This window comes from Miscanthus floridulus, chromosome 18 (assembly GCF_019320115.1).
Source record: "Miscanthus floridulus cultivar M001 chromosome 18, ASM1932011v1, whole genome shotgun sequence".
Classification (NCBI taxonomy): Eukaryota; Viridiplantae; Streptophyta; class Magnoliopsida; order Poales; family Poaceae; genus Miscanthus; species Miscanthus floridulus.
In genome coordinates this window covers 71,291,662-71,363,750 of record NC_089597.1, presented here as the reverse complement: position 1 = coordinate 71,363,750, position 72,089 = coordinate 71,291,662, and the positions used below count along the sequence as shown (strand labels likewise).

Genomic DNA, 72,089 nt, shown 5'->3' with positions numbered 1-72,089 from the left:
TGGCCTCCATTCCTCCTCTCAACCTATAAATAACCCCTCACTCCCTCTCATTCAAGACACAACAACACACCAAGGATCAAGAGCACCACACTTGACTTTCATTCCAAGGGCTTAGGCCCTAGATAGCTAGTAGAGTTAGTCGGGAGACATGTGAGGGAGAATACGAGGAAGAGCCAGACTTGTTGGTGTCTCCTCGAGTTTGTACCTTGACGAACATCTATGCCACAATGGAGCTTTCCGCTAAGTGAGTGTTCATGATTCTTTTGGTATAAAATCTATTGATTAGTTAATCTTAATCCTTACTTGTTTGTGGGATCATCATTTGCCCTTGCAGCGAATGCTCTAGTAGAAGGGCCCTAATAAAGATGGATAACCCTTGTTAATGCACTAGAGTAGTAATCGATAGCGTAGACGTGGTGTCTAGGCTAGAGGCTACCTTTGTTTGCCTTGGACTCCATGGTTGAGGGGTAGGCGGTAGGTGGTGACAACCCTATCCATCCCTCATAATCCCCCACGTCTGGGTATGACGCAGAGCTATAGGTCGGATGTACTTGGTAGACCAAGTATAAGCTGGTGCCCGGAAGTAAGCAAGTAGAACTAGAGTTTATCTATATTTAGACCCTGGTACCATAGGAATCCTTCTCTATCCTTTCTAACTCTACCCTTGTGTTGTCCTTGGGGCAAACTAGCCAGAAGAATACCCCCATTCCCTATAGAAAATATGATACCCTGAATACTTCTGGGTGAAATGCTACAATAGTAATTCGTGCGCTTGCAGATTATTTCTGTATGCATTAAGAAATACCAACAACCACATGGGCTAGCTATGCCTTGGTGAAGGGAATATGGCCTCACTACACATCTTGATGCCCGACCATAGACTGGCCCTCGCCAGTCCTGCGATCGTCAATCCTGATGTGCTAGCATGCAGGATTAATGCCTATCTCAGGGTGAATCCTGAGTCGAAGTTAAGCTAACACGTTTTCTATGTGTTGGCAAATGCTTTCGCCTAGCTCTTTGGTAGCGGGCCCATGCCACCAGAGGCCAAATTCTTGAACCCCAGCACTACACTGTCCTCTGAAATGAAGGACATGATCATGTTCTTTGAGCAAGAGCTGGCCAAGCACAATGGTCATACGATGACACTAGGCTCTTTTGGGTTTGTGGGGATGATGGAGCGGGATCTAGAGTTTGTCTATGATCTCCTATCGATGACCCCAGGGAACATGGACTCTGATTTTGATTCTGAAGGGAGCTATCATTCCGTTGAGAATGTAACATGTTGCACCTCTTAGAGGATGGGGCAGTGATGGCGAGAGGCATGGAGGATGATGCCTATCTGATTCCTCGCACCCCTAGCTGAGCAGGCGGAGTATGACCAAGGGCGCCTAGAACGATCTAGGGCCCACTAAGCTAAATAGGCCAACAAACACTACGATGATGGGTGCCCTAGCCCGCAACACCTCGATGCTGAGGGCATGCAGGCACAGGCACACCATATATATGATCAGATCTAGCAGGGTAGAAGTAAGAATCCTAGCTTCCCTTGAGCTAGCCAGAACATTACGATGGCTGACACGATCATGCAGACGGCCCCTGAATCCTCGATCGATGAAGGGAAGCTCATTCACTAGGAGCTACAAGACCTGCTAGAAACCACGGCGGTGCAGCAAGCTCAAAGGTCCATGGAGAGGTGACATCCCGAGGCTAGCCTCGTGCACATCTCCACAGCACATGTGCCACCAAGGGGCACTACGTGCCGAGCATGCTCCATGCCAGCAATGAAACGGCGACACGCAGGTGGGAGCCTTCCCCAGCGCGCAGCCGTTATGTTAGAAACCACAATGTCCACCTAGCCCAAGGCGCCAAACGACTAGGGGCCAGACCTAGCAGGCAAAGATCAGCCATACTATGGCGACAGTGATCCGAACAACCATGGCCTAGCACCCCAGGATCTAGGATGTTTGACGTAGTCTGAGCTCGGATGCTTGCGGTCCATAGGCGTTCGCAAAGAAGATCCCGTAGACGTCGTTCTCGATGCATTTTCATGCCGCTGTTGAACATCATCAAGTACTCTGAGGACACCAACCCCGCTATATGGCTGGAAGATTTTTGCCTCACCTATCAAGCAGGCAGGGCGGATGATGATCACTTCATCATCCAATACTTGCCACTCTACCTCATGAAAAGCGCCCGAGCTTGGCCCGAGCATCTCCTCATGGACAGCATCCACTCATGGGTAGACTTCAAGCGTATCTTCGTAGGGAACTTTTAGGGCACATACGTGGGTCCGAGAAATTCCTGGGATCTCAAGGCATGCAAGCAAAAAGAGGGAGAGACTCTGCACGAGTACATCCATTGCTTTTCCAAGCAGTGCAATGAGCTTCCTGATATCGTGGACGTGGATGTGATCGGGGCGTTCATCTTTGGCATGACCAATGAAGCATTCATCCATGAGCACGGACACAGCAAGCCAGGAAGGATGTGGGAGCCTGCTTGACCTCATGACAAGCCATGCCTCCAGCGAGGAGGATGTCTAGGCAATCTTTTGAAAATACAAGGGTAAGGCTCAAGCTAAACCCACAGACAAAGCTAAGGACCACAATCGGTGGGGAAAGGACAAGAAGGATAGCTGGATACACCACGACAGCGAGTTTCATCACAGCGGTTGATAGAGTCCATAGGTAGAAAACTAGCACCACATCATTTTCGACAAGATAGTCAAGTTGCCATGCCACAACCATGGCTATCCTGTCAAGCACACCCTCAAAGAGTGCGACCTCATCAAGCGCTACTTCAAGGGCAACTACAAGACAACAGGGCATGAAACACGCCATCTAGATCCGCTGGCAATGAAGAGAAGGGGGATGCGTATGCCTGACCCAAAAGGGTGCCTCATGATCTTCAGTGGACTAGCGGCATACAAGTCCAAGCACTGGCAAAAGCACATGGCTAGGGAGGTCAATACGGTCGCTCTAGGGGAAGCCATCCTAGTTTTCCTAAAATGGTTAGAAACTATGATCACTTTCGATAGGAAGGATCACCACGATCACATTCCACAACCAGGACACTTCCCCTTGTCATCGACTTGATCATTGGCAAGAGCCGCCTATCTTGTGTCCTCATGGATGGTGGCAGTGGCCTCAACCTCCTCTACGCCGAGACCTATGACGCCATGGGGCTATCATGATTGGTGATATGGCCATCCGGTGCATCCATTCCTTGGAGTCATACCTAGGGCTTCAAGCCATTCCCCTCGGGTAGGTGGACTTGCTCATAACATTCGGAGATCAAGCCAACTTCTACATGGAAATGCTCACCTTTGAAATAGCAAGATTTCCCTAGTGCCTACCACGCCATCCTGGGTCAACCATGCTATGCTAGGTTCATGGTCATCCCTAGCTACACCTACCTCAAGCTCAAGATGCTCAGTCCTCATGGGATCATCACCATAGGGGGCAAACCTCATCAAGACCACCTCAGTGAACAGGAGAACTACGACATCACAATAGCTGCATGCCAACTCCAAAGCCAAGACTCGCTTGGGCAATGTCGATTGGTGTCGTGCCTAGGGTTAAATACCTAAGGAGCAATACCTGGGGACTGGGCCCAAACGTGACTTCCCTATGAGGTAGGGGAGCATGTGGAGGTCATGCCCAGTGACCTCAACCACGATGTGCGACGAGACCTATGATGACCTGGTGCAAGGATGACGCGATCGATGAGTCTCGGAGGCTTTGTGACACAACGCATTCCTTGTATCGATGAGCCACATGTACCAGGCCCCACCGCGCCAAACACCATGGGGATCAAGGGTTGTGATCAATAGAGCGGACATCCAATGACCGCGTCAAAGTCACCTTAGGACATGAGTTGCCCTGACTAAACCTTTGTACATAATCATTCATATGAATCTCTTTCTACACCTAGAGATAACAGTGCAGCTGCCATGATGCATCAAGGAGTGTACATCAAAGCAACACTTTGGCAATGCATTTCATCCTGAATGACCCATGTCGATCGGCATGTAACACCCTATGTCTTAAGCATGCAGTTAACCTTGACATTGCATGAGCATAAGCATCCTTGAGCATGCATGAGCATGATCATCTCAATTACTATCCCTTTGTTGGCTTATATTGCATGCGTTATTACTTAATTGCCTTACTTAGGTTAGGGTTTACAAGTAACCAATGTATGGAATGTGTGTGGAACCTTAGGAGTACCTTAAACATGTTTAGAATATCATAAGGAACAACTTTGGCATTCATTACTAAGGCTAGTTTGGTCTCTAAGTCCTAGTTATGGTGTAAGTCATCATTTTAAAGTGGTATGTTTGGCCTAGTTTGAACTATGTCATACAGTCTTTGCATGCTAAAGCACCCTTAAGCAAAGTTGTAGTATTTGAGTAGATCAACAACTTTTATTTTTGGGTCATGAGCTAATTCAGTGCATAACTTGGTCATTTTGAGCTCACAAAAATCAATAAAACACAAGTTTTCAACACTTAGAAATTTTCTAAGTCATTTATGGTTTACAATTTCGCTACGCTGACTTTGTGATGATTTTACTCCTTATTCATTGAGAATTAGACCTTGATATTTTAAGAGAAGTTGGAGATGGTATATAGGGCTACAACTTTGGTTAAAGAAGTTTTCGCTAATGTGCCATGGATTAGGAGTTTGAACGTCATCAAATCGCGCTATTAGGCTCGGGCGTGGGCTCTCATGGCCAAATCGGCCTAGCCATCAGTGGCCAACCGGCGTAGGACCCTGGCCACCATGTGGTGGCTGTACATCGCCTGACGGCCCGGCCACTCAGGCCACATCGGGCCACGACGCGCCATTTCATGCCCTGTGCTCGCCCGTCACTCCCATGCACTCTCATTTCCTCTCCTGCCTCCTCCTTCGCTTGCGCCTCCGCCCGCAGCAGCGCAGCTCAGTGTCAGTCGTCGCCTTGCCGACTGCTCGGCCTTGCATTGCGCTCGCGTCTTTCCTTCGCCATCGCGTTAGTTATATCATGCTCCCACCGTAGTTATATCATGCTCCCACTGCCTCACTGCACCTGCCTTGACTAGCTAGCAAGCACGGTAAGGCCTCCTCACAGCGTGCAACCTTCGCCATCGTTTCACCTGCTGTGCCACATCGCCGTGGCCGAACCGCCTCCTACCCCCATTCGCCGTGATAGTGGGTGAGCTAGAATTGCCGTAGAATGTAGAAGCTTGGCCGAACCGTCGATTGAGCTATCTCAGCCAGCTCTGGCGCCTCGCCGTCGACCACATCCGTCGTGCCAGCAATGAGCGCCGTCATCGTCCTTAGCTCCAGCAATCGGTCATAGTAGCTACATTAGTGCGTGCAGGATGGCTTAGGGATCACTGTGGTGCTGGTGCCGTCGTCGGAGAGCTCACCTGTCGGCGAACTCCGGCCTATCAGCGCCGATGCCCTATTTTGTGTCACGGATGTGCGGCCCGTTTGACTCAGGGACCCAGCTGTCAGCGGCTTAGGTTTAGAAGCTAGTTCATTTATTTCAGATTTGTATGCAAACTTTGAAAAATCATAAGTGGAGTTCTAGATGTCCAATTCCTGTGAACCAATTTTTGTTGTAATCCTCATGAAGTGTAGTGTTTTATACAAATATGAAATGTACAGTTTTTGATATTTTTCTTGGTGATTAAAATATAGTTCAATAAGTGCTTTTTGAATGTTTACAATCTTGTAAATTATATATCTTGAGCTAAAAACTCATAAAATTGTGATTCTAATTTTGTTGGTCTTAAGTTGACATGCTCTAGCTAGGAAAAATAATAAACTTGCTATAAACTTGATTGAAGTATTGTCTTTCTATTTATCTATTAATAAATGGCATTTTCTGAGGAAAATTATAGGGATAAAAATATGTAACATATTGCTAATGCAAATTTTTGTACAGTAGTATGGCACTAATATGAAGCTAGGAAAAATATACAATCTATTGTTTGACACTTTTCTATGGGATTAACTATTTTTCACTAAAATAGACCTTGCTAGCTTGTCATTTTTGTAGAGGATGTTATACATGTTCAAATGGTAGAAAATTTTTACATTAGTCTATGAAAGCCACTGTAATTTTCTGAGAATTTATTGTGCACAATTGTTATATGTTTGTTATTTTCCCTAATTATCTAATTAAATTAATAAAGGTATTTAAATGAATAGAGTGGGCTTTACCATTATGTTTTATTGAGTGTATTTGATATTACTGAACTGTTGGTATAGTTGGTGATGTTAGAATTGGAACGCTTATATGCAGTAAAAATATTGTTGCTTTATAATTCAATTTAAAAGTATTTTTGGACAGATTCTGTTGTTGGGCATGTTGCTTAGTCAAAATGATGTTTGATGAAGAAATGGTTAATAACAAAGTTGTAGGGAACTTTGTCATCTATCTTGTGTTAAAATTTCAGGGCAATAGGCCAAAGGGTTTAGGAGTTATAGCTGTTTTAAGTTAGTCTCCCGAAATACTTGTTCTCTGGAATTTCTGGACAGCATTAGATAGATTGCCTATTTTGGTTAGGATAGATTGTGTATTAGCTTTGGGTGATTAAATAAGAGTTGTAGCCAATTTTATAATCTTTCCAAAAAGTCCAAGATCACAGCATTTGGATAAGTAGAACTTCAGTTATGATGTAAACTTTTAACTGCCATGTGTAGCTTAGACATTGCCTTGTGTGAAATTTGTAAGTAGATAGAGAAGAGATATGCACCTACTCAGTTAGCATAGAGTTAGCACTGCTATCATTGTGCAACTTAACATCACTATCACAGCATGTACCTTCCCATATCACATCACCCATGATCCTTCTTATGCATTCATGTGACTTACTTATGCATATGCATGCAATAGGTGCCACTGAGGAGATCACGTTGGTGGAGCTCGATGTCGATCCACAGGAGGAGAACCAAGAGGTGCAGCACCTGGAGGTTCCCAAAAAAGGAGAGCCTGAGGTTGATCATCTCTTGGAGTGCCCTGACCATCAGCCAGCAACGTTCGTGAAAGGCAAGCCCCGGAGCATTATAAGTCTCCCTACTTTATTAATGTCACCTAAAGTTATTCATATTGATGCATTACATGACAGGAGTTGTTTGGAAACACTTGCTGCATATTACCTTCCTTAACCAGAAATATCTACCATGAATCCTATTTAAGTCCAGTAACGCTTATCATGCTTAGCTATGCTTAGACTAGTAGAAGTCAGGTGATTTCCTATCACCTACGAGCTATAGGTGATAACTTGATCACGGTTGGCTAAATTATGCTATCGTGGAACATAACCTGGTACTATTGAAGAAATGGAGACCGGGCAGAGTCTTATGTTGTGGTATCATAGTGATTCCACCTATGTTGTTTAAGGACCGGACATTGGAGCTCATCTTGTCATCTTGAACGCATGCCACTCACATAGTTGGCCTGGATAAGTCAGTTCCGACCGCGAAGTCGAGTAGCTCAACTCAGGCCGGGGACATGAGCAGTTAAAGTGCACACCCTAGAGATAGTAAGAATGTAGTGGAGAGCCAATGGTGTAATCCCAAGGGTGGGTTAGAGTCCCGAGCCCCCTTGGTAGATTGGTTGTATATGTGAGGGTGCGGCGCTAGGTCCTACCTACGATTGTACTTGAGTTGTCCCAATGGTGACCTGATGTGACCCCGATAGAGGAAGTATGGGTGTGTGTTAGGAATAATTCCCCAGCTGGGTAGGATTTGATTTGAATCGCCATCTCTCTCGGATAGTGAGAACTTGACTTGAGTACACTTCATCATAGTAAATGTTGGAAATGTTGGTTATGTGATTATGCAAGAACTCAACTAGATATGGTTATTATTGTGATGACTTAATGGTACCTAACATGTTTGGCATAGGATAGTGCTAATGTAGTATGAGATAGGATTAATAACTGGTGATTCACAATTAAAGAGATATTGGATAACTTATGCTTTTATGCAAATAATGTCTACTAGCTCTACTTATAAAGCCTTGCATACTCCTTGGTGTCTTAGTATTTTAGTTGGACGGATAAGTATAGCTGAGTACCTTCTCGTACTTAGGGTTTTATTCCCATTGTTGTAGATAATGTTATGTATCACGACTACTACAAGAACTGCTTTGCTCCTGCAGTAGATGAGGACTAGGACCATGGGCAATGGTCATTCTATTTATCATCTCACCCTTGTGCTTTTGGTTGGAGATGACTATGAGACTGGCTTTGTATTAAACTATGTGTGATGTCAATGTTAAACTACTTTGCTTCCGCTACTTTCAAACTTGGTTTGTAATAACTATGTGAACACTGATGTATGAGAAATATTTGTGAACTGTGATGTAACATGTGACTGGTTATGTTGAATCTCTATGATCTTGGTTGGTATGTTTGCTATTTGAGATCCTTCACGATTTCATCAGACTACCGAGTTTATATGGGCTCAAGTATGACGGTTTGATCGCTTCGGTGATTGCTATTGTACTTGTGCTCTTATAAATTAGATGGTTCTGTGATAGCTGGCATCAGAGCAAGGATTCAATATTAAACTTGTCATATGTGTATTTAAAAACAAAGTGTGCCAGTGGTCATCTTCTTTATTCGCAGTTAAGGACTTTTAGGTGGCTATTTAAGTACTAACATGGGCGTTTTTACTTTCGTCGTCCATACAGGCATTCTATTGTATGGATGCCATTCACTTGAGTGGTAATGTATGGATCAAATGCCTCTACACCAAGGTAAGAAGGTAAGTTGATGAGTGGCATGACTGCAAGACGTAAGCGTGTGGTCAGGGAGAGCTAGTTTTGATACGGCTGTATATGCATGCTTGCATGTGTGTATGGTGCATATTTAATTGTGGGTATAAATTGTCATCAGGTAGCTTTGATACAGAAGTATATGTATGGGTATACATATATGGAAGTATTTAGTTGCAACCTGGAGCCCAGATTTACATTTCTGTACTTATATCTGTTGGGTTGGGCTAAAAAGAATTTTCTACAGGTACACTAACAATAAAATGTGTAGCTCATTTAGTTATGATTATATTGAGAGAACGTATGTATGCCACCGCGTATGTCATTAGGAATTATTTTTCTAAGTTTGTGAGGACGTATGGAATGAGCATACATCATGATACACCATTCATTCATGTTCTTGCATTGTTTCCGCCCTTAAATGATCTTAGTGTTAAGTAACTCGTATCTATCATCGCGTTGTCTCACTTAATTGTAACCTTTTGTTACAGATGGCAGCCCTAGGAGCCCCTATTGCTAGCGACACCTTTCTGGCATTATTTAGGACTCCCACCTTACTGTGATGGGTGCTGAACTCTGTTGGATACGCTGAACCGCGTCGCTACTTTTGGAGCGAAGTGGTAACTGAAGGAAAGAGGTGGTATGATGTGTGAGTCACTATTGCCACCCATGAGGACAATCCTCAGTGGCAAGGGTGGAGTGTAGAGTTAGACGGATAGACCCCTTGGTAAGGTGCCCAAGTGGCCACTTTTGAGGTTCTCGGTGAGATTTGTCAGGAATTCGGGGATGAACTTGTGAATGGGCCAGTTGGATCTTTTCCCCATGTCGATGCATCACAGACCGCTTGGGCCTAGCAAGGCAGGTAATGCTTTAGTTAGAGATAGGGATGAAAGAGCTAGAAGCAGTAATGCTACAATGAGTGCTATGCATTTAGTCATGAGGATGTTTTATGCACGCCAAGATAGCTACATTAACTGTATGCAAGAGCTCCAAAGAGCATAGGCTGCACAGCGTAGGATGTGAGCACATGTGTGCAGGCACCGAAGGGCAGTCAGAGCAACCCAACATGAGATAGATAACTTCATGATAGCCTTAGAAGCTCGCCGAAGGCAGTTTGGCCTTGCAGTTGCAAAAAGAAATGCAGCGAGGGCTGAATTATAGGGCGTCTATGCCGAGAGGGATGAGGTTATTCGTCTTGCTAAAACAAGAGAGGCAGCTAGGATTAGGACAGTATTCTAGGCTAATAGGTAGGCCACTGAGTTCGACCGTCGAGAGCAAGAGCTCATTCACCAGATCGAGGAGCTTCAGATTGATGTTCATCGCCTCAACAACATAATCAACCCAATTATTCCTCCAGCTCCAGCAATGGAAGAAGACCCTAATGTGTTGATTGCTGAAGATGATGTCATAGAGATGGATGGTGAGGAGGAGCCCGAAGATGAAGAGGTGGAGCCTTGGGAGGATGACCATGGTGATGGTGTGTCTGACATCAACAGCGACCACCCCGAGGAGTAGATTAGCTGTAGTAGTAGCGAGCTTGATGTCTTAGCTCTTTATTCTCGATCTTTATGTAACAAACTCGTATGTAGGTCTCAATTTTATGATGTACCCTTGTGATGTTATTGGAACTATGCATGTACTACATGTGGTGATGGTGCTTTTCAATGAATTTCTAGTTGTTTTAACATGAAAATTTGGCATGTATGGAACGCATTGCAAGCACGATAAGTGATCATTGGTGATGTTATGTTGTGGAGATGAATTATTATGCCTCTGTGTTATTGTATGAATTTATGATTCTCTCCAGTAATTACAATATGGCATGATTATACAATTCTTCTGCAATCTCTTGACATCATCCAATAATCATTTGTTGTTGCAACTTTGTAGATGACGCGCACTCATAGGGGAGCTGATGGTGATGATGCAGGTGGTAGTGATGGCCATGGCAATGGCAATGAGGATCTTCCCCCACCACCACATCCTACACCAGCAGAGATGATGGCTCAACTCATGGAGACTCAACGTTCCATGGGAGAAGTGTTGCATGGTCTCGCGTGGAATGTTGGCCAAGGACATGGAAGAGACTAGCATCAAGGACCTAAACCTAACCAGTTCAGCACTTTCAAGAACTTTCTTGACACCAAGCCTCCTATCTTTATGGAAGTAGAAGAACCATTGCAGTCAGATGAGTGGCTGAATAAAATTGAACAGAAGTTCCTGTCTTTTAAGGCTCACCGAGCACCTAAAGATAGAATATGTATCGCACCAGTTGCATGGACCTGCGGGCATATGGTGGAGTCATCATCGATCCACTTTGCCTAAAGATGCTCAAATCACCTGGAATCAATTCAAGGCTGCATTTAGGGGACATTATATTCCCCTAGGTCTAATGAGTATGAAGCATACAGAATTCATGAGGCTGACACAGGGTACTAAGAGTTTAACTGAGTATTTGCATGCATTTAACAACCTATCAAGGTATGCCATTGAGTTTGTGGATACTGACGCAACGAAGATTGCTAGTTTCAAGCGGGGACTTAGCCCGAAGCTGATGAAGACGCTAGCTAACAACAAATGTGCTACTTTCATTGAGTTTGTTAGTGGTGCATTAACCCAAGAGAATCATAACAACATCTATTTAGCATCCAAGAATCGCAATAGATCTTATGAAGTAGGTGTATCTCAGCCAAAAGCTCCTACTACTGTGAGACCCTAGTTCGCCCTCCCGCTCCAAAGTATAGACCACCTCAGAAGAAGGCATAGGCCAATTAGAACTAGAAAGTATATCACAAGGCCTACTCTATTGCCCTACAAAAAGGGTAACACTAGACAAGGTAGCTCCAACATTCCACCTAGTAGTATGCCATGCTGGAACTGTAACAAGACTGGTCATTGGTCACGAAATTGCCCTTTTCCCAAGAAGAACAACAACTAGAAGCAGGACAATTCTAATGGACGTTAGGGACATGTGCACTATACCACCATGGAAGAGATTCCCTCTGGTGAGGTTGTCATGGCTGGTATGTTTCTTGTGAATCATCATCCTACAGTTGTTTTATTTAATTCTGGAGCTTCACATTCATTCATGAGTCCAACTTTTGCATCCAAGTATGATTAGAAAATAGTTGTAGTAGACAAGGGTGGTTATTGTACAAGTGCAGCTAGGAGTAACATTTCTACCAATCAGATAGTTAGAGATGTACGCATCCAAATAAGTGAATGGGAGTATACTGCAAACTTAGTGATATTACCGGGATTGGGTATTGACTGTGATCTTGGGTATGAATTGGATGAAGAACCATGGTGTTCTTATCGATACATCGACTAGAACTGTTATGTTGAGAGATCCTAAGAATAATGAGGCTTTTCTAGTACCCCTTCCTAGGGAGTTTCATCTCCATAATGTGGCCAATGCTATCCAAGCCTATGGCCCTTGCTGATATTCTGGTAGTATGTGAATTTCGGATGTCTTTCCTGATGAATTGCCAGGGTTACCACCGGACAGAGAGATAGAGTTCAAGATAGAATTATTACCTAGCACCGCACCTATTTCTTGAAGACCGTATAGAATGCCTCCCAATGAGTTAGCAGAATTGAGGATTCAATTATATGAAGTTTTAAAGAAGGGTCTCATTCGCCCCAGTTCGTCACCATGGGGTTGTCCATCCATATTTGTGAAGAAGGACAATTCTTTATGGATGTGTGTGGATTATCGACCTGCTCAATGTTGTTACTATCAAGAACAAGTATCCTTTGCCTTGCATTGATATCTTGTTTGATCGATTGGCAAAAGCAAAAGTGTTCTCTAAGATTGATTTGAGGTCAGGTTACCACCAAATTAAGATTAGGCCAAAAGACGTACCTAAGATGGCTTTTTCCACTAGGTATGGCCTTTATGAGTATTTAGTCATGTCCTTTGGATTGATCAATGCTCCTGCCTACTTCATGTACTTGATAAACTCAGTGTTCATGCCTGAACTTGACAAGTTCATGGTTGTGTTCATCAATGATATCTTGATTTATTTGAGACGGCAGAAGAACATGAAGAGCACTTGAGAGTGGTATTGTCGAGACTAAGAGACCATTAGTTGTATGCAAAGTTTAGTAAATGTGAGTTTTGGTTGAAGAAGGTACCTTTCCAAGGTCATGTATTATTGGAGGATGGAATTTCTGTAGACCCATCCAAAGTGCAAGAAGTGATGGATTGGAAATCCCCAGCCTCAGTGCATGAAGTTCGAAGTTTTCTTGGTCTAGCTGGATACTATCATCGGTTTATCCTAGATTTCTCCAAGATATCCAAGCCTATGATGAGGTTACTTTAGAAGGATGAAAAGTATGTATGGACACCAGAGTGTGAAGCAGCTTTTCACACTTTGCGGACTTTGTTAACTACTGCTCCTGTGTCGGCACAGCCTGACATTGAGAAACCATTTGAGGTATTTTGTGATGCCTTAGGGACTAGTTTAGGGTGTGTTTTAATGCAGGAAGGCCAAGTCATTGTTTATGCCTTGCGCCAGTTGAGAAAGCATGAAGTCAACTATCCAACACATGATTTAGAGCTTGTAGCAGTTGCCCATGCTATAAAAATTTGGAGACATTACCTGTTTGGCAATGTTTGCCATATCTACACTGATCACAAGAGCCTTAAGTACATTTTCACTCAACCTGAGTTGAACATGAGGCAGCGTAGATGGTTAGAATGGATCAAGGATTACAACCTAGAAGTGCATTATCATCCGGGGAAGGCCAATGTGGTTGTCGATGCCTTAAGTCGAAAGGATCATGGTAATTCTTTGTTGGAAGGTGGTTTCAACTTATTGCATCTGGTAGTCCTACACAATATCATTGTTAGTTGTTCCCTTGAGTCAAAGATTATTGAGATGCAAAAGACTGATGTTGGTATATTCCATATCAAGAGAAAGATGAAAGAAGAAGAGAGCAAGCCTTTTTGATTGGATGAGAATGGTGTTCTATGGTTTAAAGATAGACTTGTAGTGCCGAAGGATAGGGAGTTGAGAAACCAAATCCTAGAGGAAGCTCATTCTTCCAAGCTATCCATTCACCTGGGTAGCAGCAAGATGTACCAAGATTTGAAGACTAGATTTTGGTGGACAAAAACGAAAAAAGGAAATTGTGGCATATGTTGCTAGATGTGATAACTGTTGCCGAGTTAAGGCCATTCATATGAAACCAGCAGGGTTACTTCAGCCACTGTCCATTCCAAGTTGGAAATGGGAGGACATTAGTATGGATTTCATTGTCGGACTTCCGAACACCCAAAAGGGTCATGATTCTATATAGGTAATTGTTGACCGTATCCCCAAGTCTACACATTTTATTCCTATCAATGTCAAGTATTGACCTCATCAATATGCAAAGCTATACATTGAACAAATTGTCAGATGGCATGGAGTACCTAAGAGTATTGTATCAGATCAAGGGCCCCAATTTGTTAATCATTTTTTGGAACACCTGCACAAGTACTTAGGTACCACATTGATTCGCAGCTCTGCTTATCACCCCCAGACCGCAGGTCAAACTAAATGTGTGAATCAGATCTTGGAAGATATGTTGAGAGCATGTGTGATTTCTTCCAAGGGTTCATGGGAGGATTGGTTACCTTTGGTTGAATTCTCCTACAATAATAGTTATCAAGCGAGTATCAAGATGGCTCCATTTGAAGCTTTATATGGTCACAAGTGTAGGACCCCTTTGAATTGGATTGAGCCTGGTGAAAGAAGATATTACAGGATTGACTTTGTCAAAGAAGCCGAAAGTGCGAGTTCAAATCATTCGACAACATATAGAAGCCACTCAATCGAGACAAAAGAGTTATGCAGATAAGAGGAGAAGCCCTATTGTGTTCCAAGTTGGAGATTATGTGTATCTAAAGGTATCCCCAATGAGGAGAGTACAAAGGTTTGGAGTTAAGCGAAAACTTGCTCATAGGTATATTGGACCATACCAGATCCTTGCACAAAAAGGACCAGTAGCCTACAAACTCTAGTTACCTCCGGAAATGAAAGCTATATTTAGTGTTTTTCATGTCTCCCAACTCAAGAAATGTCTTCGTGTGCCCAAAGAAGCTATTGAACCCACTAGTATCAAGATTCAGTCGGATTTGACCTATGAAGAAAGACTAATTCGAGTGCTTGAAGAAATGGAAAGGGTGACTCGTAGCAAAGTCATCAAGTTCAACAAGGTGATTTGGAATAATCATAGTGAGCAAGATGCTACGTGGGAACGTGAGGACTATCTTTGTGAGGTTTATCCAAGTTTCTATGAGGAATGGTAGGTCGTGCAATCTCAGGATGAGATTTCTTTTAGGGGGGGAAGGGTTGTAACACCCTAGGTGTTAAGCATGCATTTAACCTTGACATTGCATGAGCATAAGCATCATTGAGCATGCATGAGCATGAGCATCTCAATTACTATCCCTTTGTTGGCTTATATTGCATGTGTTATTACTTAATTGCCTTACTTAGGTTAGGGTTTACATGTAACCAATGTATCAAATGTGTGTGGAACCTTAGGAGTACCTTAAACATGTTTAGAATATCATAAGGAACAACTTTGGTATTCATGACTAAGGCTAGTTTGGTCTCTAATCCTAGTTATGGTGTAAGTCATCATTTTAAAGTGGTATGTTTGACCTAGTTTGAACTATGTCATAGATTCTTTGCATGGCAAAGCACCCTTAAGCAAAGTTGTAGCATTTGAGTAGAGCAACAACTTTTATTTTTGGGTCATGAGCAAATTCAGTGCATAGCTTTGTCATTTTGAGCTCACAAAAATCAGTAAAACATAAGTTTTCAACCAGAAATTTTCTATGGTTTACAGTTTCGCTGAGCTATGTGATGATTTTACTCCTTATTCATTGAGAATTAGACCTTGTTCTTTTAAGAGAAGTTAGAGATGGTATATAGGGCTACAACTTTGGTTAAGGCAGATTTCGCTAATGTGCCGTGGATTAGGAGTTTGAACATCATCAAATCACGCTGTCAGGCTCGGGAGCGGGCTCTGATGGCCAAATTGGCTTGGCCATCTGTGGCCGACCGGCACAGGACCTGGCCCGCATGGTGGTCGTACATTGTTGACGGCCAGGCCAGTCAGGCCACATCAGGCCACGAAGCGCCATTTCATGCCCCGTGCTCGCCCATCACTCTCGTGCACTCTCATTTCCTCTCCTACCTCCTTCTTCGCTCAAGCCTCTGCCCGCAGCAGCGCAGCGCAGTGCAGCGCAGCCGTCTCCTTGCCGGTCGCTCAGCCTCGCATTGCGCCCGTGTCTTTCCTTCACCACCGCCAGTAGTTCTGTTGTGCTCCCACCGCCTCATCGCACACATCTTGACTAGCTAGCAAGCACAGTAAGGCCTACTCACAGCGCGCGGCCTTGGCCGTCGTTTCACCTCTGTGCCACGTCGCCATGGTCGGACCGCCTCCGACTGCCATTCGTTGTGATATTGTGCGCTAGAATCGTTGTAGAATGTAGAAGCATGGCTGAACCCTCGATTGAGCTATCTTAGCTAGCTTCGGCTCCTCGCCATCGACCGCATCCACCGTGCCGCCATGAGCGCCGCCGTCGTCCTTAGCTCTAGCAATCGGTCCTACTAGCTACACTAGTGCGTGCGGGATGGCTTAGGGATCACTATGGTTCTAGTGCCATCGCCGGCGAGCTCGCCATCAACGAACTCCGGCTGGTCAACGCCGATGCCCTATTTTGTGTCACTGACACATGGGCCCGTCTGACTCGGGGACCCCAGCTGTTAGCGGCTTAGGTTTAGAAGCTAGTTTTTTATTTCAGATTTGTATGCAAACTTTAAAAAAATCATAAGTGGAGTTCTAGATGTCCAATTCTTGTCAACCAAATTTTGTTGTAATCCTCATGAAGTGTAATGTTTTATAAAAGTATGAAATATACAGTTTCTAGTACTTTTCTTGATGATTAAAATATAGTTCAATAAGTGCTTTTTGAATGTTTATAATCTTGTAAATTATATATCTTGAGCTAGAAAACTCATAAAATTGTGATTCAAATTTTGTTGGTCTTATGCTGACATGCTCTAGCTAGAAAAAATAATAAACTTGTTGTGAACTTGATTGAAGTAGGGTCTTTCTATTTATCTATTAATAAATGGCTTTTTCTAAGGAAAATTATAGGGATAAAAATATGTAACATATTGTTATGCGCATTTTTGTACAGTAGTATGGCACTAATATGAAGCTCGAAAAAATATATAATCTGTTGTTGGACACTTTTCTATAGGGTTAACTATTTTCACTAAAATAGACCTTGCTAGCTTGTCATGTTTGTAGAGGATGTTATACTTGTTCAAATGGTAAGAAATTTTTATAGTAGTCTATTGGTAGTACTTCAAAGCCACTGTAATTTTCTGAGAATTTATTAGTACAAATTTGGTATACGTTTGTTGTTTTCCCTAATTATCTAATTAAATTAATAAAGGTATTTAAATGAATAGAGTGGGCTTTACCATTATGTTTTATAGAGTGTATTTGATGTTACTGAACTGTTGGTATAGTTGGTCATGTCAGATTTGGAACGCTTATATGCAGTAAAAATATTGTTGCTTTATAATTTGATTTAGAAGTGTTTTCGGACAGATTCTGTTGTTGGGCATGTTGCTTAGTCAAAATGATGTTTGCTGAAGAAATAGGTTAATAACAAAGTTGTAGAGAACTTCTTCATCCATCTTATGTTAAAATTGCATGGAAATAGGCCAAAGGGTTTAGGAGTTATAGCTATTTTAAGTTAGTCTCCCGAAATGCTTGTTCTCTAGAATTTCTGGACAGCACTAGATAGATTGCCTGTTTTGGTTAGGATAGATTGTGAATTAGATTTTAGTGATTAAATAAGAGTTGTAGGTAATATTATAACATTTCCATAAAGTCCAAGATCACAACATTTGGATATGTAGAACTAGCATTTATGATGTAAACTTATAACTGCCATGTGTACCTTAGACATTGCCTTGTGTGAAATTTATAAGTAGGTAGATAAGAGATATGCACCTACTCAGTTAGCATTGCTATCATTGTGCAACTTAACATCATTATCACAGCATGTACCTTCCCATATCACATCACCCATGATCCTTCTTATGCATTCATGAGACTTACTTATGCATATGCATGCAATAGGAGCCACCGAGGAGATCACGTTTGGTGGAGCTCGACGTCGATCCACAGGAGGAGAACTGAAGAGGTGCAGCACCAAGAGGTTTGATGAGGACATGACACCATTGGATACGACCATTGTTTATGAGCTCACCTTATAAACAATGGTCGTATCCGATGGTGTCATGTCCTCATCAAGGTTCCTAGAGAAGGAGGGCCTGAGGTTGATCATCTCCCAGAGTGCCCTGATCATCAGCCATCAATGTTCATGAAAGACAAGCTCGGAGCATTATAAGTCTCCCTACTTTATTAATGTCACCTAAAGTTATTCGTATTGATGCATTACGTGATAGGAGTTGTTTGGAAACACTTGCTGCATATTACCTTCCTTGACCAGAAATATCTACCATGAATCCTATTTAAGTCCAGGAATGCTTATCATGCTTAGCTTTGCTTAGACCGGTAGAAGTCGGGTGATTTCCTATCACCTGCGAGCTATAGGTGATACCTTGATCATGGTTGGCTATATTGTGCTATCATGGAACATAATATGGTATTGTTGAATAAATAGAGATGGGGTAGAGTCTTAAGTTGTGGTATTGTAGTGATTCTGCCTGTGTCATTTAAGGACCAAACATTGGAGGTCATCTTGTCATGTTGAACTCATGCCTCTCATATAGTTAGCTGGATAAGTCGTTCCGACCATGAAGCCGAGTAGCTCAACTCAGTCCAGGGACACAAGTAGTTAAAGTGCGCACCCTGGAGATAGTTAGGATGTGCGGAGAGCTAATGGCGTAATCCCATGGGCAGGTTAGAGTCTCGAGCCCCCTTGGTAGATTGGTTGTATCTTTGAGGTGCAGCGCTGGTCCTACCCGCGATTGTACTTGAGTTGTCCCAAAAGGTGACCTGATGCGACCCCAACGGGGGAAGTTTGGGTGTGTGTTAGGAATAATTCCCCAGTTGGGTAGGAATCGATTCAAATCGCCGTCTCTCCCAGATAGTGAGAACTTGACTTGAGTACACTTCATCGTAGTAAATGTTGGTTGTGGTTATGCAAGAACTCAACTAGATATGGTTATTATTGTGATGACTTAATGGTACCAACATGTTTGGCATAGGATAGTGCTAATATAGTATGAGATAGGATTAATAACTGGTGATTCACAATTAAAGAGATATTGGATAACTTATGCTTTTATGCAAATAATGTCTACCAACTCTACTTATAAAGCCTTGCATACTCCTTGGTGTCTTAGTATTTTAGTTGGACGGGTAAGTCTAGTTGAGTACCTTCTCATACTTAGGGTTTTATTCCCATTGTTGCAGATAATGTTCTGTATCACGGCTACTACAAGAACTGCTTTGCTCCTGTAGTAGATGAGGACTAGGACCATGGGCAATGGTCATTCTGTTTATCATCTCACCCTTGTGCTTTTGGTTGGAGATGACTATGAAACTGGCTTTGTATTAAACTATGTGTGATGTCGATGTTAAACTACTTTGCTTTCGCTACTTTGAAACTTGGTTTGTAATAACTATGTGACTCTGATGTGTGAGAAATATTTATGAACTATAATGTAACATGTGACTGGTTATGTTGAATCTCTATGATCTTGGTTGGTATGTTGGTTGTTTGAGATCTTTCACTGATTTTATCAGACTACCGGGTTTATATGGGCTCAAGTATGATGGTTTGATCGCTTTGGTGATTGCTATTTACTTGTGCTCGTTATAAATCAGATAGTTTTGTGACACAACGTGTGTCAGTCGACACGACCCACTTGCAGGGGGCTACACTCGTGCAGAAGGAAAGGGAAGGGAAGCGCCCCCGTGACCTGAGGAGAAGAGGACGAAGAAAGGAGCGATGCAGCCAGGCCTACCCTATAGACACCATAGTCACAAAAACGGAGTCACAACAGGCTAATCCTCATGGGTCAATCCCCAGGCAAGGCCGTGCGACTATGGCATTTAAATAGTCAGATCGTTGGCAATCATGGCAGGATGATGATGCGTAAAAAAGAGAAAATCAAGAAGCAGGAGACACAAGCTGAAAAGATCGCTTTATTAAAAAGGACATAGGTATAACCAAGGCCCCTAGTTGGCACCACAGAGGATGTCCTCCATGTTCATGATGGCAGCTACGGCACCGACAAAGTCGTCGACCAGCTCTGCCCGCTCCTCCAGGCCTAGCATGGGCCGTGAACCCAGACTCCACCTGGTGGAAGTCCTAGCTGGTGCGGAGCTACATGGCGGTGAGGGTGATGCCGGACCCCTACTAGATTTTGACCACCACCACGCGCTCATGATCCTCCATCAGGAGAACCTCCTAGATGCGGGCTTCCTCCATCTTATGGTAGGAGGCCGCCAGCTACTCCTCCAACGCTGGCAACAAGGTGACAAGAGATCAAAGGTTGCGGATGACAAATCAAACGACAAGACGAATAGCGCCCTTACCTATGATGCAGGCCTAGGCATCGGTGGCTACCACCTGCGCGGATAGCGGTCTCCCTCTCTGAGGCCTCGAGGGCCACCCTGATGGCATCAAGGCAGCACTCCTAGCTGGCTCACCTCGCTAGGTGGCATCGAAGTAGCACTGGTGGCCCTTGTCTAACAGCACGGATGAGCTCAGGGAACTCCTACTGATCCTCCGAAGATGATGATGATGATGAGCCTGACCCCTCTATTGGTGTGGTCACAGCATGACAAGCATGTGACAACCCTCCAAGCTGACCGCCGTGGCATGAGAAACAGCCCTAGAAGCGCACATGATCAATGCAGATCCAACTTTAAACTTAAACATCATTTGAGCACTCAGCCCTGTTCATGCAAGCAAGCTCAGAGGCACGATGGTGGCCCACCGGCCTCGGGCGACTCCTCTCGTGGGTGCTTGCCGTGATCCATCGGCTTGGTAGGAAGAAGAAGCTGAGGGCACATGAGAACAAGGAGGAAGGAGTAGCGGAACAGGCGCTCAAGAGCACAAGACTCTCTCGCCATGCCACCTCTCTTTATTTATAGCCAAAAGGACCAATTACGGTGGACACCACGATCAGACGCGCGCTTGCTCGCATTTACTAACTGTCTTGAAAATCCCACAACATAGGAGGGGCGATCAGAGGGAGCGCAACAAAAGCACGATGGAGGCACCAAGGGACGACAACGCCTCCCCCAAACCACCGGTAGCTTCCAAAGACTGCCTACGGGGTCTGGGGGAAGTTGGTTGTAGTCCTTGGTGCTCGTGTTTTCAGTGACCCAAAACCTACTGAGTTCGGGGAAGTGCTAGAATCATGAGGTCCTACAGTTGGCCTACACACCACCTCAATCCCCCTTGCTCACAAAACTCCTTCTAGCACCAGTTGTTGGAAGGGGCAGCACCAGACTCCAGCCACCGCTGACGACACCCAGCGGGTCGCATGATTGGAACCTCACTGGTTCTCTTCAAATCTCTCTCTTCTCCACTTCCAAGCTTGGCCTCTCAAAGGAAGGCAAAAGGCAATACGTGGATATGGACACAAGTGGTTCAAACTCAGAAGGAGGCCTCTATTTATAGGACCATGGGTAGACTAAGCAGTCCGAAGCCTCCACACCATGTGATGCACCATGGGAGGCCGCAGCCAATGTCAGACAGCTCGTGTAAGGTCAGGGGAATTGAGACCCTCCCAAGGGCAGGTCTGGTACAGCATCGACAGGACCTCTCGGCCCCGCCTGGGTCACAAACCTCGATGCACTGGCACACTGACATTATAGGGCTCAGTAGTTGCACTCACATCATTAGGGAGTCCTGGTAGGGCAGGATGAAATAGCCACCTACCGCAATGAACGCACTAGCCCACAAGGGCTCGAGTGACGAAGCTCATACATGCCATGACTATGAACTCATGAACATGCATCTTAGTGCTTTCATAATCACTTCGAGATCGTAAAAACACTTAGGGGCTACTATCAGGGTTATGATCCCCGGGTGTCTCAAGACAACAACTAATAGGCAGGCCGGATGGCCCACGATACTAAAGCCAAGCTTGAGCCCGACCGACCGAGGCCCAGCTAAGCTTAGCGGACCGATCCAATCACTAAAGCTGGGTCAGCCACGACCCCTTCCTCTTGCCTTAGCCGCATCCTACGTGGCAACTAATGACCTCTCACTATCCTGACCCCTTAAAAGAATGAGGAGAGATAGAGTCCCTCCAAGCATGCATTCCCTAACAGGGGCAGGCACGCCGCACTGACCCCATAAGGACCGAGGGGGCAGTGGTCACCTCAGTCCAGTCAGACACCATCCTTGCACCGCAGCAGCAGGGAAAAGACAACACCACCAGGTAGTGACAGCGGGTACGAAGAACCACCATCCAAATACAGGTCCTACAAGACATATGTACGATCCCACCCGCTATGGGATGGGATCCACGATGATGGCCTTGACTTAGAGGCCATCCAAACCAACACGGGCCATGACCTTGGAACTCAGGGATCATGGCCACCAACTCCACAAGCAACAAGACAATTGACGACCCGAGGGCTGCTACCTACTCTTGTACAAGCCCCCAGACGATCAGGAGGTGATGATGACAACACCATGGCAAGACCACATCATGTAGGATGGCTGGTGAAACACCGCCGTGCCCATAGTACCACCATTACAGGCACTGTTGCACCATGTCATGCCATGCCATGACGTGAGCACAAGACCATGACGACAGCCATGCCAAGGTGTATACCATAAGACGGCATTACTTGCAAGCCAAGTTAGCTAGGCCTCCTCCCTTAGGCTCATGACTCTTCAATTAGGAGAACCTCCTTCTTGTACAAGACCTAGCCCTAGACTCTATATATGGGCAACCAGGGCCTCCTTTCGGGGGATTCTATCATTATCATTCTCACTAGGCTCTAGAAGCTTTCCTTCAGGCAGCCCTTCTCCTAGCTCTAGCACTCCACCATTCTTACACCACCCCCCCATTGTAAGAACTTCAGAGCATTCAAGCTGAGGAAAACACACTCGATCATCTCTGAGACTAAACATAGAGCTCCGTCCTGAACCAGTATAAATCCTCGTGTCTTTTGGATGCTACCATCGTCTTCCTAGAGCAGCACAACATTCGTATAAATTTACTTATCCGATTTACAAAACACCGACAGGTTTTGTTAAGGTTTTGCTAGCATAAGAAATTACATGATGCTTCTTATCTTTTGTTTGACCCAAAACTGCCCTCACAGCATAATCACTTGCATCACGCATAATTTCAAAAGTTAAAGCCAATTAGGGGTTGAATGATTGGTGTAGAGATGAGTGCTTTTTTTAGAAATTCAAAAGATTTTAAGCATACATCATCAAATTCAAAGGGTGCATCCTTGGCCAAAAGATTTGTAAGATGTCTAGCAATAAGTGAAAAGTCTTTTATAAAGCGGGGTAAAACCCCGCATGACCAAGAAAACTATGGATCCCTCTGATATTTATGGGAGGAGGTATCTATTCAATCACTTCTATTTTAGCTTGATCTACCTCAATCCCATGTTCAGACACCAAGTGTGATGAGGACATCCACCATGATAGTAGACAACCATGTGTTGAACAAGCCAACAATGTCTACAAGGCTCCAATAACTCAGGCGAGAGCACAGCGACTACAACATAAGGTGAATTCACTCCTTATTGATTATAAGCATGCATCTACTAAGAATGATTTACTACCTAATAGAGGTGCAATGCTTATACTCAAGTTTGAAGAATACTCCATGGATGGATAGGCCACTCAGTATCCAAAGAAAGCAAGTTGAAGATGATGTATTGCTGTCCAGATTTTGACTTCCAAATTCATGGTGAATTTTGTACCAATCTCGATGGTTCCAACCCAAGTGTTATATATGGATGGAAAGATGGTGAAGTCTACTTTCATATGAAACTGATGACACATTGTTTGGAGCTCTGCAGGCTGAGTTATCCCTATTTTAATGAACACTAGTCTAGAACTCAGTTGCTGTCGATCTGGGCCAAAACCAACCCATTCAGCCCAACTAGGAGGGAGTATAAATAGCACCCCCACTCCTCCCTGAAACCCTAACCACTGAATTTGACTTAGAAAATTAGAGAAGCCAGGTGCTCTTGTCCTTAGGGTTGTGCCATAGCTGCCCCCTTGAGGATTGGGAGTTTTCTCTTCCACTTGTTCTTGTGTATCCTTGTGATTTTGCAAGAGCCTGTATCTACCTTTGGTGGTTCAGGTAGACATCGATCCATTGTGTGTGGTTGGATGAAATCAATTATCATAGGTAGCTGCCGAGAATAGCTGTTGGTGCCATCAGTTCATCAGGTTGCACTGGTCAAGTTGTTCCTCCCCTTTGATCCTATGATGAGAAGATTGGAAAATCCCCCCAGCATCAAAGTGTCCAAGCACTATGCCTTCTCTAACCTTGAAATGACATTTTTCCCAATTAAGGACTTAGTGCTTTTCTTCAAATCTTTGCAAAACCTTGTCTAAGTTTTCAAGACAATCATCAAAAGTTTTTCCATAAACAGAAAAAATCATCCATGAAAACTTCCATGATTTATTCAATCATATCCGAAAATATAGACATCATGCATCTTTGGAAAGAAGCTGGAGCATTACACAGTCCAAATGACATTCTATGATAAGCATAAGTTCTATATGGACAAGTAAAGGTGGTTTTGTTTGGTCATCAGGATGGATCAATATTTGATGATAACCTAAATACCTGTCAAGGAAACAGAAGAAAGAATGATTTGCCAGTCGTTCCAATATTTTATTAATGAAGGGCAACAGAAAATGATCCTTCTTTGTTGCCTTGTTAAGTTTTTGGTAATCTATGCACATCCGCCATCTGTGATGGTTCTTTGGAGGATTAATTCATTCTTTTGATTTTTTACAATAGTCAAGTCTCCCTTTTTAGGCACGACTTGCACAACACAGGGCTAACTCACTCACTATTAGGGACAGGATATATTATCCCGGCGTGCAAAAGTTTCAAAACCTCTTTCTTAACAACCTCTCTCATTGCATTATTAAGCCTACGCTGAGGCTCCCTAAAAGGTATAAAATCTGGATCTATAGGGATGCGATGTGTGCAAAGAGCGGGGCTAATTCCCTTGAGGTCTTGGAGTGAGTAGCCAAAAGCAGAGCGATGCTTTTCTAGGACAGTTAGCATGCGGAGAGTTTCTTCCTGAGAGTGTTTATCACTTATAATCATAGGAGAATCTTGATCGTTATTTAGAAAAGCGCTGATGTGATGCTGAAGCGAAGCAAAGAAGGCTCCGGGTCTGTTGGATCGATGAGGAAAAACGTGGACGGATTTAGCCCTACGAGGTATTTGGGCCAAGTACTTAATGTAAGGGCAACATGGAAAATAGCCAAGCGCCTATATATATGGGATATGGTTTGTGGTGGGGACCAAACCTTGGGGATTATCCTCTCATTTGTTAGGTTGAGAGCTTTTGGTTAGGGCTACAAAGAGAGGGAGAGAGGAGTGGCTTTTTGATTGAGCTTTACGCTATCCAAGGTTGAGATCCGCTAGGAGTGGCTCTTAATTTGACTTGGTGAAGTAATCAAAATTTCAAATTCGTGCTTCACTTCTTCTCCTCTCCTGATTCTGTTTTTGTCTTTTTTTCGTGCTTTTGGTGGTCACCTTGTGATTTCTCGATCTGATATTGTGTGCTTGTTTGGGATTTATCTAAACATGCTATGACCCCTGAGAAACATCTCTAGCCATTGGTTTTGGCATATTCCTCACAACCACAAAGATCTGTGTTTTTTAGGAAATTGGAGAAAACCCCGTTCTTGGTGATGGTTTCTTTGGTCTGCTTTGATTCTGAGGTATTTGAGTTTTGATCTTCTATAGAAAGATTCTAAACCCCCTCATAAACATTTGTGCAAAATTTGGTTCAAGTTGGACTTGATTTCAATCGGTTCTGAATTCTTTGATAAACTTTTTGCACTACTCGTAAGTACCGGATGGTCCGGTATTACATACCGGGTGGTCCAGTATGAAGACCTTAGAATTTTGAGCTGATTTTCGATGAGTAGCTGCCCTATGGTGTTGTGAGCGTATGGTTCAAATTTCATGATTTTGGGCCACCGTTTGCTAGGGTTTTACTATTTTCTTCCAAAACTACTTGTGCTGGCCTGAAATCTTGTACCGGAGGGTCCAGTATTGCTCACCGAGGAGGCCCGATTTTTACTCAACATTTCTTGAGCTTTTCTCTCACTGTGTTGCGTGAGCTTAATTTGGAGAGTTTCGGTCAGAGCGCTTAGGGAGTTCACTTAGGACATAGATCAGTTTCTTTTTAAAGAAATTTTAATTGACTCTTATTCACCTCCCTCTAGTCGTCTGTCTCTCTGTCCTTCGGGCTCCATAAAATTCATCTGTTTTTTTTTACTCCACCCGTGCAACGCTTGGAGGTAGGACGAATAATGGAACATTCTCCATGCATAAATTTTAGAGCACAAGCGCGCACGGCGCTGTGGATTGAGTTACGGAGTAAACAGTTAAACAAAGCAAGGAGAGACACGGGCACGTACGTAGTGTCACCGAGTTGCCGTCTCGCGTATCAAGACGCATGCAGACACAGACCAGTACAGAAGCCCGACACGCGGGCAGCCCCCGCATGATTGCGTCAAACAGAATGGAAAAGCCCACGAACAATCCAAGATTCATCATCTTTTCACCCCCCTTTTCTAATGAGCGTTTGTCTCTTCGGGGAGGCAGAGGAGAAGATCTGCGACGGCGATGGGGGCACGGTACGCTAAGCTACGGTGTGCGAGAGGCGAGCTCGTCATCATGGCTGCCGTGCGCCGGGGCTCATGATACGCCTCGGGGCTGATGGCGGTAGCCCCTACAGGCAGACAACCCTCCTGCCTCACCAGGGAGGATCGGCCCGGATCGGGAGCAAAAAGCGCAGGCATCATTCCTAAGGAGAACGTGCCATTTACCCATGTTTCCAGCATGTTCTGCCTCTGGGAGCGTCGTCTTGTGATCCCCGGCCACGGCCAAATGTGTTTCTCAACTAGTCAACTTGGAACTTGTTTGATTAGTTAACAAGGCTCACATATTTACAGTTTGACACGTACGAGGGTAGAAGTAATATGCTTTGTTGTAGTCTTGTAGAACATGTTTTCCTAGTAGGGGAGGCTCCTGTACTCCTGTTCTCCGCCTATCGATTATCAAAATTCAAATCCTCTTTGGCTGTGCAAGTGCGGAGGCAGAAGCCACGGCGTGTGCAGACCAAGTTCACCTTGCGACCGAGTGGTGCCAGGAACCGATTATTGTTAACGCTGCGTTCGGTTACTCCGAATTTAAACGAGGAACTATTTCAGCTTTTCAAAACTATACAAATTAGTGAACAAATTTCAACTAGAATCATTCCAGTGACTCAATCAGACCAACCGAACAAGCCCTGAATTGGATTGCTTGATGATCATCAAACAGATGCAAAGAGGTGGATAGGTCATCGAAAGGCTTTGTTACTGAGAAGTGGAAGGAAACGACTAAGACCTTGGTATATTGGGGAATTGCTAGGATCAGTAGAGTAATTTACTTGTTCCATCTCATAAAGAGAGTTATTTTAGAAGTTGGAAGAGCTATCAATGCTAATAGAAAATGACTAAACTTTCTTATAAAAAGTTAGCCTATTATATCTTTTACTTGTGGATTGGACTAAAAAATAACTAGGAGAAACCTGCATGTTTGCCTTATAATGACATTCTTTATTGAACAAAATTTGAATGGTATATAACACTCGTTCTGAGACGTATACACGTAGACATAGCATATATAGGTGCGCAGAAAAAAAATATATATACCTAGAAAAGTCAACACGATTTAAGACTGTCCCCTACAATAGAGCTAGATTGCTAACTATTTAGTCTCCACTTCATCTTTAGCGATAGCATAAAAATTCATCCCTCCAACGGTTACACACTTCCAAAGGACTTCGGTCCCACATGTCAATTTTTTCAACTCCACCCCCCCCACCCCCCCCCCCCCCCCCCCCCCCCCCCAATTTGCACATCTTCACCACAACCTACGTCCCGAATCAGAGCTCAAGGCTCGCGACACGACCTGGACCTCTGCGCCCGAATCAGAGCTCGAGCTCACTGGCAGGGCTTGGACCTAGCTCGCTTGCCACAGGCCGCAACCGGGGGTGCTGCTCGCCAGCATGGCGTAGATGCCGCGGCTGGTACGGAGCTCGCCGGCACGACCTGGACCTAGTTCGCAGGACGCAGCTAGGGGTGATGCTTGCTGGCGTGGCTTGGATGGAGGCCGACGCCGCAACAGGTACAGAGCTCACTTGCACGACCTGGATCTAGTTCGCTTGCCGCAGGACGCTGCCGGGGCTGCTGGTCACTGGTGCGGCTCGGGTGGAGGTCGACAACGCGAATGGTAAGAGGTTGCCGTCGGCGTGGCCTGGGTAGAGATCGCAGCCCGTGGAGCTCGCCGATGCTGGCAAGTACAAGGGAATAGGAGAAAGAGGAGCGTGATCACAAGAGGAGCTGGGGAATGAAGCGGTAGAGAAGAAAGCAAGGTCAAGTTTCACGGTGTGGGCCAGCATGCCTTAGTAGAAACAAATAGATGAGCGATTCTTTCGTCGCTAGCGAGGACAGATTTTTGGTTTCTCTCTCCTCCACATCAGATGAAATCCCAGTCAGTCGCCGGTGTCGCCCATTGTTGCGGACACCCTTATCCTACCCCTAAAACATTCATAACTATTCCGTCCATAGGTACAATATCAAAACCGTTTCATACAATCAGATCAGGAAAGACAACGCACACTTACTCCATATGATCAACTCAATCTCCATAACCGCCGCAGCAAATCAGGAAGACAAAAAAAAGGAAAGAAAATCAAACGTTGCTAGCAAACAAAAGAATAATAAAAAGGAAAGAAAATCAAGCATGAATTGCATCCACGATTTCCACAAGAGATTACGAAATTGAAATCGACTCTGAGTCTGAACGTCTGACGCGGACGGACGTGCGGGTGTGGAGGCCGTAGACTGCCGGGGCCAGGGGGAACAAACGCCGCAAGACGAGGAGTCCAGTGAGGGTAGGGGCACGACGCCAGCGTGGGGATGGAGTGGTGTCCTGTTGCGGTACGCGGAGGAGTATCCCATGCGTGAGATGGCGCCCCGGTCCCGTGCAGTTAGGAGATGCCAGAGAAGCGTCCCGCGACAGCCGATGGGGATATAGGATACGGTAGAGAGAGAATAAGAAAAAAAAGAAAAAGGCATAAAAATAAAAAAAATAAAAAGGCGTTATAGACATTTCATATGAAATCTAGAGACTTAGCAAGCTGGATCTACGGAGGTAAATAACAATGATCACAGAGATCACTTGTCCGTGTGAGGTTTAGTCAAAAAAATTATGGCTCCGGTGCAACGCACGGGCATGTATCTAGTAATTTAGAAAGAAAAATGTAACTTCTTTAACAAGGAGGACAGTCCATACAATCAGATTTAGCAAGTTTTTTTATTAAATTTAGTGTATGGATTAGGCAGGCTGCAGGCGCCTTAGTGTCTAATCAATGACTACTAGGTCTTATCCAATCCAATTGTAAAAATATATTGCTCTACAACTCTCATTTTCTGATGAGTCAAATGATTTAAAGTTGATCAAAGATATATAAAAATACTAATTTATGATACAAGATAAGTACTATTAAATTAATTATAAAATATCTTTTCATACTAAATATAGTTGAAGATATAAATGTTAATACTATTCGCTATAAATTCGATCACAGTTAAACTAGTTTAACTTATACAAATCTCACAATTGCATCCTTTTATGGACAGAGAGAATAATATATTGACATGTTGCGATATTTTGTGACATTTATTAATTTGCAAGAGTAAAGCTGTGGGTATTTGGCAAACAAATTTGGCATTTCTAACAGCCTGTTTGAATTACAAGTGAATTATTATAACCTATATTATATATAGATTATTATAATTAGGATTACAGATTTTAATAATTAGAGTGTTTGGACCCCTAGATTATTGGTGGTGGATTATTGTTTATTGAGTTGAGAAATGCCTATATTCAACAAAAGCAGCTCTCACGTGAACTATATGATTATTATAATATGTGATTTTGATTATAATAATCTACCCTATAATCTACCCAGTTTCGATTGTAATGAGATTATTTTAGCTCATTGTTATAATCATAATGGATCAAACAGCACCTTAGCCAGACCCACAAATTTAGTCCTATATATTGGTCGCGGTGTCTAACTATGTTGTTACGTGATTTAGTTACCTTTTCATCAATATGCACTACATGAAAAACGGTTTGTACCAACGGGACAAATTTTTTATAGAGGCGGCTGATGATGGAGCTGCCCCTACAGTGGCGTGCTCGGGAGCCACTAGACCAGCCGCCCCTATAAATGGCACAGTAGGGGTGGCTGATAATATGAGCCGTCTCTACAAATGGGGTCAATTTATAGGGGCGGCTCACTCACCAGCCGCCCCCAGTGTTACGATTTGTAGGGGCGGCTCAATCACCACCGCCCCTACAAATCACTTATACAACAATATCTCCCACCTCTCCCCCTACTCATCGCAAAAAAAAACTCTCCCATCCACTCCCTCTCTCGCTCTCTCACGAGACGCGCCGGCCGAGCCTCCCGCGACCCCCGCCCCCATCGGTCCCGCTCCCGCCGCCTCCGCCCCCATCGTCCCTTCTTCTCCCTCTCTCCCGACGTGGCAGCGTGCTGGTCCCCTCGTCCATCTCTGCTTTCACCTTCCCCTCTATCTCACGATGGTGCGGCGCACCGGCCAGCAAACGGCATGGGCGGGACGGCGGCGCACGGGCGCCAGCGAGCCCCCGCAGGTGGCCGTTGCCGCGGCTGCCACCCCCGACACGGCTTCCTCCCACCGGTCCACGTGTGCTCCTGGGCTCGACGAAACATCGAAACCCTAGGTGCCTATGTTCGACGCCTCCGTCTGCGCATGCGTGGCCTCTTCCTCGACAGATCGGCTTGGCGGCTAGATCTGGAGGTACCTCACCCTCTTCTTCTTTGTCTCATGGCTTGTCACCTAGATCCATCCTCCGTCTTATGGCTCCTCACCCAGATCCTCCCTCCCTCCATCTTTCCCTTTGCGCAGTGTAGGACAGCTAAGGCTGAGGCACCGACCAACTAGGGAGGCAACAGTAAACGAGCAAGCTACAAAGGCAAGCACCAAGTACCTCAAATTTTAAATGCAGGAAGTAAGTACCGATGAATAACTATGGTATTATTCTGATTTTTAGAAGACAACCATGGTCTAAATAGTTTTTCCTATACTCTCATCATTCTTCTGGAAATATATTTTCCATATTTAATTAGCTATGTATGTTTATACCTCTTATAGCTTAGCAAAATAGTATAGTGGTGGTGCATGCTATATTTATCCCAAATATTTCCAATGTGTACCATCCCGACCTCCGTAAATATATTAGGTTCTCTGTCTTTTGGATTGGGACAGACAGAGTACTTGAGAGCCTTGTCCTATGTGGTTCTAAGCCTACCACCATGTATGAACTTTTATTTAGCCTTGCCAACTGTTGTGGGCTCTCACTAATGAATATTTTTTCATATATATAGCTGTTGTCATATGTATGAACTTCTACTAACCATGACAAAAAAGATTCATCCATATAGAGAAGGGATATTGCTGCATTAATTTATTTTTTCAACTAGTACCACTTTCAGTAGAGAAGTTTTTAAGTGATTTGTAAGGAGCTACACATATCACTATGCAACCAATGTCTCCATTTGAGAAAAGAAAGATATGCCGATTGAATGACCCACCTCTATCATCTTATGCCATCAATCTCTTTTCGTATACTACTATGAAAAAAGAGATATCCTTTTACATTGAGTACCACGTTGTACTCTACTTTGGAGACATTACTGCTAGAAGAGGAACGGATGACGGTGTATTGCATGGACCTCTTGCATACCATGGCATCATCATACAGAAATCCATGTATATAATCTCTCATACGCTTGTTATGTTTCCCTGTCTGAACTAATAGTATATATAAGCATATGGCCATACTGTTTCTTTTCCATCTTTAAGAAATGTCAAATAGGAACTTCTGCATGAAAAAAATATCTTCATTGGTAACTTTCATGGCTGATGGTTGCTGGTATATTTCCTTTTTTCATATCAAGTTCAATTACTTATTCTAGCACCGTTTTGTTCATAGGTGGTGGAAGCGGACATGAACCTGCCCATGCTAGATTTGTTGTGATGTTGACCGCTGCTGTTTCTGGAGATGTTTTCGCTTCTCCACCTGTTGATTCTATTTTAGCTGTATGTTTCTTTTTTAGTAAAACAATGTCTAGCTTCTTAAGTAGCATAAATCATCTTAGCTGACATTTAACCGCATCTTCTCACTGTAGGCTATTCGAGCTGTAACTGGTCCCCTGGGGTGCCTTCTAATAGTAAAGGTACTCTCACTGTGATATCAACTTTAAAATGTTAAATCATGAGATAAGAGGGATCTTTTAGTACACTTGAGGATTGTGCAATATGAGTATCTGATGCTTTGGGACTGTACATTATTTATTTATTACCACATCAATAATTACCATTTCCTCCACCTATCGTCCTGTGTTCATGCATGAATGGATAGAGAGGAGGGATAACATTTGCTTTTATGAAATTTGCTTGGGACATATCAATTTTAGTTCAATAAGAAGTCTGCGGTACATCTGTATTTGCTTTGAAAGGGGCCAAACTGTGGGCTGTTTTGGATAAATGTGTATGCTTGATATAGGGATACTGGTACTTTTCTCTATTATTTTTAAACTGCAGTGCTCCATTTTGTTCAATTTTATAAGTGTAAACTGTGAAGCATTGCACTGCTCTCATCTTACTAAGCTTCATTTCTTCTTCCCTTCAATTGCCAAACATTTGTTGAACTGTGTGTAGTGTCGATTAATTATTTAGAAAAGGCAAAAACTATAGTTTGTCTCAGCTTTGAGGTTCTCCTTTTGTTCCAGACATATCCTTTTTTCCATTTACCAAAAAAGCAGCATGTTTTTATTAAGACAAGCCTGGATTACAAGAGAGGTAAGGATGACAATGGGGGTTGAATGCGTATTACAAGGACTGAGGACAAATCCTCTCTTGGGATGGTTTTCCTTAGTGGAACATTATACGACTTTATCTGTCTCACACTCTTAGTAACTGCATTTTATAAAATAGGGACTTTCTATGACAGTATGGCTAGCTTGGCTGCTATTAATTATTCATTTGGTGGCCTTGCATCCTTGCAGGAAACTCAGTATCTTCCTATCACAAGGGGTTGCAGTGCTGTTCTCCTAGTGAATGGGTAATACAAATCTGAACATTTCTCGCCACGGTATAAATTGAATAATATTTGTGGAAACTGTAGCACGAGGTTAATTGTATCTTGTATGTGTTCCCTATCTTCATCTTTCTTGATGAGCAAGTTCGCATTTTCGGTTAGTTTGTTTTGGTGATCTCATTGCTCATTCTTTTTATGAGTTACTGTGAGTATGTTTCAGTTGGAGACTTCTACCTCCCCTCGTCATACATCAAAGGGATCTAGTTAGAAGGTTGAATATTAATGTCACTTATACCTAGATCATCGTCTTTTATGGATAATTTCTTTGTTTGCTGATGGTGGCCGGGATAGGGGGCATCCATTTTGAATTCCTGAAAGATTACTTATTACCATCTCTATAGCACTTCATTACGTGGCTCGGATAGGCTAGAGACTTGGAATAGCTGGAAGGGCTCACAGGATTGAGTCAGACATAGCATTAGAAATATTTTTTCTTTTTTCAAATTTAACTTTGGCCTGCCTACTACATTAATTACTTCTGCTTATTAGTTGTTACAAAATGTATTTAACGCTATATATGAGAGGATTGAGAGCTTATGGCAGCGTGGTTATAATATTGTCTATCCATATAAATCGTACTTAGATTAAAATTCACTTTTTTCTGATGATCTCTTTGAAAGTGTACATTACTTATTTACTTTATAACTGTAGCTATTTCCTTTCTCCCCACTTTGTTCTGAATTGAGTATAGTTTGTAACTTTGTTCTTTAACCCCATCCCTAATGTGCAGATTAGGAGCCACTCCTATCATGGAACTTATGATCGCAGCGAGAAAAGCAGTTCCTGAGTTGCAATTGGTGTATGGCATTATTGTTGTGTACACTGGCACACTTATGACAATATATGACTTTATCTGTCTCACACTCTTAGTAACTGTATGTTGCTATTACAGTAGCGTTTAACTAGTTTATTCATGTTCTTCGCTTGTGGGTCACTTCTGGTGTTGCTATGTGAACATAATTGTAACAGTTCACTTAGGTGGAAATCCTTGGGACCAACACCTTATGCTCTTGTGCTTGTGGTCAGATTTGAATTATATATATATATATATATATATATATATATATATATATATATATATATATATATATATATATATATATATATATATATATATATATACGTTCCGGTCGAATTTGAATTATAAATTTGATTTTTTTTTGAGAAAACGTACTGTAGGGGCGGTTCTAGATTGAACCGTCCCTTCAAATAGGTATTATAGGGGCGGCTGTACTATAGTCGCCCCTACAAATCGATTTGTAGGGGCGGCTGATAGCACCAGCCGTCCCTATAAATCGATTTATAGGAGGCGGTCTGGAAACCGCCTCTACAAATACATGATTTATAGAGACGGTTTGGTAGAGGCGGCTAGCCAAACCGCCTCTACAAATAGTCTTAAGCCGCCCCTACAAATCCTCTATGTAGTAGTGATGCGTACTGCATCAGGCTGTGTCACTTAAAGTAGGCTAGGATAGCCGGTGGGATCAATTAACGAGACAACAAAAATACCGTACCCAGAGCTCAAATAATGCCTCCATTCAGTTCACTTTAGTTTTTTCTATCAAAAGTCAAACTTCTGTAATTTTTACATCTAGAAGTGTTGACATAGTTATGGTCTCACACATTAGTACGCTTACTAGATCGTAGAACCAATCAACTCACGATGAACCTGACAAAACCATCAAGACTAGTTGTGGCAGTCCCGCCACGAAGACCCACGAGCACTTCCCAGGAAGGAACCCGTCGAGAAGTTGCACATAGAGTTGTTGTTGTAAGGTCTACAGGCCATCAAGAATGCTCACAAACTCTATCAAGAAGCTTGTAGAATGATAAGTACAAAGATTGAAAAAGTTAGTATTTGAGAGACATAAAAGATAAACATAGATTAAATTTAATTGATTGGACTCCCTCAACCTGTCATAGCCCTTTATATTTATAAGGTACATATAAGATAAACATAGGTTCTACTTGGAGCCATCTTATATCACCTTCACTTATGCATAGAAACATGTACCAATTAAATCGGGTAGTACATCTTGGACTTTGATCAATCTCAGCGGTGAGTTTTATGGTACACTTCTCAAGTCTGTCACATCAGTTTTTTTGTATAGATAACTATGAAAGCATATTTCATCCATATATAAAACTACGAAATTCTCTTTATCTCTTTTCATAACTAATTTGTCAAGTCATAAAATCCACTGATATGCTATAATATAAAATATAGTTGAAACTGAGATAAAATCTCTACTGAAACTGACCTTATATCTTCTTCATTCCTTCGGGAGACATCGGCACTTACTACACTTGACGCTCTAGAAAGCAAAGGCAATTCCAGTAGTATCATCAGGACATCCACAACGCAGAAACCACAGTATTTTCTATATGTATTAATTGTAGTGCCATATAAGTAATTTGCTGATGTGACAAGCAATTTATCGAAGAGAGGGGAAAAAATGAGGAAACCGTTTCTTGATAAGAAACCAGGTCTACGAATATATCTAGGTCGGAAGAAACTATGCGCTGCGCGTTGGGAAAGGCCAGCATCATTTCCTGGATCCCGTACGCGCACTCGCCCGTCCCCTCCTGCTTGCTTTGGCCGAACGAAGAACAGCGGTGGCCTTAAGGTACGGTGCAACGCCGACGAAGGAGACGGCGTGCCAGGCAGCCACGCGTCCGCTTCACGTTCATGAGGCAGAGGCAGGCCGCGTGCGGCAATACCTTCTCGTGCTCGCCCTCGTCGTAGTAGGCCGTCTTCTCCGTTGCACCCGCGCTCAGCGTAGCAGCAGTCGACGATGATGGATCGGGCGGCGCACTCCATGCTGAGGCTACGCGCGAGGGCACAACCGGAGAAGCTTGTAGTGGCAGGACCCAAAGAACACTGGAGCAGATGCTCGCGTTCGCTTGAGTGAAATAAAAATGGCTGGAGAATAGTAACAATATGATGGATCCATCGATAGGAGGCCTGATGTGCTTTCCTATTTCGTTAAAATTTAGTAATATATATTTGTGAGACTTAGTTTGGATGGGTCGCATGACAATCAGGATGAGCTACATGATGCTTGGCACAACCCAACCGAGTGAGGCAGTCCAAGTGACATTCGTGCCATCAAAACATATGGACCCGACGGACCACGGCAAGTTTATATACCTGGTCAATCAAACCAACTACTGAACCGAGTGATATTTCTATCGTCAACACGCACTCAGGCCAACCAGTTCGGATGAATCATACACTCGGCTAACCAAGAAAAAAGATTAAATAAATGTATTGTTAAAACATATTTTATGGTTGATTTAATGAAATTTATATGAAATTGTTGATGTTGGAAAATTTAGTAAAAAATAGAATAATTGTGGCGAAGTGAACTATAATTTTGGCCTCAGTAAATAACATAGTATGCGAAAGGCCCTGTAGCCCAGTGGTTAAAAGAGCATCAGTAACATCTCAGGTCCTCATATCGACTCTCTGTGCGAGCAAATATTCTAGAATTTAATGGTATCGTGCTTTCGGTTCGTTAATCTCGAGAATTTACCGGCCCTAGTGCTTTCACAGGGTGATTGTGTGTTCACAGGGGTCAGTGTGTGTGCGTGAATTTACTGGCTCAGTGCGTTCACAGGGGTCAGTGTGTGTGCGTTGTGAGTGTCTGCGTTGTATTGTGAATAGCGAGACTTCGTCAATCTCGAAGATTTACCTGGTTCTGTCTGTTTTGTACTGTGAATAGCGAGACTTCGTCGATCTCGAGGATTTACCAGCTCAGTGCGTTCACAGGGGTGAGTGTGTGTGCGTTGTGAGTGTCTGCGTTGTACTGTGTAATCGCAAATATAGTATACAGGTATTCGGGTACAAACATTATTTAACTGTTAGTTTTATATAGTACTTCAGTAATTGCAAGACATACCAATGGCCAATTCACTTTTACTATAAACCGGATGTGGCTTATCTCAGGGATGATAGGTCTTCGTCAATCTCGAGGATTTATTGGCTCAGTGCGTTCACAGAGGTGAGTGTATACGTTGTAAGTGTCTGTGTTGTAGTGTGTAATCTCAAATATAGTATATAGGTATTTGGGTACAAACATCATTTAACGGTTAGTTTTATATAGTAAAATAGACATGCTTCACCACAACCACTTTGAAAGTCTGAAATCTTCAGTAATTGCAAGACATACCGTGGCAGAACTGCCCGAAATAACACATTTTCGGAGGCGCTCGTCTTCCACTAGGCACTAAGCACCCCAAAAGTTAGCTACATTGGACAGTTCCGTCGAGCCCACCTAAAGGGAGAACCCAAAACAATCCACGTTTTATCACTAGGATTCAATAATGAGTACGAGCTTACAACACTTAGTCCATTTCATATAACAAGAGTTCTTGAAAATTATTTATTACAAGTACCAGAGTTCAGAGTGCTGATAATTAATCAGCAGAATGACAATAAACATCTAGCGAAAATGATACAAGGATCCGTCTGTGCCCACCAGAAGAATCCTCCACACAAGAGCTACTCCTCAAACTGCACCTGCAATAGGGGTAAAATAAACCCTGAGTACACAATATACTCGCAAGACTTACCCGACTAGTGGGAATAGTTTTCCGACTCTCAAGGATATGATATGCAATATGGATTTGCTATTTTCTTTTTTTATTTGCGAAAAAGCATTACTAGAAGTACGTTCTTAACATCAAGTTTAATTACAGTCATGATTACTTCATTAGCTAACCATTCTAGGTAAGCACCTATTCTACTTTTAAGCAAGGGTTAAGCAATCAGAACAATTTCTCTATCTTTCATCTTCTAGTTCTTACGACGGTGCTAGACCATAGCCAAGTCAGTACCGTCTCACAAAAACTGTCGATTCGCAAACCAATGTATCACAGCTGGGTACCCCAAAACACATGCCCTATTTGTACCCCAGGCACAAACAAGACTAACCCATTCCACTCCTGCCACTGAGGTTTAGGTCTCCGTCTAAACTTGGACTCCAAGCCCCCACACTTGAGACCCGGTCTCAGTATGGTGCTTCGACCTTCACCTTTCTCCGCCTCCAATCAGTCGGTCCGGAAAGAGCCGAAACCCACGATAAGAGAGTAACGAGCCTTCCCGCTCCCATAAGCATGTATGTGCTCAGGATAATAAGTCTATGACCTGACAACCATCCACAGCAACAGACGGTCTTAATCGACACAAACAGAGGAAAACAGTGTCACCAAGCTAAGCCCCGTTGACCGCGGGGATACAACCTGTTACACCCACCAATACCCATACCATATCCCTACCGTGTCTCCATTTTTTCTTTCATCATTTTATTATGAGAGTAATAATAATCCCCTATTGTGAGCAACGACAGGTTAATCACGCTACCGATGACCTAAACATAGCATCTACTCGAACCTACACTAGTAAGACTCTTAGGACAGGTGTATCTATGCATGTGGTTTTCATAAAATTCCTATAACGTAAATGCACAACACACACACACACACACACACACACACACACACACACACATATATATATATATATATATATATATATATATATATATATATATATATATATATATATATATATATATATATATATATGGTGAATTATAAAATAGAGGTTATACAGCGAGGCTTGCTTTGGGCAGGCACGGTGTCAGCTAAGTCTGTTAGTGACGGCTCCGGGACCTCCTCCTTCACGAGAATCTCCTCCTCGTACTCCTCGATGATCTCCTCGAACTCGTGATCGCCGGTGATCATGATCTCCACCAACTCGTTCTCTACATGCATGCGATGATGATGCAACACTTGGCATTCAGGCAACAATAACTCTTTAGACTAAGAATGCGCATACCAAGCTACTAAACTAGCTCTAATGACTAAGATGCTAAGCAACTATCATCTTCATCAAGCAAGGTGTTGGATACAACTAACAGCATTTTACTACCTTAATGCTTAGTCTATTCTAACGCTACAAAAATTATAGTGAGCACATAATAATACAATAAATCTACTATAAATTTTTTAGGACTAAATCTTCAAATGGTTTAATAGCTCCTAATGTCAACACATATAAACATGAACTAAATACACCAACCGATAGAGCATAATTTTAGGAACCTAACAAAATTTGTTTCATAATTTTTGGACACCTACATGATTTTATATGATTTACCAAAGATCAGCACAAAAAATAAATTAGAAAACCTACGTGAGGTCAGCCCGCTCGCGAGACGGCCCGCGGTAGGGTCGGCCCACTCGAGAGACGGCCCGCGGTAGGGGCGTCCCGCGCGCGTTTGAGATTTTGCAAAAGAGACCTCAAACTCCTCCCAATTTACAATTAAGTACTAACATTATTTTCTCCTCTCTCAGACCTTCTCACTTAACCCCCTAACTTTTCCCTAATTCACCCGCACGTAACCCCAGCGACTCAGCGCACGGCGACATGGTGGGCGATGACACGGCATGATCGTGGCGGCCACCAGAGGCTCACGCTGGCCGGTCGACCTTCTACTATGATCCAACCGCCTACACCAAGCAGCAACGTGGGGCGGTGGGACGCGCTGGAGCGAGCTGTAGCGACGCGCGGCCGTCCGCGGCGGCGGCTCAACTGCCCCGACGATCCAGAGCACCTAAGAACCTAACTGGCTAGCGAGGGAGCATCTGTAGACTACCGTGGATCTAGCCGAGGTGACGGTTGGGGTGGAGGATGGCGGATGAGGTGTGGCCATGTGGAGTCGAGCCGTGAGGCGGTGCACCGTGGTGGCGCGGTCGCGTCAGCGGCGACGGAGAGGCAGGTAGCGGTTCAACTAGCGTGCGCAAGGTGGAGAGAGAGGCAAGACGAAACTAGTGGTGCAGGTGAATTGGCTTGGGAGGGTTGGTAGGAGGGCTGTCCTCGTCTATGGTCGGACGTGGCGTTCTCGGCACGGCGGCGGGAAAAATGCCAAATTGGAACTCGACCGGGCACCATTCGAGGCGGGGTGGGGTCGGGCAGCAAGAGGACATGATGACGGAGACACTAGCGCGCGGAATTGAAAGGAGATGACCACTCGCTGGTCAATTGCGTGGGGCGCGACTCCAACAGCGGCAAGCAGAGAGAGAGATGGACCGGTAGGTGGCACAGCACGGCCTCGCCTTGGCGGGACAGTGCTCGGCGCGACCGAGAAGGCATGTGTGCAAACGCAAAGGACAAGCGCGCGCATCCCCGACCGGCCATGGCCCGAGCGTCGCAGCGCCATAATTGGTAAGGCAACTGCGAGCACGGCCACGTGCGTGCGGCAGTGGTGGCCTCGAACAGGACCAGCAAGCGGCGTAGAGGTGCAGAGATAAGCGCGGACGTGACGGTGAGGCGACGACACCGGCAGCGTCTGCGTCGCGGCGCGGGACGGGTCGGCAGGGCAGCATCGCATCAGGACAGCCAGCAGCGCCGCACTGACCACGCAAGCAGCAGCAGCGGCTCCGCACGATAGAGGCCAGTGGCTACCAGGCTAGAGGCAGCTGCGGCTGGCCACGTACGGCAGCGCGCGCACGTGCGAGCGACCAACGCGGCGACGGTGTGCGCCCGAGCGTGGTGACCGCGTCCACTCGGCCAAACCAAGAACGTGTCGTGCATGTATTTTAAAGCACCTATAACAACTAAACGGTTGCTTCTAGACATAAACCATCTTCACCATGCTCAAGATAGCATATGAGGCTACCAAACCAAGCTAAAACATAACACCTATTCTTAACCCGATTTCGTAAAATAAATTGCCAAACATGGCATTGTCTAGCTGTTTATATACTTAAAAATCTTCTGAGTTGAATTTGATTCCATGTTGCATTTCTAGGCTATTAGAAATGTTGGTTAGCAATGTTATTTTTCTACAGGCAAATATTTCATTGTCATCTACAAAGTTCATATTCTAAACTTTATTTAAGCACCACATATATTTTCTATAGTATTTTTGTTCAATAAAAATTAGTTTTAAACCTTTCTTGATACATATGAGTTATGGAATAGCTTATCATTTAACATTTTTATTGATCATCTGAAGTTACAAAAATGTTATCTACACCTTCCATCGCATGCATTATTACATAAACATAATGCTTATGACATGGTTTGGTAATTTGTTTAGGACGCCGAGGGTGTTACACGTACCGGTGGCCAATTCACTTTACGGTAAACTGGACGTGGCTTATCTCGTGGGGGGGGTGCGGTGATTACTGGGGACAGTGCAGGAAACAATCGATGGTCACCTCAAGTTTGGATCATGGTGCGGGCTCCGCTCCAAAAGTCGGCACGACGCAGCAGTATAATACTGGTTTGGCGCTCGCAATACTGCTTGCCTGCTGCTGCTGCTGCTCGGCCGGCTCCGGCTGAGGCCTCGACTCTTGTTCATTGCGCTCTCCCGGGTTGGACGCAGAGCCGGAACACGGAACAGGGCTGCTGGCCTCGGCGCCGCTCCGTTCGGCGCTCGGTCGCACCAGACGCATGATGATATTTGACGGCGATGATGGCTTCCACGGCGGACCGACAGGTGCACGCCGACGAGGTGGAGTGTGCGCCCTGGGAGCGGGCCCCGGCCACGGGCGCATCGCTCGAGCGTCTGCCTGAAGCCGAGCTGGGATGCGGTTACGAGGGCGCTACTGCCATGACATGATGGCCTCTGCGCCTGGCCGCTCCCTTGTACGTCGATACCATGACAAGCCTCCGGTGCTTCCCATGATTTTATCGTCGCACGGGCTCGGATTACCCTCCATCCACCAATCGGGCGCCTCCAATCCAATGACGACCTGATGACGCCACGTCCATACCAACCGTCCTGTTCGCTTTCAGCTACTGAACATTAGTTTTTCTCTCACGACACTCAAACGGACAGTCAGTTGTGCCGTTGTTTTGCGTCGTGTAGCAATAAATCGCAGCAATAAACAAGAAGAGAACTAACATAGACGACATAGTGCTAACCTCAGCTACCTCCATTCAATACAATTCTAAATCTGATCTAAGTAATTAATTCTACTATCAATAGGCTAACCTCAGCTACTCCTAAATTCTAAATTGATCTAAGTAATTAATTCTCTGCAACGCGCTTTGTCTAGACGCGTCTTTGCGCATTTTATACGTTCGCGCGTCGCTAGAAGAGGATGTCTGCTATTTGCTTTTGTTTTACATAGTGTAATCCAACTATTGTAACTTTGACTGAGGTTAAAAGAAATAATATAACACTTATGAAAATTATTTGATATGATGATATGTAAAAGGTCGCATAGGCCAGAACTGTTTAGAAAAAGATAGATCTAATAATACTTTTTAATATCACAAATATTAGTAATATTTTTTGTTAAAAATGATCAAAACAAAAAATTGTTTGACTTAATATTATAAATAGAATTGCATTATTTCCCGGACAAAGAGTACACTATAATTAAAGAATAGAGATGAGGAATTTGTTTCTTTAGATAAAAAACCATGTCTACATGGAACCAAATAAAAAGCTATGTGACAAGAAGACGTTTAAGAAAGAAGGCACGTGATTGGATAAAAAAATATTTTATCTATTAAAAACATAGTTTATCTACGTAATGTCTAAATAAATTAATTTGCATGGAAACTTCATGTGATTTTTAGTATCAGGACTGCCCCGAGGGAGTAGCAGTAAAGAGATCGTCACATTTAAAATTCCCCAGTGTTTGTTCAAAAATGGACCGGCAGTGTTTCACTCGTTCCAAGCACATACCGGAGTTAGTATGGAAGTAGGAGTATTTAAACCGAGCGCGTATCGTACAAAATCTCTCGAACTAGGCACTACTAATAATCCCATCAAAGGTGAACACGACGGAAATTGCAATGTCATGTACCTGGAAACCTGCAAATTGCAGCAGGGGAGGAGCAGACACAGCACGTGGAGTACAATTCGGACGAGCAATCTCGCATGTCCGGTGGTCCACCGTCAGGCAGCCTAGGCTCGGTTCAACTCCCGCAGCATGATGATGGCTGCCCCCGGACGCCACCCTGCTCCTGCTGTCGCTTGCGCGGCCCTACCGCCCAGCGTCCATAGGCGCGCATCGATGGCCCCAGGGGCACGCGCGCAGCTGCCGCGGCGGGGCCCGGCACCAAACACGGCATCCCTCCCGCACGATGCTGATCCGACGCGCCGCGCTACCCCCACGCGCGCCGCATAATGCCTCTCCCCTCACGGCAGCGTGCATGCGTGCCGCTGGTTGCTTGCTAGCTCGTCTGCCTGCTTCGTGCTCGGGAAGTTGGGATGGATTGCTCTGCCACGATGCCCACCTCCATCGACCCCGATTCCTATCGACGATGCCGCGAACGATTACCTTCTCTCTGACGCGTGGGGCTCTCGTGCCCGGGACCCGCGAATCATCGGCTTACAGAGGTGGGCTAGATGGTTTGGCAGGGGCCTCGGCGCTTTGGGGGAGGAGCACGGTGGGAAGCGGCACGCGCACCCACAGCACCCATCGAGTGCGCACGCCACCTCATTAGTTCGGCTCCCGCTTCGCGCCACATCCATCCAGTTGGCATCACTGCGCTCGGCACTGCGGCTCGCCTCGCCGCTCCCTTCTCCTCCCCCTCTCTCTCTCTGTATCACGCTACAAAAGAAGTGCCGCGAAAGGAAACGAGGGTGAGAGGGAGGGGGGAAGGGACCAATCGGAGCACGAGCATCCAATCCACCACCGCCCGCTTGATGTTCATCCGTTATATAAAACCTTGTGCCCCTCCTTTGCCGGCTCACTCCATTCCCTTCCAGTCCAGTCCCGTTCCATTGCTCACCCTCCGCCGGTGTCAGTCATTTCATTTCAGAAAGAAAACCTTGATTGGTATGGTCTTGATCACAACATACTGGTTCTTCGATTTCCAAGTGCTTCATCAGAGCTGATCGTTTGGCACCGTGTATAGGCGGAGGCGAAGGAAGCAGGCGGGCAGGATGCCGTGGGTGGTGACCATCGTGCGGCTGGTGGTGTTCTTCTGCGTCACCCTGTGACCTCGCGCCGCTCCGACCGTGGGGCGATCGCGAGGTTGACGCCTGCTTGGCTTGGCACCCCGGCGATACCACCGTTTGCTGAGGAGGGCATGTGTTTTGGGTTTAACCAGAGGAGGCTTGACGCCGTCGTTATGACAAGTGGCGCTGTCGCGTACTACTGCAGATTGATGCAAGTTTGCCAGGTCAGCGCCCTGACGCCAACAACGCATCAACGATTCAGGTTTCCTTCCGTTACATTGCTCAAATTTCAAATGTTCTTGGCATTGTCTGCTGTAAGCATCGGATCGTCGTCTGTTCATATGTGGATGAGCAACTTGGTGCTCGTGGTGCTGTCCGTTACGACTTACGACTAGTTAGACGGTTAAGCGATCAGGGTCCACTACGTGGCGGCCCTCGACGTCAACGATGAAGGCTAGGACAGCGTGTTGACAATGCTTTGCGCCGTCAAAAGATGGCGTTTAGAATTTTGAAGAAACTTGTCAACTTTTTGATACTATTTGTATTTACCAAAAGTTGGAGCAGATAACTTAAGGTTTGTAGGCTGTAGTCTTATCTTTGCAATGGTTTTGGAAGCAGAGTTTTGTTGTGCCACCAATATGAAGAAGATCCAAATTCGTTTCGTTTTGGAAAATAATAGTGGTCGAGTAGTAACCTTTCCATCTTGATTCAGCTTAGCCTTGTATCTCATTTCTGAATGCGTTATCATAGCTCTTCTGTTGCCTTAGTTATATATGACATTGCATAATACTCTGTTCTTCCTCTCCTCTGCTACATTCTGGCACTTCTTTATTGACTGTGACCGCCTATGATAAGCTAATTTATGTGTCGTCCAGCATAGCTAGCAAAACTGAACATATATTGTAACTAACCTTAACAGGTTTAATGCTTGCTTTAGGTTTCGCTAGAGTATCTCCTTGCGCTTAGCTAAACAACTTGGGCCTCTTTGTTTTCTGTCTCACCGCGCAAGCAGATCCTTCTCCAAGTTTGCCACATCAAAGGGTATTTCATCCGATTTTTTTTTTTTTTTTGTAACCAATAACTTTCTTATTTAGGAGTAAGTTCGAAAGATATACGTTGCTACATGTCATGTAACATTCTAATTTGTTTTCGATTGATCACATCTTGCAGGCCGAATACTTCCGCCAGCTTCTGAAGCCCGTGACGTAGATTCTGCCATCACTCCCCACCCCACCCCTCATTTCAGACAACCTCAAACCCAAACCAAACTAACCGAAATAATTTTGTATTCAACCACAAAAATAGCCAGCTTCCATCCTCAGTTCACAACAATCTCTCGAATTTGTTCATTTCTTTCCAACCAAAAGCGAAAAAGTTCCTAAATTTCCCACACAGGCCAGAAATCAAGCAACACTGCACGAGTGCCTCGATGCAGGGAGATCCTGGGTACGGGTACGGTAGCTACGGCTACGGCTACGGCTATGGCTACGGCTATGGCGCCGGCGCCGGTGGCTACGACTACGACATGGCTGGCTACGGTGGCGGAGGCGCCTACTATTCGGCGAACGACCGGTACCCTGCCGGGCCGGCTGCCTATGAGGACCCGCTCGCTGGTCGGAGGCAGCACGACTTCCCCACGCCGCTCACGGGGCTGGAGTTCCAGCCGTCGGACAACTGCCCCAAGAACTACGTCATCTTCGACCAGACGTACGACCGGAGCCGGGTCATGTTCCACCCCTCCCTGGCCAACAACTTCGGCTCCTCTGCTGGAGGATACGACTACGATCGCCATTGCTACGGCTACGAGCAGAATTACGCCGGTAAGGGCGCCTACTACGGCTGCGGCGACGATGGCGGCGGGGCCTCGATCCGGCAGAAGGAGGACACCGACGAGATCGACGCCCTCATGAGCACGGAGGACGGTGAGGACGAGGACGACGTGCTCAGCACGGGCCGCACGCCTGGGTGCCGTGCCGGTGGCTCCCCGGATTCTACATGCTCGTCCGGGTACGCCGGCGGCCGGCGGTGGCGGCGGGAAGCACGAGATGGGCGGCGGAGGCGGCGAAAAGAAGAAGGAACGGATGAAAAAGATGGTACGGACGCTCAAGGCGATCATCCCCGGTGGCGACCGGATGGACACGCCAGCCGTCCTCGACGAGGCCGTGAGGTACCTCAAGTCTCTCAAAGGTGGAGGTCAAGAAGCTCGGCGCGCGCGGGTCAAGCAGCTAGCTAGTGCATCGTATGGCAGCGACCATAACTGGCTGTCGACATCTCTCTCTACCTTTCTCAGCATCGGCAGATACGATGAGCCGGTGAACAATACATGCGGTGATGATGACAACGACAGTTTCTCATCTTGGCATCAGATGCCACGTACCAGTTGGTGCGTGCTCCTGTTTGCACTGACAGGATTAGCTTCGGAAGAGCTCGGACTGCAGCGCGCTTTATTTTATCGGCATCTTGTGGTGGCTCCACCTCTAGCCTCTAGCGTTCGTGCGTGCATGGCTTGTTACTTTTCTTCGTTAGATAGAAGTTGCTGCCTTTTCCTCTTTCGTATCTCTTGATACCTAGTGGCTGGTGTTGTAACTATCACGCTGATGATATACACCGTGTTTTTTTTTAATCTTGGGCACTGCACTTTGCAGCCATCTTCTTAATTCTTTTGAGTGCCTGATCTCGGATGGAGCATTATTAAAAGCTATAAGTTTCGGAATGTTTCTTAATTTAAAGTGTAGTTACCAAAAGTGCTAATTCAGCTTTACATATGAATGAAATTAAATAGTCCATCTCAGTGCACGGTTTCATAACACAGTTTCATAGGCTAGACGTATGATCAAATATAGCATATGGAATATACAACCATGAAATTTCATACAATTCATTGCTTATCTCGCGCAGAAGATCCTCAAGAGCGGCTGAGAATGAAACAAATCAATCGATGTTTCATTGCATTTTATTGTGTTGGTAAACGTGATGGATGGGTTCATCCTAACAAAACTTTATTTCTCTTTCCTCATAAATACCAAGCTCACTAAGAAAACTTGTTGATGTATTGTATCTTTAAATAAGAATGAAACTCGTGAGATATATTGATGAATCAAGAAGTACCAACGTATTGCTGATGTTATGTAAAATTCATACGTGGGATTGGATTTTAGAGCAAGGAGGCAATTGTGAATAGTTGTTGGTTTATGCATCTCAAGCGTCTCACATTCCCTACAATGCATATCTAAGATCTAGAGGTGTAAACGGTGTGTACATTCCTCGGCTAACCAAAGGGCCTTCATAGCCAACTGACGAGATCCTAACATATGAGTATTTTAAGCCTCGGGATCAATGGTTCCCGACCGAAGGGACCCCGACCGACCCCTACAGGATCGCCCGGGGGCTCGGGGGCCATACCCATCGGGTACGCTCGCACGCACTGTCCGACGAAGAAACCTGACCGACCCTGGGCACGGCGCAGCCGCTGCACAAGGCTCGGGGGCTCGCCTGGGCCTCAGGCTCCCGATCGACGACACGCTTGAGCTCAGGCCTTGGCTCCTTCCCGGCATGCGACGCTGGCCAAGGCCCGGGAGCAAGAAGACAAGCCCTGGGCCATCGAGGCTCAGGGGCTCCCAGATGACGCGCTCTGGGCATGGCCTTGCCAGCAACTTCCGGAACAGGGTAACGCACAGGGCGTGACATAAGAAGACAAAGCTTCCCACGGTCTCCAGCGGCTAGGCGGCTCCCGGGCCCGCGCCTCAGCCCCTAGAAATGACCTCCTTCGCTACCAAGAAGACTCCAGAAGGTCCACCTGGGGGAGGCTGGTCCAAGCCGACATAGCCTAACACGCAGAGTGTTAGAATAGAGCTGCCGGACGACGCCCAAGGCTTCTTCGGCTCCACGACACCGCCACGGTCCACAGAGCGCCGCTGCAAGACCCTCCTGTACTCCGGCGCATGTAGACCATAGACTCATCTCCCCAAAGCACCATGTACCCTACCTATCTTGTTATATAAGGGATAACGTCGGACCTAGGGGGATGGATCGAACCCAAGACATTCTATTCCATTCCATCCGCTCCTGCTCAGCATCAAGAGCAGAGCAACCCAGAGAAGGGCAACGAGAGCTCCTCCACCGCATCCCGTCATCTTCCTCCTCTCCGACGAGGGGAAGACTCCATCGGTGGTGAGGCAACCTTAGGATTAGCACCAAGCTAACCTCCTACCAAATCTCTCTCTACACTCTGTTGTAACCCCCTGATTTTGGATGCTTTTGAGTATAAGAATCATCAGCTGCTGGACGTAGGGCATAGATTGGCCCAAACCAGGATAAACCGTTGCATCCTCTCTATGATTCTTGTGTTCTTGAGTCCACCTGATCCATCGAAGACCCGTACTCTGACATTGACTCGAACAACTATGCTTGTCATGGTTCCGACCCCACGATAGCTGGCGCGCTAGGTAGGGGGTAGCGTCAAGTTCGATTCAGGCTCTATGATGGCCGAAGCCACTCGCCTCATCATCGGAGCAAGCGGCACTGCCCAGATGGCGGTGTCCGCTTCCCTGGTGAGTTCTCCATCACGGCCGGCGCCTTCGCTCTAGGTTAGGTCCTCAACTTTGGGAGCCTAGCCCACATCGCTGACTGCTACGACGAGCTTCGTCCACTCCACGTGGCTGTGCCGGCAGGCAACAAACCCCCGGTGTCGCCCCCTCCGCTGGGACTTCTGCTAGTAGATCTCATGGTCCTGGCCCGATAGATTCGACACGGTTTGGGCCCGAACCCCATCGTGTCGGACGACCACAAGATGTTTTACATGCTGGCCAACATCCACCACTAGATCGCCACTGGTGAGGTGCTCCCGCCGCCTGATCGCTTTAGGTACTACCTCTCGGACTTGCCTTTTGGGATCCAGAATGCTGCGGCGTCCTTCCAGATGGAGCTGGAGCACCTCATCAGTCACAAGGCGCCGTGGAGCGCCATCCTCTCTAGCACAGCGGTGGTAGACGACCCCTCGCTGTGCACCTTCCTCGAGATCCTCTCGAGGGATGGCCCAGAGTACGACTCCGACGACATCGACTGCTATGCTCTGCCATGCATGTGCTACCACATCGATGACAAGGTTCTTGCCGAGGAGGCGCCTGAGCTCACGTCGCCGGACCAGAGTCCCCACAGTCGCGCGGCCTACCTTTAGGAGAAGGAGGATCACCAGCGAGCTCGGTAGGTGGACCTAGAGACCATCGAGGCAGAGCTTGAGCACCAAAGGTAGGACCTTATGCGGCAATGAGCCGCACACCCTCTCGGCGATGATGATGATGCCTGCACGGGGGCTCCCAACGGCCTCTGCTTTCCCTATGCGGTGTACAACATGGCGGCCACCACTCGCCATCTGGAAGACATCTCCGACATGCCAGACCCAAAGACCAACGAGCAGCTAAATGAGGCGAAGCGACTCCTCCATGTCACTCTCGAGCAGTAGGCCGAGAGCTCAGCCTCCTAGTGCTGCGCCGCGCTCTCCCGATCATCCTAGATGACGGCCACACCCAACGAGGATCGCTCCGATGCTCACCGAGCAGCAGCGACACCTCCAGCAATAGCTCCGATTGGCTGCAGACTCGAGGCGCCAAGCCTCGGCAGGAGTGAAGGCGTGACCTTTCTCCGCAGCGTCCTCCCACATGCCACCGGATCGGCGATGACCACGACATCCATGACACCATCGAGGGCAGGCACCATGCTTAGGCGTAGTCCCGTACCCTAGAGTGATAGGGTAGGGATGCCGCCCCGGATCATTTTGGCCCCTAGCGTTTGGGGCAGCGATCCAGGCTGCTCCCTACCCTAAGCGTTTTCTGGCCACCAATGCACATCTCCATGTACGACGACGAGACCAACCTGGACCATTGGCTAGAGGACTACCACCTTACCAAGAAGGCTAGGGGATCGGACGATGACTTCGCCATCCAGTACCTTCCCCTGCTTCTATCAAGCTTGGCCAGAGCTTGGCTCGAGCAGCTCAAGCTCGACAACATCCACTACTAGGGCGATCTCTGTTTAGTCTTCATCTGCCACTTCTAGGGTACCTATACCTACCCAGGTAACTCATGGGACCTCCACAACTGAAGGCAGAGGGACGACGAGACTCTCTAGGAGTACATCCAGTGCTTTTCCAAGAAGCGCAATGAGCTTCCCAACATCACCGATGCCAACGTGATCAACGCCTTCATCTATGGCACGATATGTGAGGCACTCGTCCATGCGCTCAGCCGCGAGACCCCGTGCATGATGTGGGAACTCCTGGATGTCACCCCCTAGAAAGCCACCTGCGAGGAGGCTGTTCAGGCCAACTTCAGTGGCAAGGCCAAGGCCACCGACCACCTTAGTGGTGGACATGGCGGCGATGACCCCGCTTCGTCCCAGCTACACCATGATAGGAGGAACAAGGACCGGAAGGGCCACGGGGAGGAGATGGTGGCCATGGCTGACCGCGCCGCTAGGCCTCAGCCCCGCGTGCGAGGCACACATCCAGAACACTTCAAGAAGGCACTCGAGGCCCCTTGCTCCTTCCATGGGGGGCAAGCAAAGCATCTCCTCAAGGACTGCGCTACCATGATGGGCTACATCCGTGGCACCCTCGGCCAACAGGGCAAGGCCTAGAAGCCTGCCCTGAAGGTCGGCAACCCGGCGAATGGCACCCAGGAGGAAGACACCGAGTTCCCTGAGGTCGAGCATTGCCTCATGATCTTCGAGGGCTCCTAGGCCTACAAATCCCACCGACAGCGCCACATCACCGAGTAGGAGGTGAACGCCGTTCACACCCTCGCCGCTCCAACGCGGCTCCGATGGTCCTAGACGGGGATCACCTTTGACCAGGGGGATCACCCTGATTGTGTCCCACACCTAGGGCGCTACCCGCTCATGGTCAGCCCAATCATGAGCACCACGTGCCTCACCAAGGTGCTGATGGATGGGGGCAGTGGCCTCAACATACTATACGCCAACACCCTCGACAATATGGGCATCCCGTGGAGCAGCCTGCACCCTAACAAGGTGCCATTCTATGGGATTGTCTCGGGGAAGGAGGCTATGCCCCTAGGGCACATTCGAATCAATGTCACCTTCGGCCAGCCGGACAACTTCCACAAGGAGCCACTCACCTTCGAGGTGGTCGAGTTCCCCTACGTCTACCATGCCGTTGATGGTAGTTAACATTCATCACAAAACATCAATATACCTTTCATAAATGACTAGAATAGATCACCAACATAGACTTAGGCGTTTAAACTGACAAATTCCACTAGTTTTGGTGAATCTGCATTTCTAGAAGGATCTAATCAGAAAACCGTTAAGGGGGGCCTATTCGTCAAAGGAAATCATAGAATTCCGCCATGGGATCAATGTGGGAAGGTTCCAGAACACTCTAGGAGGCTCTCCACTAAAGCAGGGCTTGACCCACTGACATGTGCCCCCACCTAGAGGCCACCTGCCCCCCTGTGGCCCCACCTGTCATCCTCTTTGTTATGTCGTTTCTCCACCGCCACCTAGGATGCATCTCAGCCATTATTTCAAGTCGATTTGATCCAAGGGTTGAGGATTGATGCTCCAGGCTATATATACCGAAGTTAGAACTAGAAGTTGGTGAAAACCTAGAGCGTGTAGGAAGGTATATATAGCCCAGAGCGTCAATCCTCAGCCATTGGATCAAACCAACTTGAAATAACGATTAAGATGCATCCTAGGAGGCGGTGAAGAACCAACATAACAAAGAGGATGACAGGTGGGGCCCATAGGGGCCGGGTAGCCCCACATGTCAGTGGGTCAAGCCCCGCTTGGGTGGAGAGCCTCCTAGAGTCTTCTGGAACCTTCACACATTGATCCCATGGCGGAATTCTATGATTTCCTTTGACAAATAGGTCCCCCTTGATGGTTTTTTGATAAAATCCTGCTAAAAACACAGATTCACCAAAACTCATGGAATTTATCAGTTTAACCCCCTAAGTCTATGTTGGTGATCTATTTTAGCCAGTTGTACAAGTTACATTGATGGTTTGTGATGAGTGTTGTAGCACCCGGTTTTAAAGACAACCAGATACACTATATGTGAGCCCAGGAAGTCAAATCTCACATATAGCCACAAATAAGGGTAATATCAAGAGACTTATTACATAACGTATTAGTATAAAGAATATAACCTTAGAGTATAGACAACGGAAAGACGACTTCGATCTTCAGGTGAGTACTCTAAATCCATAGGGATGACTGACTGGTTGACCACAAGCCTAACTCCTCCAAACTAGCAATCTGGTACCCATCCGGGATGTTTATCCAAAGTATAGAAAAGTAAAGCAAGCAATTGAGGTTAATGAGGCTCAAAAGGCTGACACTAGTTTACTACAATTAGCTTTAATAGGTCATCTTTTTAAGCAATTGAGTATCATAGAATTTACCATTCCCATAAACACATGATCAGGTAGATATGAATAATGAATAGCATAAACAATTAATTATTAGCATCATCATTAGCCATTAATGATCATCTATTCCATAAGGGTCTAAGGCCTCTCGTGACCGTGAGCATGGCTGTTATAACAGTTTTACACTCTGCAGAGGTTGCACACTTTCACTGTGAGTCGTGCTTTACCCTTTCACCTGAGGTAGCTAATCTCTTGGCCCACTTCCAAGGAAGGTCGCCAGGGTTCACTATGAAACCTTTCAAAGGTTCATCTAACAAGTTAGGGCCGCTAGGCGTATGTGGCCCTTCTCTAGGAGTGGCACGCGTGGGCACGTAGCATGGTACACACATCCCAGCAGGAAAGGAAACATACCCTCTTGCACCATAAAGGTAACCACTAACAAGCTAGAAAAGGTCCCCATACTGAGCTAAAGCCAGAGCCATATAGCCCTCACAGCTGTACTGTAAGTCCTGGTTGATCGCTTATAGATAAGTCCATAGGGAGAGGAATCTGAAGCATTTAGAAAGTAGCTAAATACTCCAGCCCCCTGTTTCCATGTTGCTAAAAAGTCATGTTTTAATGCTTATTGCATATACCATTAGTCAAGTTACAAGATCATGGTTTAGTTAAGCACTAGCAAAAACTACCCAATGCAATAACCCAAAGGTATCAAGGTACAAGATATCAAATATCTTGGATATCCTTATTAGCAACAAGGTAGACACATGCAATATGAATTAAGTGATTAAATGTGAATAGGTAACAATGATAGTCCCATGCTATACTTGCCTTACAACACCGATCCTTCGGTAAGCTTTAATCTTCAACGTCCTTCTTCTGGATCACCACGCATATCTCACCAACTGGACGTAATCATAGAACACCACACAAACATCCATACACATACATGCATAGCATACAATTGCATCTATATCAGAATAGTACACCAATCATAGAAAAATAAGTAAAGAATTTGAAATATGATTCTACACATCGCTACATACACATAGTCGCGAGAGGCACGCTAATCAGAGCTATGGTTGAAAAGATACATCTACCGAAAGATTTGCTTTATACGTGAAAAAGAAAACTATAGGCTTTATTTATTTTAACTATATAAATTCATATATATAAGATATTTTATAAATAATATAGATTGAATTAAGTCAATTTTAGATTTGGAATTATAAAACTAAAGTAAAACAAATCATATTTTATTTATAAAATCCAGTTGCATAATTGTTAATCAAGATATGATTTAAACCATGATTTTTCCAAAATAGTAATATAGTAAACACTATTACTAATGCGTAGATCTCGTCGTTATGAATCTAACGCAACTTGTACGGATTATTTCGGAGTTAAAATGAATAAGTTATAACTTAAACAAGTTTTACTATAGTTAAATAATAGATTAAATCTACCCATGAATCTCAAGTGTTGAAAACATGCCTAACAGTTGTATAAACACATAGAAAACATAAATACGGTCCTAACGCAATTTGAACGGGTCAAATCGGACTTATAACGCAAAAGTTACGCATGAAATAAGGTGCAATGGCATTTCTGTAAATAAACAAAACTTATTTTTGAATTAAAACAATAAATGAATTTACACGTTTATTGGACTACGCGTACTATTTATGAAAACTATAGGGACCTAAACAAATAAAAATAGGGCTGATTTGTAATTATTTTGATCTGCTACGGACTGCGGGTTGATTCATGAAAAATTGAAGGGCTTCTCTGCAAAATACGTATGGCTTGACTAGATGTTGACCCCATCGCTGACTCGATGGCACGTGGCACACGTGGACTAGTGTGGTGCACCATGCATGCGCGGTGGACATGCTGACACGGCACCGTGGACCGGGTCCATGGGTCCATGGTGGACCAGTTACATAACCCCGAAGGGGTACGTGATCTCGGCCATCCACCGATGATCTAACGGCGCTGGCGTGATGGGGGTAGCGGGTCGCCGGGGAAGACGCACATGACGGTGGTGCCATGGGTGCCGGTGACCCGAGCTCATCGATGACGCTGGTACGGGTGAATCCGTCCACCCCAGACCAAGCTGAGGGCACGAGAACGTAGCGTGATGTCCTACGGACTCAACGGAGCGTGAGACTACGGCAGGGATCACGCCAGAGCGGCAGTCCCACAGTGGCACCATGGCCGGCGGCTCAGGAGCTTGCAGTTATGGCACTCTAGCGCACTATTTGATGAACGGATGGCATAAGAAGAACAAGAGGATCACCACGAGTCGTTAGGAGGGGAGCACGGCGTCCAAGAAGGCTTCAGAGTGATCGGCGATGGTGATGGCAGCTAGAGAGAGAAGACAAGGCATGGTGAGGATGAATCTGGGCAAATCAAGGCTAAAACGAGAAATTGACGATACCTATGGGCGTGGGGGAGTATGGTGGTGATCCTAGGTACGTCGGCGTCGTCGATTCGGCACCAGAGCAGCGACAACGGGGCGGCGGTGGCGAGCTAAGACAGGCGAACGGAGAAAAGGAGGAGGGAGGGCATCAGTCTCGGGGCTTTATAGATGGCGGGCACTGCGGTAGAAGGAAGGGAAGCGGGAGATGGTGATTCTGGTCGCTTGCCATGTGGGTGCGGCGGTGCGGTAGCTTGCCGTGGATGGCCATGCCATTGCCGGGAGCAAGAAAGGAAAGGCATGCGAGGAAGAAAGGAAAGGGAAGGGGCGCGATGCTGATGGGCGGGACCCACGTCGCAGCGAGAGGGAGAAGGAGCAGGCGCGTGCAGGCGGCTGATGGGCATGGGCGGTGAAGGCCGAAGCGGCTGCAGTGCCGAGCTAGGCCACATGGGCATGCCCATGCAGTGCAATGCGAAGCGGGCTGGTGCGCGGGATGGAAAGAGGAAGGGAATGAAGGGAGGGCGGCTGGGCCGGTAGCAAGCCAAGCGTGAAGCGGGCTACGGTCAGGGAGGCGGGAAGGAGGTGCGTGGGACTAGGCCAGGCGACGAGCTGGGTCGAGGCCATGGAGGAGGAAAGGAGGGGAAGGGAGAGGCTGCTGGGCCAGCCGGTTGCCGGGCCAAGAGCGCGAAGGAGGCCGGGCTGAGTCTGGAGTTGGCTGGAAGGGAAGAAAGGAAGTTTTTAAAAAAAATAAAATTCTTTTCTATTTCTAGTTTTCAAATCCTAAGCCAAAATCAAATCAAATTCAAGTATAGTTTCAAATATATTTCCCTATTCAAATAAAAATGGTCAATTTCGTTATGCTTTCCAAGATAAACTTTACAACTTTAAAAATACTTTTATTTTCTAATTTTCTTTTCTTCTATTTCAAAGCCATTTTCAAACCCTTTTCAAAAACATTCCAAATTACTTTGGAGTTTTGGATCAAGACCATTCATCACAATAAATAAAATGCAACAACATGTATGCTCACACATGTTGCTACCTTATGATGAATTTTAAATTAATGAAAATTTTATTTTCCTATATTCTATGTGCAAAAAAATTCATAAATAAATCATTTTAGCTCTATTTCAAAAGAGGCAAATTTTATGGTGTTACAAGTGTTAACTACCATTAACAGTGTTCTTGAGTCCACTTGAGCCACCGGAGACCCGTACTCTGACACTGATTTGAACGCTATGCTTGCCGCGGTTCTGACCCAGCGACAACAACACTGCATTCGCTCTACATGACTTCGGTCTTCTTTATAAACACTTGCATATCATGTTTCTTTCTTTCCTTGGTGAGGTAGGACTAGCCACATGTGAGTTTGCTGCTAATATTTGACCATGGTCATTCATTGTACTAAAGACCACGATGAAGGAGGCCCATGAGGGCCAAACGAATTCACCAACTTGGAGGCCAAGGCAAACCGAGGATATCCAGTGCCATTGTATTTGAACAATAGAATAGACACTACTACATTAAACTTAACCGAGGTGGACCAAATAGATTTATCGAGGCAGGAATCACAAACGCCTCAGCTCAAAGGTCACGGTAAACAAATCTTTACTGAGGCAGTTGCCTGCCTCGATAAATCAAATAATCCAAGAGAAAATCCATGGACAAGCCCAGCGAGCTGACCCATGGGCCCACCGAGCCCATCCATGTGCCACACTACCGCTCACCAGATCCGCACCGCCGTCGTGTCCGCTCGCTTGAGGAGGCCACCCGTCGTAGGATCCACCCGCTGCTCACTAGATCCAGCCACCACGGGCGTGGATCCGGCAATCACATTCATGGATCCGCTCGGTCATCATCGTCAGTGGTCTGGCGGTGGATCCACTTGGTCATCATCGTTAGCGGTGAATTCAGGTGGGCCCTGTCTCATCCTCTCGCTGCCTGTGAGGGAGAGAGAGTAGAGCCGCATCTTTGCCGGTGCCCCATGCTGCCCGTGCCACTATAGGAGCGCCTGCCGGAGGGGCTGCTCCCCTAGGCAAATCCTGCATTCTCTAGAGGGGCGCCGTTAGTCCAGGTCATCACTTGCACCCACCATATGGGCCGCTCCCCTAGGCTAGAGTGCCCTCAACGGAGAAAGGAGGAAAGGGGAGGAGTGCTGGGAGGGGAGGGGAGGGGAGGGGAGAGGTGGGGCACCGGCGTGAAGGGAGGGGAGGGGTGGGGTGGGGCCACTGTTTGCCTAAATGGTCGTTTAGCCCGTTTACACACCATGTAAACGCTACACAGTGGTGCGTCGTTTCCGTTTAATCACCCGTTTACTCCGTTTAATTGGCCATTTAGCCCGTTTAATGGGACGTTTTGCCCGAATAATGGCTAAACGGTAGGTGACCGACTGTTTACCATTTAGCGTTTAGGAAAACATTGGGTGGGGGCACTGGGGCTCATGAGGTTGGAGCTAGGGGCGCTGTGCTCTTGAGGTGGGGTGCCGGCGAATGAGAGGTGAGGGAACGAAAGAGGGGGAGGTGTAACCCTAAGTCACCGTATATATATTCAGGGCGTGATATCGGGCTGGTTTGTGCTTTTCTCATTGCTAGTGGGTCGGCCACGATTAACCAAAGCGGGCCTTATAATTGGGGCCATAAAAAGATTTTGGGAGGCAGTTATTTTTTAACCGCATCCGTAAATCAATTTTGCGAGGCGGTTAATTTTGATCACATCGGTTAATAAAAATGACTACCTCTGTTAATCCCAGGCATGAAACGAGGCGGTTGGATTTTGCAAACACCTTGGTTAATAAAAGGGCACCGCCTTCCAAAAGATTTTAAGTAGTAGTGAGAATCAATCTGCTATACATTCCATGTAACAAACTAGTAAACCAATATTTTAGCTGATCGAATCTGTTGTAACCCTAATCCCTTAGGCTATATAAGGTGAGGGAGCAAAAGTGGGGGAGGTGTAACCCTAAGTCACCGTATATATATTCAGGGCATGATATCGGGCTGGTTAGTGCTTTTCTCATTGCTAGTGGGTCGGCCACGATTAACCGAGGCGGGCCTTATAATTGGGGCCATAAATAGATTTTGGGAGGCAGATATTTTTTAAGTGCATCCGTAAATCGATTTTGCGAGACGGTTAATTTTGATCGCCTCGGTTAATAAAAACGACCGCCTCGGTTAATCCCAGGCATGAAACGAGGCAGTTGGATTTTGCAAACGCCTTGGTTAATAAAAGGGCACCACCTCCCAAAAGATTTTAAGTAGTAGTGAGAATCAATCTGCTATACATTCCATGTAACAAACTAGTAAACCAATATGTTAGCTGATCGGATCTGTTGTAACACTACTCCCTTAGGCTATATAAGGGGGAGTAGGGGTCCTCATCAGGATCCATTCATGCCCGTCTACTTTCTTTCTAGCGCACTGCTAGGAGGAGCAGCAACTCCTATAATCGAGCATACGAATACAGAGATCCACCATTAAACTAGATGTATGGTACCTCACATGCCCGAACCAGTATAAACCCGGTGTCTTGTCTACTATCATCTGATTCATCCTACATGATTAGCTGTTAGGTATTGTTAGAGCCAATTATTCTGATAGTTGGCGCACCAAGTAGGGGCCTTTCGTGTATGGATTGATTGCGTTTTAGATGGGTTTCATCTTCAACTTTGGTGAATATGTGGAGAAGATGTAGCTGGGTCAAAAGATCTCCTTCGGCAAGCTCGACTTCATCGCCGACCAACTCAAGAACCTACATCTGTAGGAAACCGCGTTGCCTGAGCAAGAGGAGGAACAACCACCTTGGGTCTGTGCATTCACCACCATACTAGAGGAGGTTGTTGTCGGCACAAAAATGTGTTAATCGTGCCAGCCACATGAGCAAGCCGGAAGGGTTTGCTCGATGGAGCTGGAGATCCGCCTGGCTTTGACGCAGGGATGGTTGATCCTGCATACTCCTCCCGAGACGTGCCAGTCAATTTGACCCTGCAATTGACAAGGAGAGAAAGTTTATCAGTAATTTAAGGTGGAACATGCCGGTCTATGCCCAGATAGTTCCAAGTGTGCCGCTTCTGGAGCAGTCATACGGGAAAAGCGACTAAATAGCCGATCCACACAGAAATCGGCTGTTACAGACTATAAAGCTCGTAAGTAGTGATTGATTTTAAGTTGACAGGTACAATACACGTATATGTAAATAAGATCATCAGCTAGATAGATATTATCAAGTGTAAAATGTTGAGCCGATGAATCTAATCAGAAAAAGATATAGCACATGAACGAATCGACTATCTGATATGAACTGATCTACAAATGCTCTGAATCTAATCTGTTACAACAAATAGTGTGGTTTGACCGGATCGATGGCAGCTATGATGATAGTAAGAAACTAAAACCGAAGAATTTGCAAAAACATCTGTACTTCGATAGGCTTTTTGAAAGACATGCTATACGTGAAGGCTTGGATGGATCGGCTAAAATAGCCGATTCAGGTGAACAGGACTACAGCGTGTGAACAATCAACTATTTCACATGAACAGACCTATGACTTCTCAGACTCAACCTGCTATCTCTAACAGTGGGGTTTGACCGGATCGATGCAGTCGTGAAAAAGACAACGAATCAAACCCTTAAAGCACACATATCTATTCACGCTTAACAGAATCATAGACGCACACCGTAGACGTTAACGCATAGGTGATCGGCTATTTAGCCACTGCAGGCATAGCAAACAGCTAAGGTAATGCCTAACCAGGAACAAAATTATCATGTTTGTACCTCCGATAGGTTCATAGTCACGGGTAGAGAATCTTGATCTGGGGTCTACTGTTTGTCACCATCTTTTTTGGCTTATGAGCCCGTGCTTCAAAACTTTTACGAGAGCATCATTGCTTCATGGGCGCTTGGATCCATCTTTCTAGGTCGACTATAAAATGTCTATCCGACTCTGGCAAGAACAATTCAACAATTCAGCTATGTTTCTCTTCTATCTTCTTCCTCGAGTGCCTCTGACTCCGTCAGACCCTCCATGGTCTATATTTTGCCATGAAGATCTTGGGTGGTTAGAATAATTCTTGTGCATAGGGTGATTATGTCGCTCATCTTAGCGCCTTATCGAGCAAGAGGATCAGCTACTGCAGTTAGAAGAATTCTTGTGATATCACCTGAGTCTTCTCTCCATGCTCACAGAGCTGTTCTAGTGTTTGCAAGTGTTAAAATGTGTGGACACCTTTCCCTTGTTCGCTCCATCAAATGCCCATCGGGAAAGCCACAGACTTCTTTCCCATAGTTTCCCAATCATCGAGAAATCAGCTGGGCATCTGTTAAGCAGGCAGCCTTTCCCCTTGTCCTAGCATAATTTTATCAGTGGGCTGATGTGACTCAGTTCATGATGACCTTTGGCCTTATGGGGATCCAGACTCCCTTCAATCCAAAGAAGCCTTGGTGGGTTGATCGCTGGTCAATGTAAACCTTTCGTATCCATCCCATAATATTTTGTGATTATGGGAAGCAATAAGTCCGAATCTGTTATCTCTTCGTTATCTGTCCCCTGAATTTTGGGAGTGTCGATCCATTTTTGTTTCTGACTTCAATTCCATAACCCTGCTGAAATCTATCTTCTCACCTTCTCGGGCTATATATACGGGCCACGACTATAGATAAAAAACAACCTACTCCGTCTCAAACCTTTTGTGTCTTTAGTGCGATTTCTACTTTCCCATAGGTTTGAGATCATGGAGAACAATAAGAGGTCTATTGAGGAGGCCCTCAATGGAGCTGCGTCATCACGCCAGCGCCTTCGTCACTAGGAGGGTGCAACTCATGATGCCCCAACTGCATCAGGGCATATGGCCGACTCCGTTTAGCCTTTGGGGTTCTCTTCATCAACAGCTCACCGCCAGCTCCCCGGTTATTCGAGGAGATAGGTCGATAATGATGATCTGCTCACCTCCATTGATCGGGCTGGCTAGAACCTCGCCGACTGCCTCTCCCTCGTAGAATCGGCTCTGGCCATATTTCGGTGCCGATCACCTCCCGAGGTTGATCCGGTGGAGGACAGGATGGCCGAGGCTGAGGCCAGAATCATGGGTGAGATGTCTACCAAAACCTTCTGTCTCCTCTTAATTTTATCTTCAAGATCCTGATCATCTCCCCTTTGAATCTTTTTAGACCTATCGGCTCAGCTAGAAAGCCTCCGATCAGCTGCGGAGTACGCGGCAGGATTCGTCAATGCCAGAGGCACCATTCCAGTGGTTTGCTTGCATGACATCTCGAACCATGTTAGGGAGGTTGCTCCACACGGCGTCCATTATGGTGCTGCCATGGCATTGGCTACCATGCAAGCCCGTTCCAGCCATGACTTCGGCTTCTTCCCCACGGTTTTCCAATCAGGCACACCCTGGGGATCATGAGTGCCTGGTTGAGGATTTCTTCAATGCCGCCAACTCTGTAGCCCTTACTTCCCAAGCTGATGATATAGTAAACAAAGTGTTTTCTAGCCTGTAGTTTGTAATAGGTGATATTAGCAAACAATTTCTTCGTCTCAAGTGATTCTTTCTTTTGTTTTGTACTTCGTATTCCATGCATCAATCTGTCCATGTTTGCTTTGCCCTTATAGGCGATACATATCATATCGGCTTCTACCCCTTTAGGTTTATTTTTGTACTAGAGGTGATACCCTCCTGGTATCGGCTATTAGAGCCGATGACCGAACAATTCGGTTGTCAAGTATTAATCCAAACGCTAGGATAATATTTCTTTAGATATTTCCCGTTGATTGCTCTGCCAAATTCTTCCTCTCCTCTTACCGTTTCCAAAATATAAGCATTGCCAGGTCCACAACGTTTAATCCAATAAGGTCCTTCCCAATTAGGTGACCATTTGCCGAACTTGCTGTCTTTTGACCCGATCGGCAATTTCATTTTCCAGACCAAGTCCCCTTTAGAAAATTGCTTGCTCTTGACCTTTTTATTGTAATATTTTGTAACCCTCAGTTCATTAGCTTTGATATTCTCAAGAGCACACAGCCGATGGCAACTCAAGTCCTCTAAGGCGTCTATCATAAGATTCTTGTAGACTTCGGCTGACAAATCATTTTGCAATGTAACACGCCTCGATCCAGTCTGAACTTCCAAAGGAAGGACTGCATTATGGCCATGCACAAGTTCAAAAGGTGACATTTTAATCGATCCATGATAGGCCATCCTATATGCCCATAGTGCCTCATTAAGCATTGAATGCCACTTCCTTGGCTGCTCCTCAATCTTTTTCTTGATCAGCTTAATCACAATCTGATTGGATGCCTTTGCCTGGCCATTAACCTGAGCATAGTAAGGAGAAGAATTTAGTAGCTTGATTCCCATACTGGCAGCAAAATCCCTGAACTCTTCTGATGTGAACATTGTCCTTGATCGTTAGTGATAGTTTGAGGAATCCCAAAACGATACACAATATGCTCCTTGACAAAATCAACCATGTTCTTTGAGGTTACCATCTTCGAAGGAGTTGCCTCAACCCACTTAGTGAAGTAATCTGTTGCTACCAATATGAACTTATGTCCTTTTCTCGAGGGCGGAAAAATCTGGCAAATTAAATCAATTCCCCAATCTCGAAATGACCAAGGTTTAATTATTGGATTCATGGCCGATGTAGGCGATTTCTGGACATTACCAAAATGTTGACAGTCCTGGCACCCCTTGTGATATTCAAAACAGTCTTCCAATATTGTTGGCTAGAAATATCCAGTTCTACGAATAATCCATTTCATCTTATAAGCCAATTGATGAGCTCCACATATTCCTTCATGCACCTCGTCCATCAATACCTTAGCTTCCTCTTGATTTAAGCATTTGAGCAACACCCCATCGACTATTTTATAATATAGCTGATCATCTAGTAAAACATACTTAGTCGATTTATACCTTAGCTTTCTGGTAAGTTTCTGTGACGGATTCCTAAGGTAGTCGGCTATTTCAATTCTCCAATCATTATTCGAGTTTTCACTACTCAAGACTTCTTGAAATACTCGATAACCTGAAGCACTTTGAGCTAAAGGATTAGCCTCTTGATTCTGTGCCCTCGGAATATGTTGAAAAGAGACATGAGGAAACTCGTTGAGAAACCGTTGGCACTCATCATAATATCCCCTTAGAGTATCTTCTTTGCACTCATATAGGCCGATCAACTGATTAATAATTAACTGTGAATCTCCAAATATTTCAATTGCTTCGGCCTTTACTTCATGAAGAAGTTGAAGCCCCTTAAGAATAGCTTCATATTCTACTTGGTTGTTGGTAATCATTGATTCAGTCGAAAAAGCAAACTCAGAACTTGCCCCCCGAGGTGAAATAATAACAATACCAATGCCACCACCTTGCTTGCATGATGAACCATCAAAGAATAACGTCCAAGGTACCGGCTCTACATAATCAATGCTTGGCTTGTGATGCTGCATGACAAAATCGGCCATTACTTGCCCTTTGACTGCTTTAGCCAATTCGTACCTCAAGTCAAATTCTGATAACGCAAGAATCCACTTTCCCACTCTCCCATTCAGTATTGGCATTGATAACATGTGCTTGACCACATCAGCCTTGGAAACAACCGTACACTCGACCGATAATAAGTAGTGTCACAACTTAGTGCAAGAGAAATATAAGCACAAGCATAGCTTTTCGATGGGAGAATATCTTGTCTCTAGATCCAGGAGTCTTCTACTCAGATAGAAAACAACAAGCTCTTTTGCTTCGAACTCTTGCATCAAGGCTGATCCAATTGTTTTGTCATCAGCCGATATGTACAACTTAAAAGGCTTACCTTGCTGAGGAGGGACCAGCACAGGTGGACATTTCATATATTTTTCTATCTCCTCAAACGCCTTTTGTTGTATGTCATCCCATTTAAATTCTTGATCATTTTTCAACTTCAACAAGAGAGAAAACGACAGAACTCTTTCTGACAAATTTGAAATGAACCTCCTGATGCAATTAATCTTACCAAGCAAAGATTGTAACTCTATTTTAGTAGTCAGGGGCACTGCCTCATCAATTGCTTTTATGCTCTTTTGACCAACTTCGATTCCTCTCTCGTTGACCATGAAATCCAAGAATTGCCCAGCTAATACTCCAAAGGCACACTTATTAGGATTCATCTTTAGACCATGTTTTCTTGTGCATTCTAGAGTCTCCCACAAATCAGCTAGATGTTCCTTGTACCCCTTGGATTTTATCATCACATCATCAATATAGATTTCAACAATCCTACCGATCAACTTATGAAAAATATAATTCATTGCCCTCTGATAAGTTGCATCGGCATTCTTTAGACCAAAGGTCATCACAACCCACTCAAATAAACTGATTGTGCCAGGGCACCTAAAAGCAGTCTTTGCTATGTCTTCCTTAGCCATGAAAATTTAGTTATATCCTACATTGCCATCCACGAAGCTAATAACCTTGTGCCCGACTGCTGCATCTACCAACATATTGGCTATCAGCATCGGATAACCATCCATGGGTGTGGCCTTGTTCAGATCTCTGAAATTGATGCAAACTCTTAATTTTCCATTCTTCTTATACACAGGGACAATATTCGATATCCACTCTGCATATCGGCATGGTAGGATAAACTTTGCTTCCAGTAACCTTTCAGTCTCCTTTTTGATATCATCAAGCATGTTCGGGTTGAATCTCCTTGAAGCTTGTTTAAACGGCCGATATCCAGGTTTGATTGGCAATTGGTGTTCAATAATCGATTGGTCTAAACCAGGCATCTCATAGTATTCCCAAGCAAAATAGTCTTTAAATTCCTTTAGTAAATCAACTAACTCTTGCTTATACTCAGGATCCAACTTGGCACTTACATACGTTGGCCTAGGCCTATCTCTAGAACCAATATCCACCTCTTCTAATTCATCGGCCGACGTGAAGCCATGTCCTAGTTTGCCATCTGTACCATCTATTGGATTATACATTAAAACAAATTTTCAAAGCCGACTGCTTGGATCGGCTGTTGGCTTTCATTATTGATCCTAATGAGCTCCTTCCCATAACTTGGCAGAAAAGCATTCGAAGTCTTCTAGCTCCCAAAAGACTGGATCAGCTGTTGCGATACTCATAGACTCATCAGCGCGAACCATCTCAACATCATCTCCATGCCACTGAATTAAACACTGATGCATGGTTGATGGCACACAACAGTTTGCATAAATCCAATCATGACCAAGGAGTAAACTATATGACCCTTTTCCATCGATGACGAAGAACATGGTGAGCAAAGTCTTACTCCTGATTGTTAGTTCAACGTTCATTGCCCCACGGGTCTTAGACGCATTACCCCCAAAGTCCTTAAGCATCATGTTGGTCTCAATCAGATCTCCTGGTCCCTTGCCAAGTTTACAAAAAGTGGTGTAAGGCATAAGATGGACAGAAGCACCTCCATCCACCAATATCTTCTTCATTGGCTTCCCATCAACCAAACCTTTTACATATAAAGCCTTTAAGTGCCGATGCTTGACTGGTTTATCAAATATAGCTTATTGTATAATTATCAACTTGGCAACTATCTCCTCATTTTCTGATTCATCAAAATCTGAGTAAACTTCTTGATCTGATGGAGCTCTGAACTCTGATGGCAACAGAAAAGCCATTTGAATATTAGCTGATGGTTGCCTTTTATCGGCTATTTGCTTAGCACACCACACTTGAGGTCTACCAGATGCTTGAGCCTATTCCAGTTCTCTGTTTCTTAGGCGTTGACTCTTTGTTTCTGGCATCTTGTCAGACTCCTTAGACACCATTGGCCTTCCTACCAAACATATTCTCTCTCATTGCTTTCTTCTTCATAATCAGCCTAGTCTTGATCAGCAACTCGCTTTCCAAGCCGATCATGAACACTTTTATTTTTTAAGCACCGATCCATGTTATTATGATGATACGCGTCTTGAGCATGGATAAAATGGCAGTTGGTTTGAGATTGCCTGAACTCCGACTATTGTTCGCTGCACTCTAGACAGTTATTGTAACACCTCGGGTGTTAGCCTTGCATAACTTGACTTGCATAACATGAGCATGAGCATCAAGCATTCATAAATCATCATTTACAATTGAAACATCTGATCGAAACATATGAAACATTGCTTGTTATTTCATGTTTCTTGTAACCTATGCATATGATCCTGTGCAAATAAATGCTAGTGTGTAATGTTAGTCACTAAAACACCTTAGCTACACTTAGGTTAACAAAAGGAACCTTGTTCATGAAGGCCACATTTCTTGATCAAGCATTTAAGTGTTATTTCATGTGTTGACCTAAATGGCTATATGTGTGACTACTTCATGAAATGCTTGAATGACCTTGAAAATTTTGTTAACATGCTTAGAGTATCACCGTGAACAACTTTGGTATTTAGTGCTAGGGCTAGTTTGGTCATCTGGTAATAGTTTGAATGTGTAGCATGTTTTCAAAGTGACATGTTTGACTAAAGTTGAACTAGGTGTTAGGGACCTTGCATGGAAGTGTTCACTAAAACAATGTTGTAGTGTTTAACATAAGGAACAACTTTGGTATTTGGGCCTTTGACTGATTCAGCTCCTATCATGCTTGAATTTGGATTTCAAAAATCATCGAATCACTGTTTTCAACACTTAGCCATTTTTGTTCTAAGTCATACTCTGACAGTGCTGTCAGCCCGACTTTGGATCGATTTTACTCGGTGTACGATGAGAATTGGAACACGATCTTTGAACAACATTTGTAGCTGGTACCTTGGGCTACAAAACTCATGTTGGGAATTTGCACGAAGGAGCCATGGATCAGCGGATAAATCATCACGAAAACGCGCTGTCAGACCTCTCCGATCGCGACTGGATCGACTGAATCGATCGGCACAGTGGCCGACCGGCTTCAGAGCAGAGCCGCCGCGTGGAGGGTCCGTCGGCCGCGCGTCGCCGTTGCCCTGACCGCGCAGGCCACGCCGCGCCCGAGCGAGCCTTCTTCACGCCAACGCCCGCCCGCACCCAGCCGCACCCCATTTTCGCGTTTCCTCGGCTTTTCTTCCTCGCCGCAGCAGCCGCCGAGCTCTCGGAGCCCCGCCATCGCCTTAGCCGACGCCAGCTCGCCCTCGCTGCTCCTCCACCCCGGCAACGCCTCCACTAGTGCCCCCGCGACTCACTGCGCCCGCCCGTGCCCGTTGACCACGCTCGGTAAGCTCCAGCCGCGTGCACCGGCTCGTCGGAGTCTCGCCGCCGTACTCCGTTCTCGTGGCCACGCCGCCACAGTCCCCTTCTCCAAGCGTTAGCTAGTGCGCTAGGTCCGCCGTAGTACCCTAGTGCTCGTCCAAGCCTTAGATCGAGCCACCGTGGACGTCGCCGGCGTTTTGCCGTGGTCCAGCCTCGCCGTTCCGCCATGGCCGCCGCCGCTAGCTCTAGGGTCAGCAATAGGGCCGGCCAAGTAGCTCAATAGGTTCGCCAGGTCATGTAGGTCCTACCCTGATGACCTCACCGCCGGCGAAGCTCGCCGTCGTCGAGCCGCAGCCGCGCAGTGCCCAGCAGCGCCGCTGCTCTGCTCTGTGTCGATGACGTGTGGGGTCCCCTGACCAGCGGGTCCCACCTGTCAGCGACAGCAGTAGTGTAGGCTAAGCCATTTTGAATCCAGTTTTTGATTGGTTTTGTTATTTTTGTATCTGCAGATTGGTAGCTCCAAAAATGTTGAAATAAATATAGTTGTGTTCCTTAGGAAGTGTAGTATTTAGGAAAAATATGTTCTTGGCTTCAACAGTAGAAATTTTTGGAGATTTAAATAGGGATTTCAAATGTGTTTTTGAATGCATTCGAATTTGTTTATTTTATATCTAGAGTTCCTGTGCTCCAAAAATTATGAAATTTTTGTGGTAGGCTATTCTTGTCATACCTAAGCTTGGATAAAAATTTGAGGACCAGTGCATGTGTAGATCTATAGTTATAGATTTTTCTTTTATAAATAGTTAATCCTTGCATGAATTTTTATAAATTAATTATAAGTCCAAAATTCATGAGATTTATTGGAGATGATACTAGTACCATATGGATGTTAGGAAAAATAAGAAATCTGTTGCTTGACACTTTTCAATAGGATTTTCCATTTATGCTATTTCAAGCCTTGCTTCCTTATCATTTTTGTATAGGATGTTCTACTTAGTAAAATGACATGAAATTTTTATAGTAGTCCTTTAATAGCATTAGTAAGGCTCTGTAAATTTTTGAGAATTTATTAAGCACATCTGATATATATTTATTATTTAACCTAGATATCTAAATAAAATGATAAAGGCAATTTAATAAATAGTTTGGGCTTTGCCATTATATTATCTTAACTATGTTTGGTATGCTTAAACTGTTGGTAGGTTCTAGGTTGTCAATTTGTGGATGATTACATAAAGTAGAGGTGTTATTACTTTATATTGCATGTTAAGTCATTTCCGGACTGATTCTAGAATATGATGAGTTGCATGTTGAAACTGATATAGACTGTAAAAATGGTTAATAACAAAGTTGTAGACAACTTGATAAGCTTTCCAAAAAGTCCAGGATCACTAGATTTGGAATTGTAGAACTCCAGTTATGAGCGAAACAAGTAGATACTGTTGATGGCATAGTCGATGCTTGGTAGAAGTAGTTAAGTAGTAAGCGAGAAGAGATATGCACCTACTCAAACAACGTGATGCACTTGTTAACATATATGCATTCGTAATACTTATACCATACTCATGCATCTAGGATCGGAGGAAGAAATCACGTTGCTGGAATTCGAAGAAGCAGAGGAAGGGAACCCGCAGGAGGATCCGCAAGCCGCAGCTCCCGAAGGCGTGGAGCAGAACCCTGAAGAGCTTCCGGAGTGCCCTGACCACCGTCCTACCTCTTTTCTGCGAGGCAAGCCCCGGACCATTATAAGTCTCCCAGTAATTTACAAATGTTTACTTACGTATTTATGATTGATGCATTAGGTTATAAGAGTTGAATGAAACCACTTGATGCATGTACATTCCTTGTCCAGATATTACACCTTTAACCGGTATAGGTCCAGGATCGAATATATATATGCTTAGCCATGCTTAGACCGGTAGAAGTCGGGTGATGTCCTGTCACCTGCGAGATATAGGTGGATACCGGAGCACGGTTGGCTATATCTGCTATCGTGGAACAGAACCATGAGGTAAAAGTAAATTGAGACCGGACGGGAGGTCGATAGGGAAGCAACAAGGCATGGAGGTCTTGGGTGTGGACTTATCCCCGTCTGTGTCGATTAAGGACCGTACCGTTGTTGGCGCTTTTGACAAGATTGAACGCATGCCTCTCACTTAGCTGGCCGGATAACTCGTTCCGACCGCGAAGCCGAGTAATTCAACTCAGGCCGGGAATCGTTCTGTTGTGCGCTCCTTCCGGGGAACGATCAGACTGAGCCCAAGGGCAGGTTTGGCCTGAGCATCCTGGCATCTGGTGTTCCAGATTGTGCGGCGCCGTACGAACCCGCGAAATGTGTACCGGAGTTGTACCAAAGGTGACCTAAGACTATCGTGGCTGGTAGATCTGGGTTTGTGTTAGGAATAAATTCCCAGCTGGTTGAAATCGATTCGAATCGCCGTCTCTCCCGGATAGTGAGAAACTTGGCTAGTCCCAACATCGTAGCAGCTATATTATGAAACATGATGGTTCAGATGAATATGGAATTACAATACCTGCTATGGTTACTATTGTATGCTTCTAAATGATATACTACATGTTTGGCACAGGATAGTTGCTAATCTAGAAATGGATAGTTATAATTAACTTGATAAAGGAATCATAATTGTACAACGGGTAATTGCCTTTTTCGCAAAATGTTGTCAAGTTATGTCCACTTATACAGCCTTGCATAATCCTTGGAGTCATTTTATTTCTGGTTCATGACGGGTAAGTCTAGCTGAGTACCTTCTCATACTCAGGGTTTATTTTCCCATTGTTGCAGATGGCACTGTGTATCATGGTTATTGCAAGAGTTGCTTCTATCCCGCTGTGGATGAGGAGTAAGCCTTGGGCAGGCTTCCTTAGTAATTCCTATCTTTGCTTTTGTGGATCGTGATCTGGCATGGCACTGTATCAAACTACGTTGGAAACTTATCTTCGAACTTATTTGCTTCCGCTTTAATTATCAAACTTGGTTTGTAATAACTTTCTATTCGTACTCTGATGATGAAAAGTATCTGTGAACTTTATGTAATTTGTGGCATGTATGTTGAATCCTGTACGATCTTGGTTGTTGTAAATCGTTTATCGAGACCCGTCGTGGTACTCGACGGACTACCGGGTTTATATGGGTTCAAGTACGACAGTGCAACCGCTTGCGGATTGCCATTATACTTGTATTCTTATAAATTGGTCGGTTCTGCGACAGCTGGCATCAGAGCAAGATTTAACGTTAAGTGTCACAAGTGTATTTAAAACAAAAGTTTTTGTTTTCCAAAAACCCTTCTCTAGCAACTAATAGTCAAATAATAGGTATTTGAAATCTAAAGTGTGCCATTGATCACTTTCCTTATGCCCAAATTAAGGACTATTAGGTGGCTATTTAAGTACTAACATGGGGGTTTTTACTTCGTCGTCCATACGGCGTGCTATAGTATGGATGCCATTCACTTGAGTGGTAATGTATGGATCAAATGCCTCTACGCCAAGGTAAGATGAGTGTATGACCGCAAGATGTGAGCGTGCGGTCGGGAAGAGTTAGCTTTGGTACGGCTATGTATACATGCTTGCATGTGTATATGGTGCGTATTTAATTGTGGGTTTAAATTCTTTTCGGGTAGATTGATATGGAAGTATATGTATGGGTATACATATATGGAAGTATTTACAATTACCTTCTGCATATTCATTATGGGTTTAGGGCTGAAATAAATTTTATGCAGGTACACTAACAACGAAACGTGTAGATCGACTAGTTACGATATTTATGAGAGAACGTATGTATGCCACCGTGTCTACCGTTAGAAACAAATTTTTCCTAAGTTTGTGAGGACGTACGGCACGAGCATGCATCATGTTAAAATACCATTCACATAATTACAATTGTTCCTCCCCTTATAAAATTCTTACTCGGTTATGTAACTCTTATCCATTATGGCACTGTCTCACCAAGGGTACATGTTAATGGTGCAGATGGCACGCACCAAGCAGACTGCTCGCAAGTCCACCGGAGGAAGAGCCCCTAGCCGTCAGCTTGCTCCACGTACCCGTCAACGTCACACGTTCCTTGGAGAGTTTGGGATGCCTACACTTTTGTGGAGAGTGCTCAGCTATGTAGGCTATCCTGATGGAATGGAACCCCGCTACTTCTGGGCGAATGAGCGGTTGGGAGAAGGTCTCTTAGTTACTGTGGAGGCCATTGTTCGTCCCCGAGGTGACGATTCTGAGTGGACAGGCTGGTGTTATGAGTCAACTGGTAGGACTGCTGAAGAAGCAGCGGGCAGGGCAGCCTTTGGAATCTTGAGGGATATCATGGATCGTTTTCCTCAAGAGCTGGCAGCCGCTTTGGTTGGAGTCTTTCCAAGAGGTAACCCATCCACTGACTCATGGCAGCAGGCAAGAGGAAGATCTTTGGAAATTGGTGCCGCAGAAGGGCAGAACAGTGATAACCCTGCAATGAGCGCCATGTTCGCAGTGATGAGAGTGTTAGATGGAGTTGAGGGTAGCCTCAGACGTGTGTCTAGTGCTCTTGGTCATGCCCGTGAAGACCGACGTCAGCTTCAGAGAGAGCACGACATCGAGGTTGAGAGGCTCACTGAAGAGATGACTCGGTTAACTCACCAGCGAAATGCAGCCTGGACCAGGGAAGATGTCCTAAGAGCTCGACAGTTTGAGCTGGGACAGTAGCTGGCCAATGCTGAAGAGTACAACGATAATCTGCATGAAGAGGTTCACCTACTGCACAATCAGCTCCACCCTTATGTACCACCTGGAGCCGCAGAAATGGATCTAGAGGGGTACGAAGAAGAAGAAGAAGTGGCACCTGAAGAAGAAGTAGAACCTAGGGAAGGAGATGATTCTGCGTCTGACCTCGATAGTGATCATGATGAG

At 45.2% G+C, this 72,089-nt stretch overlaps 1 pseudogene; it reads left to right on the top strand.

The window, feature by feature from the left end:
* Nucleotides 1-43,940: 43,940 nt before the first annotated feature.
* Nucleotides 43,941-46,429, top strand: LOC136522751 (transcription factor bHLH144-like; annotated as a pseudogene).
* Nucleotides 46,430-72,089: the final 25,660 nt, after the last annotated feature.